Here is a 72089-nt window from a genome sequence, read left to right as displayed (position 1 = left end):
TATGGTATGAGGTTCGTTGGGGGAACTCACTAAGCTTCGTGCTTACGTTTTATAGTTTTGTTTTCAGGTACCTCTTCAGCTAGGGGAAAGGAGCCGGCGCGGTAGCGGCATATCACACACACTCTTGTTTCCGCACTATGGATTTTCTGGGATGTACTCTGAATATTTTACTATGATGTTACCGGTTTTCAGACATGAATTAATATTATGAATGTTTTGTAACGATGTTTTTATGTATTAACCTAATTTAAAATGAAATTTTTAGCTGGTATTTTTGGGATGTTATATAAACCCATGAGTTTACGGCTGTAAACTCATGGTCACTCCAACCATTTCGTGATTTGGGGTTTCTAGCTCATGCATGCAAGGTTCTAGTCCTATATCCAAGCCCTAGAAGGTGTTGGTGGCACTCAAACACCACTTGATGGTATTTACGGTTCAAGGATATCCCTTGACCGTAAACACATGTGTTCTTGGGGATTTTTGATGTTTTCCAATGGTTTAGCAAGTATACTAAGCAAAAAACTAGATAGGAGGAGTGTACTTACTTATAGGAAGCTTGTGAGAGTGTTTAAGGGCCAAGAACACTAGTGTGTGTTCTTGGTGTTCTTGAAGAACACTTGATGATCTATGAAAAAGACAAGATTTCATGGACGAAATCATGTATAAACACTAGATAAAGTGTTATATCAACAAATCTAGGGAAGAAACACTTACATTTTTGGAAGATTGGAAGAAATGTGATATGATACTTGAGAGAGAATTGTGGATGTTTTTGAGTTAGGAAGTGAAAAATGAGCCAAAAATGACTAAGTGTCATATTTATACTCTTTAGAGTTTACTATCGTAAACTCCGAACTCTGGAGTTTTGAGACTTAAGTGATGCACGACAACCTCTAATGTATACTTCCTTTCATTTGTTCGTTTGATGAATAAAAATAAAAACACCTAAACGGACTAAAAACCGGCCAAAAACGTACTGACATGAATTTGGCTACTATTTGCAGTGCTTGACTGTAGAGTTTATACAAATAAAAATTTCGGGTTGTCACATTTAACAACTAATTAATCAAGTTAAGACACCCTAGGACATGAAAAACACCTTGATTCAAGTGTTATAAGTGCTAATGATTGTATCTAAGGGTTGTAGGGCCTTGCATTTGAGTTTATGGTCCAAGGGTAAACTCTTTTGGAGTTTACGGTTTTGGGACCAACTCTCATGGAGTTTACGGTCGTAAACCCATGAGTTTACGGCCGTAAACCCATGGTACTTCTACCATTTTGTGTTTTGAAGTTTATAAGTCATGAAGAAGCATCCTTACTTCAAGTCTAAGCCTTAGGAAGTGATTGTGGCAACATTTCACCCCTTTGTAGAGTTTCCGGCCCATGGACCATTTCTCCATGAGTTTACGGCCGTAAACTCTAATGGTCCTTAATGTTTTCGATGTTTAAGGTCCTATACACTTCAAGGATGTGATCTAGACTAGTATCCAAGGCTTGGTAAGGGACTAGGGCACACAATGGCCCTTTCATTAGGGTTTACGGTCCAAGAACATGTTTGGACCGTAAACACCTTTGATCTCGTGTTTCTTTGTGTTCTCTAGTTGATTTAGATGTGTAACAAGCCTTATAACACACTAGGGTAAGAGTACTTACAATAAATGAGCTTGAAAGGGTGTTAAAAGTCCAAGAACACTAGTGTGTGTTCTTGGTGTAACTAAGAACACTTGAAGATCTACACAAATGGAATGATTTCACGGATAGAATCATGTAAGATCACTAGATTAAGTAAGATATCAACTAACTAGGGCTAGAAACACTTACAAAGTTGAAGATCAAGAAGGAAAACCGGATGATAGTTGAGAGGATTTCGAGTTCTAGTTCTTAAAAGTGTGAAAAAGTGATAAAAATGACTAAGTGTCACTTTTATACTCCTTAGAGTTTACGGCCGTAAACACCATGTTTAGGCCGTAAACTCCAAACTCTTGGAGTTTTGGGACTTTATTGGTGCACAACCCTAGAGTATCCTCTCTCTAGTTATCACTTGAAGTACTAAGCTTTAAAACACTCAAACTGACTCCAAAAAGCTTAACAGTTAGCAGAAACAGTTTTGACTTCTATTGAAGTGAATGGTTGTACAGAAGAGAAATTTCAGGTTGTCACAAAGTATCACGAGAAGAACAAAACAAAAGTATTTAAAGGTTGAACACTACGGTCAAACCTGGACAGTTATGTAATCATAGCTAGAATCAATATAGCGTGATCAACTATATTCATTCGAGATGTGACCGACATGTGTTTGGGAGTGATGTGGTGTTGTAACAGTCTTAAAACTTACCTAACTCTATTCAAAGGAATTCTGGATCAGAACATAAAGATAAGATACTATGGGAGTATTTTATGATACTATAACACGAGAACAAGTTTAAAACATACCAAGTTCATTACATTAAAATACTATAGGAGTATTTTAGGCACTATATAAACAACCTATGTGATAACTTAAAAGACCCTTACGGATAGGTTTATAATCTTGCAATGTATACTTCCAAGGTTTTATATAATTAAGATTCTATAGACTTAGAATTTGTGATCTATGCTTCACTACCTGTTCCTTGTTTGGTTGTGGTTTTGGAGTAGGATCACTTATTCGAAGGTCTATTTAATCTTAAATTATATACAACTTGTATACATTGTGCAATTATAGGAAGACTCTGTGAGGATCGCCCCATAATGTTTCACTTAAATCTCATTGATTCTTTAGTCACTTCCATTCTCGCACGACAAACCCAAATAGATGTAACCACTTCCTCATAGCAGTCAACAGAATAGTCAAAGAGGAACAAGGGCAGTTCATGAGAAGCTGTCAAAGAAGGATCAGCCGAAGTAACCAAAACGTCTTATACGTCACACTAATAAATAATAATCTTGTTTAACTTAATGAGTTAGTGGAAACACTGCTCACATTATGTGTTAGGATTATTTTCTTTACATTCAACTGGTAATAGTTATTTAGTTCACAGATATTCATTCGAGGATAGCCATTTCAAATTCATTAAGTTTATTACGTATAGACTCTTTTATGAATTTTTTCCAGAACCCTGTGGAAGCCAGGACCCGATACACTCAGAACTAGGATAACCTTGTGTTTCAGCTTTTGGCTTATAAACCACTGCTATAGACTTATTCCATGTCATCTTTGTATTCTTTTAGCAAAGATGCCTCCTCGTAGATCAAACAGACGCACTACTCCGATAACTCCAACCCCAACGCCACAATTCAATTTTGCTGCTCTCCAAGCAGCGATATCCTCCGCAGTGGCAACTGCTCTAGCTCATTTCGGTGAAAGTGGTACCTTCGGATCTGGTAGCGGTACCCACTTAACCAACCCCAGAGATTCTCCCGGACACCCAAGGGAGTGTTCGTACAAGGACTTCATGAACTGCAAACCCAATTCCTTTAATGGAAATGGTGGAGTGTTCATCATTAAAAGAAAAGATGAAACCACTCAAATAAAAAGAACATATTTGGTTGATCTTTCAAGTGCAATTCCCTATCATTTGAAAGGCTCAAAAGGACCCAAGAAACTTTGGGTTCCTAAATCTGCTTAATTTTTGCAGGTTATAAGTGACGAGCAGTTCGACGACGAATGGTACATTGATAGTGGCTGTTCATGTCACATGACAGGAATGAGGGAAGAACTAAGGGAGTTTCGTGCCCTTAAAGATGGTGGATGTGTCAAATACGGGAACAATTCATTTGGCACAATCAAAGGTTATGGAATGATCACAAACGGTGAATTTTCAATCCGTAAGGTAGCATATGTTGAGGGTTTGCAGCACAATCTCATCAGTGTCTCTCAACTGGTTGTGGGAACCGGCTTGAAGGTTTCGTTCGATGATGAAGGCTCTGAAATTGTTGAAAAATAATTGAAGACTGTCCTGTTAAAATCCAAGCGAAAAGGAGAGATGTATCCTCTGAATCTTAATCCAATTCGAGGAAAGCCGGCTGCATGTCTTTTAACGAAGGCTCATTCTGATGAAAGTTGGCTATGGCACCGAAGGCTCTCACATCTCAACTTTAAAGATATCAACAAGTTAGTTCTTGGTGATCATGTGCGAGAACTTCCACTCCTCAAGTTTGATAAGGAACACTTGTGCGCTGTATGCGAGATGGCAAAGCAAAGCCGAAAGAGTCATCCCACAATTGTCAACACGAAGATCATCGAGCCACTCGAATTACTACACATCGATTTATGTGGTCCTTCAGCAATCGAAAGTGTCGGTGGTAGTAAGTATATCTTAGTAATAGTTGATGACTTTTCACGTTTCACCTGGTTTTTCTTTCTTAAACAGAAATCAGAGGCAACTTCAAAGCTCAAGCTGTTCATAAAGCAAGTGGAGGTTCAACTACGAAAGCTGCTTAGAAACATAAGGAGCGACAATGGATTGGAGTTCAAGAACAAAGAATTTGAAGATTTTCTAGCTGACAAGGGAGTTTCTCATAACTTCTCTGCTCCATATACACCACAACAGAACGACATAGTTGAAAGGCGAAACCGATCTTTGTGTGAAGCAGCCCGAACCATGCTCAGCTTCGCTTCTTTACCTCTGTATTTCTGGGCTGATGCTATAGCTGCTGCCTGCTATACCCAGAACCGATCCTTCCTTAATAAGTGATTCTCCATCACTCCATATGAAATTCTGAACAATCGCAAGCCAAATGTGAACTTCTTCCAAGTGTTCGGTTCAAGATGCTTCATTTTCAATTCGAAAGAGAACCGAAACAAGTTCGATGTGAAAGCTGACGAAGGGATTTTTCTTGGGTACTCCTTAAACTCAAAGGCATTTAGGGTTCTAAACAAACGCTCAATGAAGAATGAGGAAATCTATCTATTATGTCACCTTCGATGACAATTATGTCAAGAAACTTCAAACAACCGAAGGTCTGCTGGAGGACATCTTTCCACAATCAGGTCAAGTCTCTATTCCTATTTCAAATTTATTTGTACATGAAGCTTTTTGATGAACCAGAGAGAGCAATTCATTCTGAGGCAAAAGCAGCTGACAATAAGGTCGACAACTTGAAGAAAATTATCGATGATGCTGCAAAAGAAATGGAAAGCGAACATCAAGGACCAACCGAACAGTCAGGTCCAAGCGAACCTCCAAAAGAAAGTTTTGTATTCCAGGGGGAGAGTTCACACATATCAGAGACCCGAATTCGCCTTTCCAGGGGGAGAATTCATCACCAACAGAGACCCATGATGTTCCATTCGAAGGGGAGCACTCCGAACCTGTTGTTGAAGCCGTCTCATCATTCGAGGGGGAGAATCATAATACGAATGTTGATTAGGATACTCAATCAGCGTTTGAAGAAGAAATAAATGCAGAATTGAATCCAAACTACCCTCCTCTCACTAAATGGACAAGAGATCATCCAAGAACTCAAGTAATCGGTGAAACTTCTGAGGGAGTTCTTACTCGGTCTCAAATAAAAGCGAAGCAAACTGCTCTATTCTCTCAAGTAGAATTTTGCATGTTTAATTCCTTCATCTCAAAAATAGAACCGAAAACGGTTAACAGTGCACTCGATCACTCTGATTGGGTATAGGCTATATAAGCGAAATCGAGTTTGGAGATTAATTCCCACATCGAAGGATGCATCTATAGTTGGGCTGAAATGGGTTTTTAGAAACAAGATGGACAAAGAGGGGAACGAAATTCGCAATAAAGCAAGGCTGGTTGTGAAGGGATATTGTCAGGAAGAAGGAATAGATTATGAAGAAACTTTCACTCCTGTAGCAAGGTTAGAATCGGTGAGAATATTCCTGGCATATGCTGCACACAAAAATTTTGAAGTATTTCAAATGGATGTCAAGTGTGCTTTCCTGAATGGTGAGTTAGAGGAAACTGTATATGTTGAGCAACCACCAGGTTTCGTGAATGAAAGGTATCCTGATCATTGCTATATTCTTGATAAAGTTGTCTATGGCCTGAAACAAGCTCCTAGAGCCTGGTATGAAACCCTTACTCGATTTCTAAAAATGTCCAAGTTTAAACAAGGATCAGTTGACCCAACCTTCTTTCGAAAGAAAGAGGGTGACCACTTAATGATCGTCCAGATTTACGTCGATGACATCATCTTCGGTTCCACGAATCCTAGCCTAACAGCTGAATTCAGGAAGTTAATGGAGACTAAGTTTGAGATGAGCTCAATGGGTCCAATTAACTTTTTCCTTGGCTTGAATATTAGACAGGGACCTGAAGGCATATTTGTCAATCAAGAGGCTTACACGAAGACCCTACTGGCGAAGTTTGGCATGATGGGAGATTCCAAAGTGAAGGTTCCTATGGCATTTGGAACGAAGTTAACACCATCGTTGGAGAAACCGGCTGTTGATATGACCCTCTATCGTCAAATGATAGGATCTCTAATGTATCTAACAGCTAGTAGACCCGATATAATGTTTTCTGTTTGCTACTGTGCAAGGTTCCAAGCTAATCCACACGAACCTCATATGGTGGCTGTAAAGAACATCTTTAGATACTTGAAGCGAACCTCTTCTCTCGGTCTATGGTATCCTGCTAAATCAGGATTTTACCGTTCAAGCATTCTCTGATGCTGATCTTGGAGGATGTGGTTTGGACCGAAAGATCACCACAGGTGGATGCCAATTTCTAGATGGCAAACTTGTCAGCTGGCAGTCCAAGAAACAAACTTGCGTTTCACTCTCAACAGCCGAAGCTGAGTATATTGCGGCTGCATCGTGCACTTCACATGTCATCTGGATTCAAAGCCAATTAAGAGATTATGGCCTAAGAATGAAGAAAATTTCTCTCTATTGCGACTCTGAAAGCGCCATCAGAATTTGTCATAATCCAGTGCAGCATTCCAAGACAAAACACATTGCACTGAGATATCATTTTATCAAGGATCACGTAGAAGATGGGAATGTTGAAATTCACTTCGTTCGGTCCTCTGATCAATTGGCTGAAATCTTTACTAAGGCCTTACCTGAAGCTTCGTTTAACAAAATCCTACAAGGCTTAGGAATGATGGAAGCTGATTCAGTTCCAAAACCACACTCATTTCATTGAGTATATCTTTCGCCTTCTTAAAAAGTTTTTTAACAACCGAAATGAAGCGAACGCTCAGTCTATTTCGGGTCCTGATTTTCCGGTAACCGAAATGAACCGAAGGCTCGATCTATTTCGCCTCTAATTTTTTTTAAGGTGGGCGATTGTTTCTTCTTGTGGTATTGAATCTCATATATCCTTTGTATATTATGTATAACTCTTGTTTATTTTTTTTTGTCTCTAATTAATCTTAAAATTCCAAAAATATTTTTCTTTTCTGTTTTTCTTATTATTTTTCAGAAAAATTCAAAATCCCCAAAAATATTTTTTTAATTTTTTTAATTTTTTTTGTGTGTTGCAAATTCCAAAAATTCTATTCTTCGATATCACAGATGGTCTTAAGTGATGGAGCCGGGACAGGTATATTTCTTTTCTTATTTGAACTATCTAAGTGTCCCTAGAAGCATGCTGCTGCATGTAGACTGAAACCTCCCTGACTCTGAGTGAAACCTTAATGATCCGATTTATACCCATCGGTTCTTTCCAAGTAGGCTATCTCAATCACTCAAGTCATGAGCTACTTTACTCTTCTCACATTGAGTTGCGAGTTATCTGCTTGGTCCTTCTTTTATAACAGAGGTACTTTCGGTTCTTTAACCACCTATTCTTATTTCTCCATCTCATTTCGGTTCATAATCGTAACCCTTGAGACTCTCAGCATTAACCACTGAGGTTTATGGTTACACAACATCTGTGTTGATGATCTTAGTCTCGTTCACCACGTACTAAGTGAGACCCAAAATCCAATACCTTAAACGAATTGACGGTGAACAATCCATTGTTCTAGTATTTCAGCAATGATTAAACGAAACCACTCTGTTGGTCTGTACCTTGAAATATTTTTTTTATTGATCTTTATGAAATTGTCTAAACACCAAGATATTTCTTCCCAAAAGATCGTGATTTTATTTTTTTAAGATATCACAATAATCTCATCAAGTCACTGAATATATTCTCATACCTACTTGTTTAATAGGCTACACTGGTCTCACAAGTACTTTATCCAACTTTCGGTCTTATGTCTAGTATTGAAGTTCGGTTGAAGCTAACCTACCCTTAAAGCCTTATCTTGAAAAGACGCCTTTCAAATTTTCTTAACAAGCATTTGATCGTACTTCAATGGGAAAACACACAGACACTTCTCAGTCTCTCTTGACTTTGAAGGAAGAGATTCGTGCCCGGGATCCTCAGATTCGTGTCTCATGTGACATCACTTTAATCCCATAAACACTATTGTTTTATTTCCTTTTTCTTGGCACACTCTTGCACGAGAATCCATGTGATTTTCATAAGTCTAGTTTGTGGTACTAATGACAATTTTCAGATTTGGTGTTTCGGTTCCATATGCTATAACGGTACACTATGCTAAGGACCGAACAATGTCAGCCTCATATGAAGCGAAAGGATGAGTCACAGCCTGTCTAAGCTTGCAAGGGAATTTGAACAAGTTTTCAAAGTTTAAGAGGCGGTAACTAGATAAGATTTCAAACTGAGTCATTGGATAAGAATTGGAATGGGCGCGTGAATTTGAAACGGTTCTTACACCCACGCTTAATGACATCTTCATAGGGAAACACAGCTGTCAAATCTCGCTTTTTCGGGCGCCGTTTCTGAAGATCGTGGAATCATTACTCCAGATTCTATCTCTCTCATGGTAATCTTATAAAAGGTTCTAAGATACCCCTTTTACCTCTTTACCACTCTCTAAACTATCTCAAGAAAACACCGGCGATTCTACTGTTCATCTTCTTCTTCAAACCTGCAACCATGGTTGAATCTTCTTCAGTTCACGAACAAACCGCTTCATCTAATCTGCAACCATGGTTGAATCCGTTCCTCTATGATCCATATATGCTTCAAGTGGTTGGATGCCTAAAATATTCACCACTCGTAAATGCTCTCACCAAGGTGGAATCTGTACCGATGTCTCTGCTTTCCCAAGTGTATTCATCTGCCGTCTATGACAAACGCAAAGACAGGATCTTTTTCGACGTCTTCAATCACAAGACCTCTGTCTCCAAAGCCCGCTTATGTTTACTGTTAGGGCTTCCTGTTGATGATTCCTTGGGGAATCTTGACTCCATCACCACCACTCAGCTGTCCACCATGTTTTATGATATGGGGTCCTCACTACGGTAACAAGGTTCAAGAAATCCTGCCTTCCACCACAATGGAATGGAATTTTTACTCTTCTGGTTAAGGGTCTATCCGAAAGGGTTGTAGGTACAGACGGTGCAAGCAAAGGGTTTACCATGGTCTAAACTTGGACTATGGAACGCTAATTTGGACTCAAGTGGTGCAGAGTCTTAATTAATCTTCAAGCGATTCAGAGATCTCTTGTGGTCGGTTATGGACACTCATAACTCACAGATCGATAGAGACCTTTCAGGTTCTAGTTATGGCGGATGCTCTACGTTCATCAATTGAAACCTTTCACACAAAGAAGATTATCGTCATTGATCCAACCAAGTTCTTATTCGTTGGTTCAATTCCAGAATCGATGTACCGAAGTGTTACTACCGAAAGCAATGTCCTGGCAGAATACAGAAAACTCCCTCTCACGGGACCAATGCAATTGACTCCAGAGATGCAGACTGCTTTGGATGCTGTTGAAAAACCTACAAAAAGGGGGAAGAAACCGGATCAAAAGAAAAGAGAGACCGAAGGTCATGATGGGTTTTAGCCAAAAGAACATCCTATGTGCTCATGCAAACCCTAATGCTTGGATATAGGTTTCTCTAATTGTACATGCATTCATCCAAGACTTTCAAACCCTAGATCTAGTAGATATAATTCGAAATTATCATTACAAAACAGATCTAGATGATTACCTCTTGTTGCTTGCTTGATTCTTCTTGTCTATGAAGCTTAGAGTAACAAGTGTCACTCCTCTAATGGCTTACAAACACCAATAGCAAAAGAATGATCTTGGAGAGAGGTTGGAGGCTTCTTCAAATCGGCTCTATCACTCTTAGGGTTAGGTTAGCCGATTTCTGTAGCCTAGGGGTCCTATTTATATTGGAGATGCTAGGGTTTCAGTCAAAAACCATAATGGACTGCTTCAGCCTTAAGCTATCCAAGTAAGCTTCTGGAATAGAGCCGTAGGGCCGAAATTAGAGATGGATATCTCCTAATTTCGTCCATGCCTATTACAAGAGGCTCCTCAGCCCAATACTCAACCATCATACATTTGACAGTTTAAGTCCCTGATAATAATTTAATATCTTTTAGGCACAAAATTAATTTCTTAATTAATTCTTTTCTAATATTAATTTAATTATATGATTTATCCATTAATATATTATTCATATAACATATTAATAAATCATGATGACCTCTTTTATTCACAAATCATCCTATCATGTTGCTTTGGTGAAGGTAACCCAAAAGGACCATGCACAACCGGGTCAAATACTTACCAAATATAGTTACGGACTTAGACACTAATCCAACAGTCTCCCACTTGGATAAGTCTAGTAACTACAAACGCAAGTTCAATCCGATTAGCAATCATAGCTCTCAAAGACGCTATCAAACTCTGATCTTATCAGTAACCTGTCCTTTAGATAAGGGATCATATAATCCTCTGTTCTAGATATCGTGCGTACAATTACATGGAACATAGTCATACTTATTGTCCAGCAGTTAGTTTCTCGATCTCTGATTTATTTGACATAGAACTTAATTGAACACATCAATTCAGTCCTGACCGGGCCCGACACATAAGTCAAACCAAATCATCGAGGGGACCTGATATCGCTTTTACCCTATTAGGATAAAAGGAACAGATAAACTTCGACTTATATGCATTTAATATTCACTAATTAAATCATACACAACATTGTGTTTTATAACATCAAATTACTGATGCGGTTTCGCATTATCAATGCACAACCAATCAGCAAACAACAAACCATATATCTAGGTTTTAAGACCATATGATATTATCGTCTTGCGATCACTCGTGATAAATTCCATGAAGTGATTCTAGCAAGTGTGGGTTTATTCCAATGCTCAAATCAAGTTCATAAGCACTCATGAACGTTGTAGCAAACTTTTGCTATGTCTAATACACTTTAGACAATCTACACACCAATTCATGAAAGTCTTCATTCATACCTACTTCCAACATATGAACGACTGTGGACTGTTTGAATAATCTTGTTATTCAAGAAGTCAAAACATGCAAAAATGAAACAATAGGTAAATGATTAACATAAGACAGTAACATTACTAATAAATAATACTCTTTTATTTATTCATCGAATGTTAATTACAATTTATCTATTACACGTTTCTAAACTATCTAATCCAAACTAATATCGTCCTTCAGCCCGATGCTCCTAGCATGCTGCAAGTGCTTAACCCTGCTCAGTCCCTTCGTAAGCGGATCTGCTGGGTTATCCTCTGACGATACCCTCTTCACTACGAGGAGTCCTTCTTCCACCCGATGTCGAATAAAGTGATATTTTCTGTCGATATGTCGAGATCTGCCATGATCCCTGGGTTCCTTCGTCAAGGCAACCGCTCCTTCATTATCACAGAAAATTTCCATGGGCTCCTTTATGGATGGCACAACTCCAAGGTCTCCAATGAAGTTCTTCAACCATATTGCCTCCTTTGATGCTTCGCTCGTTGCAATGTACTCTTATTCGCACGTTGAATCAGCTACGGTTTCTTGCTTGGAACTCTTCCAAGTCACTGCTCCTCCATTTAGGGTAAAGACCCAGCCTGACTGCGAACGGTAGTTGTCTTTGTCGGTCTGAAAACTGGCGTCACTGTACCCTCACACTTTTAAGTCATCACTCCCACCGAGGACTAGAAACCATTCCTTGGTCCTCCGAAGGTACTTAAGAATGTTCTTGACTGCGGTCCAATGCGCTTTGCCAGGGTTCCCTTGATATCTGCTGACCATGCTCAAAGCGAAGGCCACATCAGGGCGAGTACAAGTCATAGCATATATGATTGAGCCAACTGCGGAAGCGTATGGTACTCGGCTCATTTCTGCTATCTCGACATCGGTACTCGGGCTTTGAGTCTTACTCAATTTGGCATTACTTTGGATTGGTAACTCCCCCTTCTTTGAATTCTCTATACTAAAACGTTTTAGTACCTTGTCCAAGTAAGTATTCTGACTAAGTCCTATCAGTCTCTTACTTCTGTCTCTCAGTATCCTTATTCCCAAAATATAGGCAGCCTCTCCGAGGTCCTTCATAGCGAAGCACTTCCCGAGCCAGGACTTAACTTCCTGCAGTGTTGGGATGTCGTTTCGTATGAGTAGTATGTCGTCGAAATACAATACGAGGAAGCTTACTATACTCCCACTGGCTTTGACATATACACATGATTCATCTTCACTTCGTAGAAATCCAAACTCTTTAACTTTCTCATCGAAACAAAGATTCCATCTGCGAGATGCTTGTTTAAGTCCATAAATGGACTTTTCAAGCTTGCACACTCTATTCGGATGTTTCGCATTGACAAAACCTTCTGGCTGAGCCATGTAAACATCCTCAGCCGACTTCCCATTAAGGAAAGCGGTTTTGACATCCATCTGCCATATTTCATAATAATGAAATGCGGCAATGGCTAGCATCACCCTGATAGATTTTATCTTCGCAACTGGTGAGAAGGTTTCATCATAGTTAACTCTGGGAGTTTGAGTGAAACCCTTCGCGACCAATCGCGCCTTATATGTGTGCACATTCCCATCCATGTCAGCCTTCTTCTTGAAGATCCACTTGCACCCGACCGTCTTACGTTCGGGCACATGGTCAACCAAATTCCAAACTTGGTTGTCATACATGGACTGAATCTCGCTGTCCATCGCCTCTTTCCACTTCGCAGACTCCGGGCCTGCCATGGCTTCCTTATAGCTGTTAGGTTCGTCCAAATTCACTAGTGTGCTATCACTAATGAACGTATCCCCTTCGGTAGTAATATGAAAACCATAAAACTGGGGTTGAACCCCAACTCTATCGGAACGTATAAGAGGTAAGGACTCGTCAATCGGTTCAGCCAGAGTTTCCTCCTCAGGTTGAGTGCCAGCGTTAGAGGTTCCTTCATCGCTCGGTTCTTGAAGCTCTTCAAGATTTATTTGCCTCCCACTGTCCCCTTGGCTTATGAGTTCTCTCTCTCGGAAAACCCCTCTCCTTGCAACGAAGACAACATTGTCACTCGGTCTATAGAAGAGATATCCAAAGGACTTCTGCGGGTAGCCGATGAAAATACACCGCTCACTACGAGGTTCAAGCTTGTCGTGAGTCTCTCGTCTTACGAAAGCCTCGCAACCCCAAAACTTGATATGTGCTAACGAGGGAGCCTTCCCTGTCCACATCTCGTGAGGTGTTTTGGTAACCTTCTTTTTAGGGACTAAGTTAAGGACATGGGCGGCAGTGTCTAAGTCATACCCCCAGAATGAGATAGGTAGTGAAGCACGACTCATCGTGGAACGAACCATGTCTAGCAAGGTTCGATTACGCCTCTCAGCTACACCATTCAACTATGGTGTCCTAGCTGGCGTTAATTGCGGAACTATTCCGCATTCCTTGAGGTAGTCGTGGAATTCAAGACTTAGGTACTGTCCTCCTTGATCGGATCGAAGTATCTTGATTTTCTTGCCCAATTGATTCTCCACTTCTTGTTTAAATTCTTTGAACTTTTCAAAGGTCTCCGACTTGTGTTTGATTAAGTAGATATACCCATATCTGCTATAATCGTCGGTGAAAGTCACATAGAAGCGGTTCGCATCCCTTGTGGTGGATCTAAAGGGCCCACACACATCGGTGTGTATGAGGTCCAATAGACCCTCACCCCTCTCACAAATGCCAGTGAAGGGTGACTTGGTCATCTTTCCAAGTAAACAAGACTCGTACACGTCGTCGTCCCTAAGGTCGAATGACTCCAACACTCCATCCTTTTGGAGTTGGTCTATGCGTTTCTTGTTGACATGTCCAAGACGACAATGCTACAAGCATGCTTTATCCATACTATTGGAAGAATCGACACACAACATATCATTTCCTACGTTATCTACAACCATCACAGTCTCATATATTCCATTACAAGGCAATGCTTCAAAATATAAAACATTATTAAGATAAGCATAAATAGAACCCTTTTCATTATCAAATGAATATCTAAAACCTTGTCTATATAAACCATGGAATGAAATGATGTTTCTTGCCATATCTGGCGAATAGCAACAATTGTTTAAATCTAAACCTAATCCATTACTAAGCACTAAGGAATAAACTCCAATCTTGGTGACAGGCGTCGATCTTCTATTTCCCATGATTAGATTTATCCTTCCTTGCTCCACATCCCTATTTCTTCTTAGTCCCTGCAAATAAGAACATATGTGAAAACCACATCATGTATCAAGAACCCAAGAAATAACATGTGATGAATCATTAGATTTAATTGTGTAAATACCTGCGAAAGATGGCTTGATCTTCCCATCCTTGATGGCTTGCAGATATTCCGGGCAGCTTCTCTTCCAATGCCCTATCTTGTGGCAGTGGTGACACTCTGCCTCCATAGGGTTGGAGTTGGGCTTAGCAGAACCAACTTTGGTTCCATTAGAAGAGGTGCCATCTTGGGACTTTCCCTTGTGGTGGCTCTTTGAAGGAGCCTTCCTCTTCTTGCCCTTCCCTTATCCTATTGCCAAGACAGGAGCAGCAGCGGGAGTGGGAGTTGATGCAACATATTTATCCTTGAGATTGCACTCAGCAGTCCTCAACAAGCCATGAAGCTTGCTCAAAGAGACCTCCTCCTTGTTCATGTGGTAGGTCATGCGGAACTGGCTATAGCAGGGAGGCAAGGAGTGAAGGATGATATCAATTGCCAGCTCTTCATCAAAGTTCACATTTAACTTCAGCAGGCGATCGACCTATCTCTGCATCTTTTGCAGATGAGCGGTAAGGGACTCTCCACTACCCATTTTTGTAGTGATCATCGAAGTGATGATCTCATACCTTTCTTGCCTAGCGCTTTGGTGGTACCGGTCCAACAAATATTGGTGCATCTCGTAGGGGTACATGTCCTCATAGGACTTATGGAGTTCTGCAGTCATAGTCGCTAGCATGATGCAATGGACTTTCGTGGCATCACGCTCGTGGGCCTCAAAGGCCGTGATCTCTTCAGCAGAGGCAGTGTTGATGTCAATCTCCTTCAGCTTCTCGTCGAGGACATACTCTTTGTCCTCGTAGCGAGTGACCATTCGAATGTTGCGGATCCAATCATTGAAATTAGACCCGTCAAAGATCACTCTCCCACACAAGTTCATGAGTGAGAACGAGCCAGAGGAGTTTGAACCAGAAGCATTGTTGACGTTCGACATCTAAAAAGGAAAAAGAACAAAGTTTGATTAGAAACAAATTCCCCAATTAAACACCCAAATGAGAAATTAGGGCTAGTAACCAACAACATTATTCACAAATTAGAAAAGGGATGCCGTAATCTAACAAGTAAATAATTTGAAGGTAAGTGAATGACGATTCACTAATTCTCCACCATGAAAAACGAAAAGGAGATTAAGTTTTAAATGTATTGAAAAACTCCTAGATCCTTTGAGATTCATTGAACCTTTCAATGACATGTTTAAATCTCGATATGCCCCTCTAGTTTGTGACTGGGATGCCGAGGATCACAAAGCGGGTGTGAATAACCATGCAAATATACATGGTGCCCTCATTGTTACAGTCACCTATTCGATGTGCCGGTTAACCACACACACTCCATCGAACTATGAAAAACAATGAGTCACCCTTTGCCACCTTTGCTTAGAACCCAATTAATGTGCCGGTTAACCACACACGCTCCATTAACGTCTTAGCAAGGGTACAAAGTGTAATTTCATGGAATTGCATCAAATTCACTTTTGCCTAAAGTAACTAAGATTGAGAATTTTTTTTATTTAAAAACATTTAGTTACTTTTATAATTCATTATACTTATTAATGAGAAGGTGGTTGTCATGTCCTACCCGTTCGGCTAACGACCCTCCACCAATCAAGGAAGTGGTGGGTGAGAGTGGTCACCCATTAAACGGCCATTTTATAGGTCATAACCTTATACCCCCTTATAGATTGGCTTCGTGAATGAGGCCTACTAACGGTAAGACTAGAATTTAAGTTATACATATATATGTATATTAATCTTATAATATTATAAAGTATAAGGTTGAATTTTAAAACTTGTAAAATTCTAAGGTTTGAAATTTAAATAGTTCAAATTAAACTTTTAATCACAAAATTTAAATTTCAAAACTTGAGGACAAGTTTTGAACTTTTCAAAACACAAAGGATCAAATAGCAAATAATTTAAATTAAACAATTAATTTAATGATTTTCTAAATTTGACCAAGTAAATTTTACTTGCAAGATAATTCAACAATTAATTCAAATAATCAAATATTATCAAATAAGGAATTTATTATTTAAACAATTGGTAATTGAAGGGCCAATATATTTGTTTGGGCTTGGCATTAATGCATGGATGGTTTAGGGCTGTTATTAATGTGTTTTGGACATCTTTTGTGTTTGTATGAGTATTCGGTCTAGGTAGGTTTTCGGTTTAATGTGTATTGATATAAATAGTTGTCAGGTTGTCAGAGGTTAGTGTGGTTGTTCTAGCAAGTTTTCGGTCCATCCAAGTTGTATCCGACATTTCATAGTTGAATTGTATGCAAGCTTGGTGTTTAATCTTCTTCTTCTTCATTTCTATTGAAATTGATTGATCATTAGATAGATCCCACGGATTTGGGACCTAACAATTGGTATCAGAGCAAGTCTAGTGTCAATCAATTGTGTTTTCTGTTTTCGGTTCATCAACATTCTCGTGATATTCATTTTCAGTTCATTGGCAAGTTCGAATCTGTTCTAGTTTGAAGACTGAATTGTTGTTTGCTTTAATTAAAATCAAGATCTGCATCAGATTCAAGTTTGTGATTGAATTCTTATAGTTTTCGGTTGAACCTACATACACCGAAAACTCATTGTCATTTGTGTTCTGTTCAGATCTGTGTATTTGGAAGCATTTTTGGAAGTTTTGGCTGTGCTAAAAATAGTGATCAGATCAAGAATCAACGTTTTCACAAAAAAAAAATCCTCTGTTTTCGGTTCATCTTCAGACACCGAAAACTATTTTTTGCTCAATCTTCAGAAACCGAAAATCCAAACCATCTTCAATAACCGAAAACCTTTCATCAATCTCAGGAAACCGAAAACTCACTTGATTCTAGTTTCCGGTCTAACGTTTTCACCGAAAACCTGTCTTTGAACATTTCTATTTTTCTTTCAAAACAAAAATCATAATATATATATATATATATATATATATATATATATATATATATATAAAATTAAAAAAAAACAACAAGCAAATGGATTCTCAAAGCATGACAGTACATCAGGAACTTGACACCATCATGGGAACAACTTCTCGAATTCCCCGACTTTTGAATGCTGAAGGCTTTCCGGAATGGAAATACCGGATCAAAAAGTATATTAAAATGAAAGACTTCAAGATTTGGCGCAGTATACTTAGGGGACCAATTCGAATTACTACTACAGTGGATGACATAATTGTCGACAAACGGATTGAAAATTATACGGATGATGATTTCGAAAAGATCGAAGAGCAGGAGAAAGCCCTTGCTACGCTTACAATGGCATTATCTCCAGAAATCGCTCAGGGTTTCCATGAGTATACATCGGCAAAAGCACTTTGGGAAGCACTAATAGAAGTTTATGAGGGTAATGAGGATATGAAGCAGAGTCGTCAGGACATGCTTCGACAAAAGTTCAATATGTTCAACTATGTCCTGGGCGAAACTCTTGAGAACCAGCTCCAGAGGTTCATTACTCTCACCACAGAAATGAGTTCTGCAGGTGTTTTAGTAACATGATCAGAAATCAACAAGAAGTTATTAAACTCCCTTCCAAAATCCTGGGATATGAATGTCTCAGTGATAAAGAAAACAAAAGACCTAAACAGACTGAGTCTGGCAGAAACTATGGCTATCATCAAGTCTTGTGATCTTGATGACAAGCAGAGGGAGATTAATCATGTTAATTCCTATTCCACTGCAAATCTAGGGATCCAAGCCACAAACAACAATGCCTTTTCAAGCTTCACTGTTGCGCAAGCTCCTCAAGTTACCCCAACTCCACATGTTTCACAAGTTCAACCTTTCATGACTCATCAACCGATTCCACCTACATCCTATGTTTTCCCTTCCATTCAACAAGTTCAAGTCTCTCAACCTCAGATCACTTCTCAACAAGTTAATCCCAGTGTTGGTTCATCTAATGTTGTACCTCCTCAGTCTCATGGTTTCAGTTCTCAGATGTCAACCATGAAAGAAAAAGAAGAAAATATGGCTCTTGCCACGGGTTTGGTAAATTGCTACAATGCTTTTGTGGCTGGAGAACTCTCCCCACAACTTTCGTTTGCCGACCTTGATCAGATTCATCCTGAAGATGTAGAAGAGATGGATATAACCTGGCAGATGGCCATGGCTGTGTTCAGGGCAAAGCAGTTTTCTAAGAAAACTGGCAAAAACAACTAGAGTGTGAATTCCGACAAAAAGGTCGGATTCAACAAAGGCAAACTTCGCTGCTACAATTGCCATGAGCCAGGGCACTTTGCTAGGGAATGTCCAAAGCCTGACAGAAGGGAAAATGTTGATCGAATCGTGGTGCCAGTTACCTATGTCCACAGCAACAACAGAGGATCCTCATCAACCAATCAATCTGCAAATCTGGCAATGGTGGCTCATTCTTTTGATTGGGAAGATCAAATTCAGGCTCTGAATATTTCAGGACCTGAAAATGCGCATCTTGCTCAAATAAAGGATTGTGTGGAGGAAGAAGCAGAGAAAGACCCTGAAGAAGAGATGATGAATCTCCAGTTTGCCTTCATGGTGCAAACTACTTCTGAGCCATCTAAGCCCGAGGTAAGTGAATCCGGTTGCTCTCCATCTTGTGCTAAAACTATAAACTTTTTGCGAGAATCAATAGAGTTAATCAAGAAAGAGAACGAGGACTTAAAATATGAGGAATACACACTTACGAAAAACCAAAAACCCTTAAAGACTCAACTAGAAAATAAAATAAAGGACTTTAGGAAATTACAAGAGGATTACAGCAACAAATGTGAGAACTATGGCCATATCAAACGAAAATTTGAAGCTGTGACTGCTGAACTTGACTCATTGAAAACAGGTTTTGAAAATGCTGAATTCAATTTTAAAAAATGTGATGGGTCAAGCGAAGTTGTTGCGAAAATGATAGAACACCAAATACAGTGGAAGGATGTCACTTGTGGAAACCAAAAGAAAGTATGACCAGGTCTTGAGAGTGTCCCTCCTCCTTACAATCACAATTATACCGTTATTCCATTATCTCAGGAAGAAATAGATTGAGAACCTTTTCTTGTGTATGGAAAACCTGCTTCTGAACAAGTTACATGTTCAAACAAAAAGGTTTTGGATACTAACGTTTCAAATTTGAGTGCAGATAAGTCCATAGCTCAGGGGGAGCAGAGAGATGAAAAGTCTGATGTTCTTAAGTCTAATAATGATGATGTGTCAAAGTTTGGTGTCAGTCTGTGTAATGAGTCTGCATTAAATTCGAATTTAAACAATTTTGTGTCTGGTGGTATTATTTTTTCTGATGTTAAGATTGCAACTGATAATACTTTGTCTGAGAATGTATCTTTGTCTGATTCAATCGTTTCTACACTGTCCACATCTGCTTCAAAATCCTGTGATTGTTCTTGCAAATGTGACAGTGGTAGAAATACAAACAAAAGAAAGAAATCTGTTAAAAGCAGTGTCAGAACCAATGATAATAAACAAATCTGTTTTAACTATGGCACTGCTGGACACATTGCAAGAAACTGTTTAAACCGGATATTTGTATCTCACACATCAAAAAGAAGAGAGAATAAATTTCGGGGACGATCTTTAACTAGAAAATCCCCCAGAATTCGTTCTCGGGATGGTGACTTGAGCATAACTCCAAACAAGAAAATGGCCAATTTTCAAAAGAATAAACAGGTTTTTCATAAATTCAATAATAGTTTGCCAAAATCAACTCAGGCTAAGTCTAAGTCGAGTTTGTCAAAGGGCAGGACTGGATCTTCAAACTCTTTGAGTAGAAAATCCACCCGCTCGAAGCAAACTATCAAAGTTTCAAAACCTAACTTTCAGTGGGTACCAAAATTGAATTCAGATCAGTCACTATTAACCTCTAAACCTAATGAAAAGAAAGAATCAATTGAAAAATCTATGAAAGTGAAGGGTAAACCCAGGATTGTGATGACATGGGTTCCCAAATCTGAATAAATTCGCTCCTTGTGCAGGGACAGTCACGGAGGAATATCGTCAGACCTTGGTATGTCGATAGTGGCTGCTCCCGGCACATGACAGGAGATATCTCCCAACTGCATGACATTCAAACATTTAATGGGGGCTATGTCTCGTTTGCGGGCGGTGAAGGTGGAAAAATAACTCAGAAAGGAACAGTGACGAACGGAGTGTTGAGTTTCGAAAATGTCAACTATGCTCCTGAATTGAAGCACGGTCTGTTGAGTGTCTCTCAGATTTGCGACAGAGGGTATTCGACACACTTTACCGACAAAGAATGTCTTATTTTAAAGCCGGGCATTGTCATTCCGGAGGAGTGGATTCTTGTAAAATCTAAGCGGGATGGGAATGCCTACATCATAGACATGAACATCAATATTCCCGACGAAGTCACTTGCCTATTCTCCAAGGTCTCAGAACAAACTGCAATGTTGTGGCATCATCGTCTCGTCCACGCAAATGCAAAGAATGTGAATCGGCTTGCAAAGAACGAATTGGTCCGTGGTCTGCCTGTTAGAGATTTCATTAATTTTGAAAAGTGTGTTTCATGTGCTCAAGGAAAACATCATCAGAAACCACACTTTCCAAAGCAGGTTAACTCCATCAGTCAAGTGCTCCAGTTGTTACATATGGATTTATTCGGTCCGGTTAACGTTCTCAATATCAGTCGCAATTCATACTGCCTCGTTGTGATAGACGATTACTCTCGTTTCACTTGGGTTTTCGTTCTGTCCAACAGAGCTGGGATCACTGACCTCATCAAGAAGTTCATTGTGATGATAGAAAATCAGACCAACAACCAAGTGAAAGCGCTGCGTACTGATAATGGAACGGAGTTCAAGAACGCTGTTCTTGACCATTTTTGCGCTGAGAAAGGGATTGTGCGTCAATTCAGTTCTGTTCGCACACCACAACAAAACGGTGTTGCTGAACGAAGGAATCGAACTCTTAAAGACGCTGCAAGGACGATGTTGTGTGACTCCAAACTTCCTGTGTTCTTTTGGGCGGAGGCGATTAACATGGCATGCTATGTTCAGAATCGCGTGCTGATCAACAAAGCCCAAATGAAAACACCGTATGAAATTCTATACGGACACAAGCCATCTGTCAGCCATTTCAGAGTATTTGGCTGCCCTTGCACTCTTCTCCACTTGGAATCCAACCCCAAATTCAATGCAAAAACCGATGACTGCTATTTTGTCGGATACGCTGCTCGTACTGCATACAGGGTTTATAACAAGAAGACGAAACGGATTGTGGAGTCTTTCGATGTTCGTTGGCTTGAAGAGAATGAGACAGACGCTAGAGTGGGTCCAGATTGGCTATTTGATTACACATCTCTTTTCAAATCATTCAATGTGTCGTCGAATAATCAATCAGGGTATTCGTCTAGTTCGAAAATCATTATTGAAGACGAAGAGGAAGAAGTTGTCTACAGACCACCATTGGTTTCTTCTGATCCTCCGGTGGTGTCTTCTGTTCAAACTGATTCTTCTGAGTTCTCCCCTCAACAACCTTCTCCTGATGCTGATGCTGATGCTACTCCTCTAACTCCGGTGGAAAGAGAGTTCATGAACCAAGAGACTTCCGCTGTCACTTCAAATCTGATGGAACTTCTTTTTCCGGAAAGAATCGCTGATGAGTTTGTAGCAGATCCGACAAACGAACCTAGTTCATCCACCATGGATCATTCAACAAATGAAGGAGTGGTTAACATCCATAATCTTCCAGTCTCTATCAATGACATCAGCCACGAGATCCCTGCTCGCATTCAGCGCGACCATCCTATAGAAAACGTCATTGGCCAGCTGGGCGACGGTGTTCAAACGCGAAGTCAGAGTGGAGACGTCAATACGTGTCTCTACTCCTGCTTTATTTCTCAGATAGAGCCCAATAATGTCGACATGGCTCTGAATGAGCCCAGCTGGGTTGACGCCATGCATGACGAACTTAATCAATTCGAGAAGCTCGGGGTTTGGAAGTTGGTGGAGCTGCCCAAAGGAAAGAAATCTCTTGACACCAGATGGGTCTTTCGGAACAAGCAAGACGATTCGGGTGTCATCGTGCGTTGGTTGGAGTAAATACCATACTTCAAAACTGCACCAATGACTCACTTTATATTATATAAAAGTTTTTTTTTGAGGATATTTAAATGACGTGATCTGGTTTAAACAATATGACAATTATTCTGAACATCATGTTGGTATAAAATTATAACTTATAAAAAAATAAAAGAAAAAATTTGTGAAGGTCTCAATCAAGGAAAGTATGTGAATTTCCAATTTCTTGTTTGATTGTTAAAAGTTGAAGAAAAAAAGTAAATATAAAAGGGAAAGCAAGAGTGTAATTTTTGTATGTTCTTTTCTAATATCCTACATTAGCTTGTGTATGAAGAAGCATGAATGGTAATATTTTATAAAATAAAAAATAGCTTGATATCATTTTTTTTAATTAATTGAGGTTTTTTTAGTTTATATCATAACTCTATATATTTATTATATTTTGTGTGGTTAACAAACTTAATGAACGAGCTAAAAACAACTAAAAAAAATTGGGCTAACACATGGGATGTTTCATTAGATCCAATTAGATGGAATAATAGATATAATTGTTATTAATAAGATTACCAAGTTTCGCGCACTCGCAGCGTCAGCAAGTGCTAGGTTAGGCACGCGTGTGGACTTGGTTCATTTCTTTGATCCACTAAAACCTTTTATAGTCTATCAAGGAAATAAGCTTATAAACCCACAAAAGTTTCTTCCTCCCACAAAGAAAATTACCAACATGCATTTCCTTTATATATATATATATATATATATATATATATATATATATATATATATATATATATATATATATATATATATATATATATATATATATATATATATATATATATATATATATATATATATATATCATGGTTGCAGAAATCGGGATTAATCGGCGATTAATCGTGGATTAATCGCTTGGCGTTCTCCAACCGTCGAGGATTAGGGCATTAATCGGAAATTTAGGATTAATCGGCTTTGACGGGATTAATCGGCTTTGGCGGGATTAATCGGTCAACAAAAGTCAACAAAAGTCAAAAAAGTCAAAAAAAGTCAAAAAAAAGTCAAAAAAGGTCAAAAAAATTTAAAAAAATTCAAAAAACCAACTTTTTTTTTTACTCCAAAATTTTCAAAATTTCAAATATTATACCAAAATGTTCATATTTTTGTATTTTCAAATTTCCAAATTACAAATTTTTTTATTTTCTAATTTTGAAGTACTTGTTTTTCTTAAGATATATTAATATTTAATTAATTTTAATATTTTATTAATAATCTATGGTCCCCGATTAATCCCCGCCAAGACCAATTAATCCCTTAACACCAGTCGACCGTCGAGCTACCGTCAAGCGATTTTTGCAACCTTGATATATATATATATATATATATATATATATATATATATATATATATATATATATATATATATATAATATGTAGGGTGTTGGTTTTTTGTTATATATGATTATTTATGTGCGTATGTGAATATATATATATATATATATATATATATATATATATATATATATATATATATATATTCAAAGGTATATGCATATATGCATACAACCAAAAACTTTTTCATGTAGTTCTTTTGCGACACTTCTCTTTGTTGACTGAAGAGTGTCTTAAGGGCATTTTTTTAATGTTTATAGAAAAATATTTTCACAAAAGTTTATATATATATATATATATATATATATATATATATATATATATATATATATATATATATAGTTGGATGTTGATGACAGGGGAGTTTTATTGGGGTCGACTTTGTTAATTAATTAAGAATTTAATTAATTAATTAGAAACTTGTAAACTTAAGGGGTATAGAGTGTATTAATTAATTAAAATTTTAATTAATTAATTAGAAACTTGTAAACTTAAGAGGTATAGAGTGTAAAGATCTGAAAGTCATATCTTTAGGAGTTTAGGATAAATATCAGGTCTTTTAGGATTATTACCAAACTTAAGATAATTACTTAATAACCAAGTATGTTTTTACATAGAATTCACCAAAGTGGTCCATAATTCGAATTAGTGATGTCTAACTCAACCACTTCACTAATTCCAAACACAATAGAAATTTAGTTTTTTAAAATATTCTTCATTGGGATAGTTTGTCGCAATTTAACAAAACACTTATTCTTCGTATTAGATATTATCTAAATCTCAATATTCATATATTTTGTAGTCTTGTCTTTAAATTAGTGTTCAAATATATGTTAGGAGTGTCTTCAACGACTTCGATTTGTTTAAAGTCTGAATTATCTAATCTTAAATTAATGGCATATATATTAAAAAAAACATGCAACATCTAGAATCTTGAGAAAATTTCTTTAATGGATTAGATATAATAGGTTGGTATAAAATGTCCAGAACAAATATAATGGAAAGAATTTGAGGCGATTAAACTTAAAATTAATATACAAAAATAAACCGATACTAAATGGAAAATAAATAATACGCATATGTTTTAAATTTTAGGTTGGTAGTTCCCTTGATGAAATTTGTTTTTATGCATCATAAATGTGTGAGTAGTCATAACCTTACAATCTCACATAAATATGGTGCTTTTTGCATAGGTCATGGTTTATGAATGTGTGTGTATATATATATATATATATATATATATATATATATATATATATATATATATATATATATATATATATATATATATATATATATATATATCAGTGTTGCAGAAATCGGCCTTGGCGGACGATTAATCGGCGATTAATCGTTTGACGGCCTTAAACCGATTACGATTATGGTGCTTGGCGGAAAATGGTCAAAATCGGTCAAAGTCGGGTTTGGTGGTCCTTGGCGGCCCTTGGCGGTCTCGACGGTCATAGGCGGGAATTTTTTTTAAAAATTCAAAAAAAAATTAATTTTCAAATATTACACCAAAATTTTAAACTTTCAAAATTTTAAGCTTTCAAATTTAAAAATATTAAACTAAAATTTTCAAATTTTTAAGATTTTAAAATTTTAAATTTTCAAATACTTAGTTTTTTAGGGAATATTAATTTTTTAAATAATTTTATTAATAATTAAGGGTCCCCGATTAATCTCTGATTAATCCCTGCCTAGTTCGATTAATCGCTTATCGTCAGTCGACCGTCGAACGATTTTTACAACCTTGATATATATATATATATATATATATATATATATATATATATATATATATATATATATATATATATATATATATATATTATTCGTTCAAATGATAAACAAAAAATTTTAGGAACTCAAGGTATCATTTTTCTAATTATTTGAGTAAGGGAATTTTGGACAAATAAAACATTATTATTATATGAAGCAAAATTTTCCCCTTTATACTTTACAACTAGTTTTCACTTGTCTTTGGACCATCTCCGGACCTCCAATAGACCTCCGTTGGACCTCTACCGAACCACTGCCAGACTAACAACAAATTTAGTGATATTTTCTACTTTTATTTACAACTTAATAGGAAAATCATTATATTTCCAATTTTTTGGTAATACTTTTGAATACATACATTTTTACTTTTGTTGCTAAATATACAAATTTTAATAAAAAAAATGTATCATTTATAATACATATTCAAATTTCAAAATATCATATTCATAGTTTAATGAACATATTAATTCATTAATTTTTTTCGAACAACTTAAGGATGAACTTTATTCAAAAAACGAGCAAGAAGCTAGAGGAAAAGAAATTACAAAGCTTTACAAAGAAATGGGTTTTGTAACCATATTTGCCAAATTAAGTCTACTTTAAGAATTTCTATTCAAAAACCAATCAAAAGAATACAGGGCAATTTTTTCAAAAATGCTACTTCTTTTAATTTTGAACGATTGAAATATTTGATTATTTCGATAAGTCCAAAGCATCTAGATATCGTTCAATATAATCACCTCTAAAACCTTCATATTCGCTTGAATAGTACGTTATAAATTTTCCAGAATAGATCATAGTATTTTAATAGAATATGACAAACATAATGATTCTAAAACAATTGTAGAATTATTCAGAATATTCAAATCAAATATTACATGTACAATTATGTTATAAAATTCACATACATACATACATAAAATACGGTAAAAGAAATAATTAGTTTTTTGGATAGAATAAATGACAACTATTATTTAAAAAAATATTTTCGCAATTTCCCATTTATTTTGTATTTTAGAATTTTATTTTTACTTTTTGATCTCTAAAGTGTGTGACTAAGATTATGTCTACATGTTTCATCAAAATCTCATTATGATCACTTTTTCAACCATGGATTTAGACATTGTCTTTTATCGAAAAAATAACTAAAAATAAATAAATTCATCATTAGTTAACCTCCTTCTATATTGATATAAACAAACTTGCATATAACGTAAAATGTGCACCATATGCACATCACTCAAAAAAAACATTTTTTTTTTTAAATTTTATTCAATGAATCATCTTCTGAAGTAACATATTAACTTATTAAGACGTCTTGCATCTGTAAATTAATGTGGATATATGTATATGTGCACACGTACACTCTCTCTTTCTCACACACACACATACACACACACACACACACACACATATATATATATATATATATATATATATATATATATATATATATATATATAATGTTTTTTGGGTGATATTTCATATTCCTAGAATGTGATTAAGGGCTTTGATGATTTTGTTGTTGCACTTATGTGTATAAACAGAATCCTGCATATGTGCACATCACAAATGTACACATGTCCATTTGAGTTTATGCATGTATGCATATTTCTAAAATATTTATCGAAATGTTTTCTACAACACGTCAGAATTTGATAAGAGGTTGTTATAGAAGGTGATTTGTTGAACAAAAACTAAAACAACGTTTTCTCGAGTGATGTGCATATAATGCATATTTTACGTTCAATACATTAAAAAAGAAAAAAATATATATATAGGTTTATGGACATTAATGTATTGATCCGAAAAATCTTAGTAGGTTAAAACGCTGCTATAGAAAGTGATTCGTTGAAAAAAATAAAAAAATATATATATTTTTCTAGTAAAATAAACTCTAAAACGCGATGAAGTTTTATTCAATATATTTCTTTTTCTAATTTTTGTGTATCAATATGGAAAAATTTCAAAAATGATTTCGATAGAACTTTACTATATATATATATATATATATATATATATATATATATATATATATATATATATATATATATATATTAAAACAAGTTAGCTGTTAGAATTTAATAAAATCATCATAACTACTTAAAAAATAATAAAAAAAATAGTATACAATCCCAAATGTGCCTATAAATATATGCATTTTCTTATTTGTGGTTCTTAGAACCTCCACAAATGCTTTGGTATAGTAAATGTAGCACCTGGTTCTTGGTACGAATTCTTTTATTTAAATATTTGAGTATTTTGCATTCTGGCCTTGGACTCGGCGAGTCAAAGGCTCGATTCGCCGAGTAGAAGCGGGAAGGGGCACGGGGTTTAAGTTGTGGACTCGCCGAGTCGGGTCCCGGACTCGGCGAGTAGCCGCTGTCTGGACAAAAACCCTAATCCAGGGGCTTGCACCCTATTTAAACACTCTAACTCGGCCTCCCTTGTCCCTAACACTTCCAGAAGAGCTGTAGAGCGAAACCCTAGCCCCCATATTGTTCTTGTGAGTGATTTTGGCATTGTGAAGGAAGTTTGGAGCTTAGAAGAAGAAGGAGAAGGTTGAAGAGTGCAAGGAGGAGAAGTAGATCCGAAATCTACACTGTGGGAAGCTTCCATTCAGGTAGAAAAGTTCCTACCTTGATCACTAGTTCATTAGATTCCCTTTTTGTCCCAAATTTGTGGTTTTCAAGCCCTAAAACCTCAAGCTCCATGTGTTTATGCTCCATGTTCTGAAAGGACTTCAGATCTGGACCTTATGGACATCTTAGAAGTGTAAAGTCTCTGTGGTTGAAGTGATTAAGGTCCCTATTGAGTGTTTGACCTCATAAAGAGCTTGGATTTGCCTTTTGGAGCTCATAGGGCCATGCATGCACGTAAAGTTTGCAACTTTACGTGATAAGCATGCCCTAGGAGCTTAGATCTATGGTTTGGAACCGTTGCATGCCTAAGAATTGGTCTGTTTGGAAGGAGGGTTGAAAGGACTCGGCGAGTGCCAAAGTGCACTCGGCGAGTTCTATGAAGATGGTCTTAGACTCGACGAGTTGGATGAACCACTCGGCGAGTCCTATGAAGATTGCTTGGGACTCGACGAGTTGTTCTTCCAACTCGGCGAGTCATATGAATAGTTACTGCGTTAAGAGGGGTTTATGTGTAGAAGGTCCAACCCTTCGTAACTGCTCGCGGAATTAGCAATTTATCGAGTAGCAAAAGTCCCAGAAACCCAAATCCTCAAGATGGATGCTCTGGTGAGGATTTGGAAGCGAGTAGGAGATCTGCTCGTAGGGACTCGGCGAGTTGTTCTCGGACTCGGCGAGTCGGATCACGAGCCGGTCTAATCGTCCCAAGTAGTGAGTTAGGGTGACTCAGTGAGTAGGAAAAAGGGACTTGATGAGTTAGTACGGGAATAGTGGGAGAGGGACTCGGCGAGTCTGTGCCAGGACTCGGCTAGTCCAGTCAACTGGAAGTTGAATTTGACCAAGGAGTTGACCTTGGACCAGGGGCAGGTCAGTCATTTGACCTAAGGGTATTTATGAGTGACTAATCGATGTTTATGGATTTATAGCCGGAGGATTACCGGTGCAGCAGTCAGACGTCTAGCGAGCAGACTTCCAGCAGCTACTTTTCGAGGTGAGTTACCTTCCAGTAGCGGTGGGTCTACGGCCACAATGCCGGCCCACCAGTAGGAGTTGTATGTTGGATGATTGTCTTTGTGATATCATCTAGGTTTGCTACTACCTGATATGTTATGTGCTAGTATGATATGATGTTATATGCTAGTAGCAGTAGGGGAGATAGTCCCCAGGATTTCCGGTCGATAGGGCCGAAAGGGGTAGTCATACCCAGTCATGTTAGACAGATAATGGTTATGTGATATATGTTATGTGGTAGTACTAGAGGGGTGAAATAGTCCCCAGTATCCGGTCGAAAGGACCGAAGGGGAGGCCAACACCCAGATATGCTAGGCAGTATCCGGTCGAAAGGACCGAAGGGGAGGCCAGCACCCAGATATGCTGGGCAGTATCCGGTCGAAAGGACCGAAGGGGTAGGTCGGGCACCCAGATATGCCTGACAGTATCTGTATGTTATGTGATTGTATGGTATGTGGTACGATGGGGGAACTCACTAAGCTTCGTGCTTACAGTTTACAGTTTTGTTTCAGGTACCTCTTCAGCGAAGGAGAAGGAGCTGGCGCGGTAGCGGCACATCATACACACACACATTGGTTTTCCGCACTATGAGATGTTCTGGGATTGTACTCTGACATTATTATTATTATTTTATGATTTGGTTTCAGACATAAGATATATTTTATGAGATGATATGATCGGATGATGTTTTACTACAAATGTTTGCAAACCATTTATTTTAAACGAAATTTTTGGGCGTAAAAATTGGGTCGTTACAAGTTGGTATCAGAGCCCTGGTTGGAGGGATTCGGACACACCTTCGGGGTGTCTGGACTCAAATCAAGGGATTAAAAGAGTTTTATAAATAAATGATTTTCTAAAGGCTAAGTAAAAGAGTTTCGAGAAAGAACAAAGTGTGTGATGTGCGCGACCGGCTGAGCTCAAGTAAGTTTTCCCCAAAGTACCCATACAAGTTTATGTTATAATTATCAGTTTCAGTTTTAGTAGAACAGCATGCTAGAATAGGACTAAGGATCTAGGAATAATGCCTTATGTGCCTGCTTTAAGTGTTCCAGCTTCATGAGAATTGCATGCTAGTACTAAGTAGACAGTAGTAGGGTAGCCTGTTTAGGTTATGCCTGATAGTATGAGCTTAGCATTGTATGCTAGTACAGATCAGTCAGTATGATAGCCAGAGTAGTATATACTTGATTATGTGTACTCAATGCCCGAATGCTGCTTGCTATGTGCTTTTAAGAGTTCTAGTTGTCTTTCACTAACTAGTAAACGAATATGTTAAGTTACATATTGCAAGGACTAAATAATTTCAGAAGGTTGGGTCTAGCCCTATTTCGCAGCTCTTGTTTGAGTCCAACCGTTGTAGGGTGGGACCTCTCATTCGAAGAATTATCTAGTCTGAGTAATATGTAATAGTATTCGCGAGCTAGTTAGGGGAAGGAAGCAGGAACTTCTTATGCAGCTGATGGCAGAGAGTGGGATGGCGATTACCTAGGGCAAGCCTAGGACGAGAGTAGCATGAGATCAGCAGTAGTAGTAGAAGGGACTTGGTGGAGTCGAGGCTGTTCTTGAGGAAAGTACAGATAGATGTGGAAGGTAGTATGGGCCCGTACTACTGAAAGCAGAGGATCCGTACTTGAATTGAGAAAGGTTGAGGCGAGACCAGGAACCTTGCAGTAGATGTAATCCGTCTAAGGTGTGTCAGTACCACTAACAGTTGTCGTTATGTATTGCAGAATGGTGGTACTACGTTCGAGGCCAGCAGTTGGCAGTTCGGGAGAGGGATCGGGTTCGGGTTCAGGTTCCGAACCAGTGGATGAGAGGCTACGCGAGTTCATCGCGTCAGAGATCACCAGAGGCATCCTTGAGTCGACCCCCATCATCTTCGGGTCGATCAAGGAAGGGATAGTTGAGCTGATGGAGGACCGCCTCAGGGCGTTCAGGAGTGACATGGCATCTGGCCAGTCAGGATCTCGCACACTGTCCTTTAAGGACTTCAGGGGCAGTGGTGCGCCAGATTTCCATGGGGCGAAGGACCCCATTGCTGCCAGACGATGGATTGCAGACATTGAGTCTGCACAGCTGACCAGCTTCTGCCCTGAGGGGTCGAAGGTACGATTTGCAGCAGGATGTCTGAGGGACCGGGCTAGGGATTGGTGGGAGTCGGTTGGTGACTCTCTGGGAGCCACGGCTGTTGAGGCTATGACATGGTCAGACTTTGTGACACGGTTCAGAGCGGAGTTCGCACCTGCAGTGGAGCTCCAGCAGTTAGCCAGGGAGTTCTTGGATATGAGGCAGACCACGGAGACTGTGGCGGAGATCACCGCCAAGTTTCGGGAGAGGGTATTACTGGTGCCCCAGTATGCGGGCGACGAGGACATGAGGAGGACCCGCTATCATGATATGCTACGAGCTGACATTCGTGAGCATGTTAGCTTTTCAGCTTGTCCTACTCTGGATTCCATGATTGCCAGGGCAAGGGAGAGGGAGATTGATCTGGAGCATATCCGGAAGAGGAAGGCAGAAGAGGGGCAGGTTACGGGGGCTTCGGGGAAGAAGCCCAAGGGATCAGATGCTGGGCCGAAAGGCCAACAGAGCCGAGGCCGCTATAGGAAATGCGGCAAGGCGCATGAGGGGGCATGTAGAGTGGGATCGCCGGGCTGCTACAAGTGCGGCAAGATGGGGCACTTCAGCAGGGATTGTACCGCCCCTGCACCTGTGTTACAGACGTCAGAGTTGCTGTGTTTCCACTGCAACCAGAGGGGCCACAAGAAGGCCAATTGCCCCCAGTTGACAGCAGCAGCGCCAGTGAGGGCGCCAGCTCCAGCGACCCTGCGGATTACCGATGGCCGGCAGGGCAAGGCAGAGGCTCCAGTGGTGAGGAGTCGGGCATTTCAGCTGACTACCGAGGAGGCACGCGCTGCACCCGATGTGGTGACGAGTATGATTCTTTCCCTCTGATTTATTTTTATGGTGTCTATGTTATTGATATGTGCTCGGTTTAGGATCGTTCCATGTGAACGGCATCCCGGTTCAGGTGTTGTTTGATTCGGGCGCTACTCGATCATTCGTCTCTCTTGCGCTTAGCAAGAAGTTTCCTGCGTCTTCGGGCATGTTGGACTGCCCTCTAGAGGTCGAGATTGCGGACGACCGGTCAGTGCGAGCATCTGAGGTCTTCCGAGATTGTGTGCTGAGGTTATTTGAGGAGCGCTACTTGGTAGACTTGGTTCCCATTCCATTGCGTGGGAACAAGGTGATTGTAGGCATGGATTGGCTCAGCCCTAATGGGGCAGTGATCGACTGCGCGCAGCAGTTGGTGCGGATCAGGACCGCAAGTGGGGGAGAGCTGGTGATTCAGGGCGAGAGGCCACAGCGAGGACCAGCTATATGTTCAGCAGCGAGAGCTAGGCGTTACCTCCACCAGGGTTGCACAGGTTATGTCGCGTATGTTATGGATACCCAGGAGACGGGTAGGGCGACGGTGGGTGATGTGCCCGTAGTACGAGAGTTCGCGAATGTATTCCCCGAGGAGTTGCCAGGGATACCTACGGAGCGACAGGTGGAGTTCAGGATCGACCTAGTTCCTGGTGCAGCTCCGATAGCCAAGGCACCATATCGGTTGGCTACTCCCGAGATGCAGGAGTTGTCTACGCAGCTGCAGGAGCTGTTAGACAAGGGTTTCATTCGACCGAGCAGTTCACCCTGGGGAGCCCCGATTCTATTCGTAAAGAAGAAGGACGGGTCGCATCGGATGTGTATAGATTATCGGGAGCTGAACAAGGTAACGGTGAAGAACCGCTACCCACTCCCGAGGATTGATGACCTCTTTGACCAGCTACAGGGAGCATCTTGGTTCTCCAAGATTGATTTGCGTTCAGGGTATCACCAGATGAGGGTCAGAGAGGTGGATGTGCAGAAGACTGCGTTTCGGACGCGTTATGGCCACTATGAGTTTGTGGTGATTCCTTTCGGGCTCACCAATGCTCCTGCCGCGTTCATGGACCTCATGAACCGCGTATGTAGACCGATGTTAGACCGGTCTGTGATAGTGTTTATCGACGATATCTTGGTTTACTCCAAGACGCGAGAGCAGCATGAGGAGCATCTGCGGGAGGTTCTGGAGACTTTGAGGAGGGAGAAATTGTATGCTAAGTTCTCCAAGTGTGAGTTCTGGTTGCACGAGGTGTAGTTTCTTGGGCACCTTGTCAACCAGAACGGGATTTCGGTAGATCCGGCCAAAGTGGAGGCCGTGATGAGTTGGGAGGTTCCGAGGTCTTCATCTGAGATTCGGAGCTTTCTGGGATTGGCAGGCTACTATCGGAGATTCATTCAGGACTTCTCCAAGATAGCAGTTTCGCTCACCCGACTGACTAAGAAGTCGGTGGTGTATCGCTGGGGGCCTGAGCAGCAGGCCGCGTTCGAGGCACTGAGACAGAGATTGTGCGAGGCGCCAATCTTAGCCCTGCCAGAGGGCATGGAGGATTTTGTGGTGTACTGCGATGCATCCATCGCAGGTTTGGGCGCGATATTGATGCAGAGAGGGCATGTCATCGCCTATGCGTCGAGGCAGCTGAAGCCTCACGAGGCGAATTACCCGACGCATGATTTGGAGTTGGGGGCTGTTGTATTCGCCCTCAAGATTTGGCGTCATTACCTCTATGGGGTTCGTTGTACGATTTACACGGACCACAAGAGTTTGAGGTATCTCATGGATCAGCCAAATCTGAATATGAGACAGCGTCGGTGGCTTGATGTGGTAAAGGATTATGATTGTGAGATCCTTTACCATCCGGAGAAGGCCAATGTCGTGGCCGATGCGCTTAGCCGCAAGGCAGCGCCGATCAGGGATATCTGTCTGAGGATGACAGTGGTGACTCCGCTTCTGGAACGGATCCGGGAGGCTCAGCGGGAGGCTATGAAGGAGGAACATCGGAAGAGTGAGCGGATTGTGGGACAGGTTTCCTCTTTCGACTATGATAGCCGAGGGTTATTGACTCTTCACCGTAGGGTGTGGGTCCCTTATCATGGAGGCGTGTGCCAGGTCCTGATGGAGGAGGCGCACACATCCCGGTTCTCCATTCATCCCGGGGCGACGAAGATGTATAGGGATCTTCGTCTGGACTATTGGTGGCCATGCATGAAGCGGGATGTAGCATGGTACGTGGAGCGGTGCTTGACCTGCAGGAAGGTCAAGGCCGAGCATCAGAGACCACACGACAAGATGCAGCCGTTGGATATTCCGCTGTGGAAATGGGAAGACATCACGATGAATTTTATCACCAAGCTTCCCAGGACCGCGCGGGGAATGGATTCAATCTGGGTCATTGTCGACTGATTGACCAAGAGCGCCCACTTTATCCCGATTCAGGAGAGCATCTCGGCCGAGAAATTGGCCGATATCTATATCAGGGAGGTGGTGGCGCGGCACGGAGTGCCAGTTTCGGTGATTTCAGACAGAGATGTGCGGTTTACTTCCAGGTTTTGGAAGAAGTTTCATGACGAGCTGGGTACTCGTCTGCATTTTAGCACCGCTTTTCACCCGCAGACGGATGGCCAGAGCGAGCGGACCATCCAGACTCTGGAGGATATGCTGCGGGCATGTGTTTTAGATTTCGGAGGTAGTTGGGATACCTACCTCCCGTTGGCGGAGTTCTCGTATAATAATAGTTATCATGCGAGCATTGACCGTCCTCCCTTCGAGATGTTATACGGGAGGAGGTGCAGGACCCCGATATGTTGGGGTGAGGTTGGCCAGAGAGTCATGGGGAGCACCGAAGTAGTGCTCAAGACGACAGAGAAGATTCAGCAGGTCCGGAGCAGGCTTCAGACTGCTCAGAGTCGGCAGAAAAGTTATGCCGATAAGCGTCGGTCAGACCTGGAATTCCAGGTCGGGGATATGGTCCTCCTGAAGGTGTCGCCATGGAAGGGCGTCATCCGATTCAGGAAGCGAGGCAAGTTGGGCCCCAGATACATTGGACCCTTCAGGGTGGTAGCCTGGGTGGGCAAGGTGGCGTACCGGTTGGATCTGCCAGCCGAGCTCAGTCAGATCCACAACACTTTCCACGTCTCCCAGCTGCGGAAGTGCCTGGTGGACGACTCAGCAGTGGTACCCTTGGAGGACATTCAGGTTGATGACAGCCTAAATTACATCGAGCGGCCTGTGGCGATCCTCGACCGGAAGTCGGAGGATCTGAGGAACAAGAGGGTTGAGCTGGTAAAGGTGCAATGGCAGCACCGGAAGGGCTCGCAATGGACATGGGAGCCGATGGATGAGATGATGGAGCATTACCCTGAGCTGTTTCAGGAGCAAGCAGCAGACTTCGAGGACGAAGTCTAAAATAAGTGGGGGAGATTTGTAGCACCTGGTTCTTGGTACGTATTCTTTTATTTAAATCTTTGAGTATTTTGCATTCTGGCCTTGGACTCGGCGAGTCAAAGGCTCGACTCGCCGAGTAGAAGCGGGAAGGGGCACGAGGTTTAAGTTGTGGACTCGCCGAGTCGGGTCCCGGACTCGGCGAGTAGCCGCTGTCTGGACAAAAACCCTAATCCAGGGGCTTGCACCCTATTTAAACACTCTAACTCGCCCTCCCTTGTCCCTAACACTTCCAGAAGAGCTGTAGAGCGAAACCCTAGCCCCCATATTGTTCTTGTGAGTGATTTTGGCATTGTGAAGGAAGTTTGGAGCTTAGAAGAAGAAGGAGAAGGTTGAAGAGTGCAAGGAGGGGAAGTAGATCCAAAATCTACACTGTGGGAAGCTTCCATTCAGGTAGAAAAGTTCCTACCTTGATCACTAGTTCATTAGATTCCCTTTTTGTCCCAAATTTGTGGTTTTCAAGCCCTAAAACCTCAAGCTCCATGTGTTTATGCTCCATGTTCTGAAAGGACTTCAGATCTGGACCTTATGGACATCTTAGAAGTGTAAAGTCTATGTGGTTGAAGTGATTGAGGTCCCTATTGAGTGTTTGATCTCATAAAGAGCTTGGATTTGCCTTTTGGAGCTCATAGGGCCATGCATGCACGTAAAGTTTGCAACTTTACGTGATAAGCATGCCCTAGGAGCTTAGATCTATGGTTTGGAACCGTTGCATGCCTAAGAATTGGTCTGTTTGGAAGGAGGGTTGAAGGGACTCGGCGAGTGCCAAAGTGCACTCGGCGAGTTCTATGAAGATGGTCTTAGACTCGACGAGTTGGATGAACCACTCGGCGAGTCCTATGAAGATTGCCTGGGACTCGACGAGTTGTTCTTCCAACTCGGCGAGTCATATGAACAGTTACTGAGTTAAGAGGGGTTTAAGTGTAGAAGGTCCAACCCTTCGTAACTGCTCGCGGAATTAACAATTTATCGAGTAGCAAAAGTCCCAGAAACCCAAATCCTCAAGATGGATGCTCTGGTGAGGATTTGGAAGCGAGTAGGAGATCTGCTCGTAGGGACTCGGCGAGTTGTTCTCGGACTCGGCGAGTCGGATCGCGAGCCGGTCTAATCGTCCCAAGTAGTGAGTTAGGGTGACTCGGTGAGTAGGAAAAAGGGACTTGATGAGTTAGTACGGGAATAGTGGGAGAGGGACTCGGCGAGTCTGTGCCAGGACTCGGCGAGTCCAGTCAACTGGAAGTTGACTTTGACCAAGGAGTTGACCTTGGACCAGGGGCAGGTCAGTCATTTGACCTAAGGGTATTTATGAGTGACTAATCGATGTTTATGGATTTATAGCCGGAGGATTACCGGTGCAGCAGTCAGACGTCTAGCGAGCAGACTTCCAGCAGCTACTTTTCGAGGTGAGTTACCTTCCAGTAGCGGTGGGTCTACGGCCACAATGTCGGCCCACCAGTAGGAGTTGTATGTTGGATGATTGTCTTTGTGATATCATCTAGGTTTGCTACTACCTGATATGTTATTGCTAGTATGATATGATGTTATATGCTAGTAGCAGTAGGGGAGATAGTCCCCAGGATTTCCGGTCGATAGGGCCGAAAGGGGTAGTCATACCCAGTCATGTTAGACAGATTATGGTTAAGTGATATATGTTATGTGGTAGTAGTAGAGGGGTGAAATAGTCCCCAGTATCCGGTCGAAAGGACCGAAGGGGAGGCCAGCACCCAGATATGCTAGGCAGTATCCGGTCGAAAGGACCGAAGGGGAGGCCAGCACCCAGATATGCCTGACAGTATCTGTATGTTATGTGATTGTATGGTATGTGGTACGATGGGGGAACTCACTAAGCTTCGTGCTTACAGTTTACAGTTTTGTTTCAGGTACCTCTTCAGCGAAGGAGAAGGAGCTGGCGCGGTAGCGGCACATCATACACACACATTGGTTTTCCGCACTATGAGATGTTCTGGGATTGTACTCTGACATTATTATTATTATTTTATGATTTGGTTTCAGACATAAGATATATTTTATGAGATGATATGATCGGATGATGTTTTACTACAAATGTTTGCAAACCATTTATTTTAAACGAAATTTTTGGGCGTAAAAATTGTGTCGTTACAGTAAAAATCACACAATCTTTGGGTTACATATAGTCATCTTTAGTATGTGTTTTCTCATATTGCTTGTTTGTCCTCAATGTAAGTTTTTATTTGTATTTTGCTTTTAATATAGTTCATCTTTTTAGACAAATGACTAACCGAGATCGTCATGTATTAATATAGGCAACGAGACTAGACTCAATGACATAAAAGATATTAGAATTGTTAAACCAACAAATTGTTGGCAGAAATGTGACACAATTGGTTTTTCTACTTGGTGTTGTTGTGGATATGAAGATGATGTTACCGCATTCACCCCTGGATACATGTATGAAAAAATGTATTGAAAAGAAAAAATGTTGTACCAGCAAAAAGTTATTTTTACTATTTGATAAATCTATAATTAAATAAATAAATGGTGATATTCAATAAATCCCCATAAAATCTTATGGGTATCCTTATTAATTATTTTGATTATAATCAACATTCGTTTTATACTGTATTTTTATTGTTATAATTATTATTATTATTGTTGTTGTTATTTAGGCAATATTATATACAACCATTAACAATAATTTAGTTATAATATTTTATGTTTAATATTAATTATTGTTGGAGTAAATACCATATTTTCAAGCTGCACCAACGACTCACAACTCATTATTTATATTATATAAAAGCTTTTTGAGGATATTTAAATGACGATGACCTAGTTTAAACAATATGACAATTATTTTGAACATCATGTTTGTATAAAATTATAAATTATAAAAAAAATAGGGAAAATTTAGTGAAGGTCTCAAGGAAAGTATGTGAATTTCCAATCTCTTGCTTGGTTGTTAAAAGTTGAAGAAAAATGTCACACCCCCAAACCAGAATGGCGGAAACATTCGGGGGTGGATGACTTCATATAGTATCATAACAGTTGAATATTCGTAAAGAAAGTAAACACAACCATCATAAATATAATCAAAAAGTTACATTGTTACATGTAATACATGTTTCAAAAATAAATTACAACATGATGATTTAAAAAGTTTGAAAACTGACGCCTTAGCGTCCCTTCTCCAAAAGCTGATGTTTTACCTGTATTATTGAATCCCTGAGAAATACAAGTAGTTTTGAAAAATTGTCAACATTTAAGTTGGTGAGTTCCTAAGCGTTTTTGTATTAGAATTGTATGCATTTCTGAATAAAATATCTGAGTTTGTTTCTAGAAAATCCAATATCTTCCATAAATATGTGGTAGTTGAAAAGTTTCGAAGACTAGGATGCGTAAGTATTTTTCATACTAAAAATAGCGTAAGTAGGTTTATATATATGACTATATATAATCACTAATGCATTTGATAGCCCCGTAAATCAAAATGTTTTGATACTCCATGTGAGTTTTATAACCATGCTATTGACCCAGACTGCCTGTAACAACGTTCTTCAGGCGTTGAAGTGTTATGACATTTGTCACCCCAGACCTTCCGGTCTAACTGTAGCTAACAGTTTAGGTGTGGGATTGTCAATCCCGTATAGATCTATACACAAGTATCACACTCTCCCTACAAGAGGTTATGGTTTATAATACAGGACTTGAAATGCGTACTTGAAAGTACGATGAAGTCAAATGTCTCACAAAATTTAGTATCAATAGATTTACGAAATGAAAAATCCGTTTACTTGTAAATGTAAAGATTTCCTCTTTATAGTGTTTATAGTATGTAAAAAAAAGTCATGAATAACTCGTAAACTATACCTATTATAGTTTTTCCGACAATGTGTCCCATTGAAATGATAAAACTTAGCGTATTACTAACTTCGCATGTAAAGTGTGACGTTAGTACTAATGTTGTTTAACATTAAACAAAATGTAGATGAAACATCTGAAACCCTATGTACCGACGTGTATTTTCACATAAGTTTTTCTTGTATTTCACTTGTATTCCCCCCCCCCCCCCAAAGTATAGTAAAAACGTGAAAGTAAAGGGGTATGAACTCACCTGGAAAGTGTGGTGATTTGAAGAAAACGAGATTTTTCTCGGGCAGAACTTCGACCGGAAAGTGGTAAGTTTTTCGGGAATCTCGGAGCTTCAGACCTTCGTCGGAACTTGGGTACTGAACCGGGGCGTCGGGGTAGTCTCGAGGGGCTCGGAAGTGAAAATGTGAGGGAGAAATGGTGAAATTGTGTCCAAGAAGTCGGAACCCTCGCACCTATTTATAGGTGAGGAAGCTGCCCTCGTACGTTGGGCGTACGCCGAAGTACGCGGGGCGAACCTCGTACGTGGGGCGTACGTCAGCGATGATGACACCGGCGCCGGTCTTCGGATGGGATGGGAGTAGAGGTATAGGGGCGACGTGGCCGATCCGAGGCCGTGCATTGAGTACGCTGGGCGTACTCCGAAGTATGCGGGGCGTAACCCTTCGGATAAGCTTCGAAGGGTGTGCCCAAATCTTCAAAAATGCGTAACTTTCTCATACGAGCTCCGTTTTTGACGTTCTTTATATTCACGCGTAGGTGAGAATATACTCTACAACTTTCATTTAGACTTCGTTGGCAAATTTTGACTTTATTTTTAATTATATATCTATTAATAGGCCGGGACAGGAAAAATCCGTTAAAAATTCATAACTTCTTCATCCGATGTCCGTTCTCGTCTGTCTTTTTATCGTTGTATTACTATTGTCGAGACCTTCAATTCTCGTTTAGGTTGGGTCGGCTAAAAATCGTTTGATCATTATTTTGAGTTTTTAGCTGTCTACTGCTGTCCAGAAACTTAGAAAATCATAACTTCCTCATACGAAGTCAGATTTGGACGTTCTTTTTATGTATGCTCTCAGTTGGTTATTATCTACGACTTTCGCTTAGATACTTAAGGCTAAAAAGTATTTTATTGAAATTTCACTTTTTATGCTTAACAGTGTTTTACCGGTTTTGCCACGGATCTTTGATTGGTCATAACTTCTTCGTTATAATTCGGATTTGAGTGTTCTTTATATTTTTGAAAACCTTGACGCAATATCTATCATTTTATGTATCCCAATTAAGACTTTCGAACATTTCATTTTGACGCTTTTTTTTATTCCAAGAATAGATTATAATCTTTGACTTTTTTGAATATTACATTGACTTGGAACATCGGGTTGTCACATCATCCCCCCGTTAGAGGGAATTTCATCCCGAAATTAATTTTACATTAAGTATTCATGGACTAGGGAAAAGATGCGGGTATTTTTGCTTCATCTGATGTTCACGCTCCCAGGTGTATTCAGGTCCTCGCTTGGCATTCCAATGGACCTTCACAATAGGTATGCGACTTTGATTTGTTCTTTTAATTTCACGATCCATGATTTCTACTGGCTCTTCTACGAAGTGGAGACTCTCGTAAATTTCAATTTCGTCCAGAGGGATGACGAGGGTCTCATCGGACAGGCATTTCTTTAGGTTTGACACGTGAAAGGTAGGGTGTACGTTATTGAGCTCCTGTGGTAATCGAAGTTTGTATGCTACCGGGCCAATCCTGGAAAGGATCTCGAATGGTCTGATATACCTTGGATTTAGTTTCCCACGTTTTCCAAAACGTATTAATCCCTTCCAGGGTGAGACTTTGAATAGTACTCGGTCCCCAACCTGAAATTCCAAGGGTTTCCATCTTTTGTCCGCATAACTCTTTTGTCTGTCTCTTGAAGCCTTTAATCGTTCTCGGATGTGGACAACCTTCTCGGTAGTTTCCTTTATGATTTTCGGGCCAGTGAGAGTGCTGTTAGGTACTTGTCATCTAGCTAGTTGTGTGTTACCCACTTCAGCCCAGCACAGAGGTGATCTGTACTTGCGGCCATAGAGGGCTTCGAATGGAGCAACCTTGATGCTAGTGTGATAGCTATTGTCGTACGAGAACTCGACCAATGGTAAATGGGTATCCCATGCCTTACCAAGATCAATCACACAAGCCCTTAGCATATTTTACAAGTTTTGAATGGTCCTCTCACTCTGTCCGTCGGTTTGTGGGTGGTAGGCGGTACTCTTGTCTAGTCTCGTTCCTAGAGATTTTTGTAGTGACTTCCAGAATTGCGAGGTGAATCTACTATCCATGTCTGAGATAATGGATATCGGTACACCATGCAGTCGCACAATCTCCCTGATGTATGTTCTAGTCAGTTTCTCCAGCTTGTCTCTTTCCTTTGTTGGTAGGAAGCGTGCGGATTTGGTTAACCTGTCGACGATCACCCAAAATGGCATCAAGTCCACCCGTTGCCTTGGTAACTTGATTTTTAAGCCCATTGCAATCCGCTACCACTCCCACCCAGGTATCTCCGGTTGTTATAGTAAGCATGCGTCCTTTTGCTCCGAAGTTCATGATAAGACTCATCCTTGGCTCATCCATCCTCACCTCGTGTATACGAGTTGTATATAATTTAAATCGACAAAACTTTCGGTTGGGTGGCTCTGCCCCAAGTCCACAACCAGATAAGGAACAGGAAGTAGGGCGGAATCACACATCCTAAATCTTGTTGAGTCTAAATTATATGCCACTCTTGCATATACACCTAGCAGCGATAGATTAACCTAATGAGTTCTTATACTTTATTCTTGAACTTGACCTGCAGTACAAGTGGCCTTCCTCGGAGATCTCTTGGGTATGCTATGGGTGGTTACTGACTTTTGAGACTTATTTGGTGCTTTTCGCTTCAAGTTTTCTATCTACTGAGCAGGCTAGAAGTTGTGGTACCCCTCGCATGGGTACTTCTGAAGTTTTGAAGTGATAGACGATATAAGGGTTTGCGTTATGGATTGGAAGAATTTCATATGACAGCTGATTAAGGAAAAAAGTTCTTTTACACGGCATAAAAAGAAATTGCATGGTAAGGATTAAGCCAAACCATGTCGGATGAGGATGTCGTAACTTCTCAACGAAGTAGATATTAAGTTATTCTGGAAGAGATGATTACTAGGATAATGAAAAATTCTACGTACATAAGTTTTCAGCGCCTTCAGTTTTATTCTGTTATTTTGCTACGAATCCTCTTTTTAATTCAAAATTGACGGGTGCTACTATTACGAGGGTTCTGAAAATTTTGAAACTATGAACTTCCATGGAATGATTCCTACTAGGTCTCTCTATCATCGCTTGGTGTACACAAGTCATGTATAATTAAGATTGGTAAGACAGTTGACTGAGCAACCCTGCCCTAAATCCATAACCAACCAAGGAACAGGAAATGAGGCGGGATTACTCACCTTAAATCTACAAATCTTAATTATAAATGACCCTAATGTATACACTAAGCCATCATAGCTTACTTGATAGGGTTCTCAGTTTTATATGAATGCTGCGATCTGGTTCGAATGAGAGAGTAATTATAATTATAAATAAATTATTGGGGTTTGGAAGCATACGAAAATATAGCAGGGTTCTTTTATGTTTCCCCATTCTCTGGGGTCAAATTCCTCCTACTCCCCCGTCGTTCTTCTCTGTTGGACAGTCCCTCTTGCAATGTCCTTTCTCACCACAAAGATGACATATTGGACTTGTTCCAACGTTGGTAGTTGAAGTGATGAATTCAACTGGAGTCCTACAGAAACGGGCGGTGTGCCCCTTCATGTTGCATCTATTGCAATGCAGCACTCGGCAGGCCCCATGATGATGGTTGTTGCACTAGCTGCAATGTGGGAGGTTTCCTAAGTACGGTGTGGTCGGTGTTGGGATAGCAGGGTTGATGGGGGTATTGACTGCCCCAACTTGTTGCCCTTCTGTAGGTCCTTGAGTTGAACAACTCCCTTTCTTGTTCTCGAACTTCCGTTTCAGAATATTAGGTTTGAGGTTCGGAGTGTCTTTACAAGTAGGCACTTGTTGCTGAAATTGGTTATCACCACGATCGGGATTGTCGGTCACATTTCCACTAACATTTGCGTTGTTAGCATTAAGGTGAGCCATGATAGCTGCTACGGCTGATGTGACTGCAACTCGAAACGTAGCCGCATCTATATGAAGGATTGGTGTTTTATCGGAGGGTTGGTTACGTTTCTTCGGAGGCATGATTTTGTTACAAAATGAGAAAATGGGCTCGTGAGCGATTATGGTTGGCTTTAGATGTATTCTAATCATTTATATTAATATAAATTTTTCGTTTCGATATACTGATCTCAAAGATTCGACCTACATCCCTATGATGCAGTCCTGGTAAAAGAGTAGAATGAAGTTCCTAGAGTGGTTACCAGACGAGTGTCATCCGAACGAAGTTATCTTTGGTTGGTGGATACTATGATTCAATTTTCGAAAAGATTTGAAAGTAATTCATAATAGAGTCTACAATAAATCGACTTATGAATTTGGGAAGTAATCACTCTCGATTGAGATTTTGTGGTCCGAATTATTGTTATTAGCCAATACAGGAAAAGACGATAAGTTCGAATCCTAATGTGAGTAATGTATTCATTAACTCACTAGGTTGCATTATTTATTAGTTATTACTGTGACGAAAAAGGCACTCAAACACTTCGCATGTAACAAACGTGGTTCTCCTCCGTTCTCCGTTCTATTCTGGGTGAAAATGATTTGTTCTCTCCTGGTATTTATAGGGTGTCCTTCTCCTTCGTAGGTATATTGAATTTCTGTGCCGTCTTACTTCCGATTCTTACACTGATCTCCATTACTTCATAATGAAGAGTTCGAATCCCGGAAGTTCTTGCGAATGTAAGTTTTTCATTTTGTTATATTGTTCTCGATGATTGAACCTACCTATCTGCTACGCTTCCATAGTACTGTAAAAGCATTTAAGTTATTAAGACAAAATATTGATGTTAACATTTTAAGTTGGTTTGGTTTTTACGTGGATGCATCTTTTACTATAAAGATTGAAAGATGAAACGATTGTAAGATATCAGGAATGAACATGAATTTGATATCTCATAACTAAAACACTTAGTTCGATAGGGATTTTGTAAGAAATTGGAATTAGAAGTTCAATACAAGTACAACTTGTAACAAAATAATGTGAAATTCAGTGGTTATTTTTCAAAATGTAAGAAGTAAATGTCGATTGTATAGGTGTATTAAGTACACAGAGTTTGGAAAACTTGACCTTAAACATGTCTACAATACACCACAATTCTGGGAAAAACATCGAAATTAAAATGACCTACCGAAAATGGATTTTCGCGGTCGAACTGAAAAAGCATGAAAAATAACTCTAAGACGTCTTCGAAGACTTAGACTATAACCAAAATAGTAAAAAAGGGCGAGTAGAGTATGATCTACTTCCTACTAGATCCGACCCTGGATTTGGCTAACTAGCGCTCTATTTTGAATATGCGCCTATCTTGTACAACATGATGCTCTCGTAATCGTTGCACTTCGGCTTGCGAAGCCGCCAGTTCTCCCTGAAAGAAGTTGGTACGATCCCTTGTTGCGTTATGATTGTCTTCCAGGTTGCAAAGATGAACAACATCGACACCAGTGGTAGCCTCAATCTGCACCACTCGGTCGATGATAGCTCTTCCCTATTCCATGTTGCGAGAAACGCGACGAACCAGCACAGGAAGTGCTCTATCTGCTGAACCTCTAGCTTCTAGATTGTAGAAGCTTCGGTCTCCTTGGTAGGGGTGATTTTTACCTTGGTCATGACTCCACCTGTCTAGGTTTATGGCCCACAGAGGCGTCGGGCCTTGAAAGTTCTGATGAGGGTTAGGGTTCTGAGTAACTGGAGGTGGATTGTAATCTTCTGATCCGGAATCGTCGTCTTCGAGAAAGTCTTCAGCAAAATCATCGTTTAGGGGAATTTCAGGCTCATCTTCTGGTTCGGCACTGAGCCAACCAGAATTCCCTTGATTAGGAAAGTACGGATCTCCGGGAGGATGGAATCCAGCCATTGTTATCTAAGCGATAATAGGGATATAAGAATTATCTAATATAATTAGTAATGGTAATTATTCATTAGTGTGACACGTAATATGTTTTAGTTTCTCTGGCTGATCACTTCTTGGAAATCTCTCCTTGTTTCTCCTTGTCTCCTCTACTGACTGCTATGATGGAGTGGTTACACCCATCTGGGTTTGTCGTGCGAGAATGGAAGTGTCTAAAGAATCTATGAGATTAAGGGTAACATTATGGGGCGATCCTTACTGGGTCCTCCTATAACCGCGCAATGTATATAAGTTGTATATAATTTAAGATTAAATAGACCTTCGAATAAGTGATCCTACTCCAAAACCACAACCAAACAAGGAACAGGTAGTGAAGCATAGATCACAAATTCTAAGTCTATAAAATCTCAATTATATAAAACCTTGGAAGTATACACTCCGGAATCATAGACCTACCAGAAGGGTCTTTTAAGTTCTCACATAAGTTATTTATAGTGCCTAAAATACTCCCATAGTATTCTAATTTTTTTTGTTCTGATCTAGAAATCCCTTGAATAGAGTTAGGTAAGTTTTAAGACTGTTGCAACACCACATCACTCCCAAACACATGTCGATCATATCTCAAATGAATATAGTTGATCAGGCTATATTGATCCCAGATATGATTACATAACGGTCTAGGTTTGACCGCAGTGTTCAACCTTTAAATACTTCTGTTCTGTTCTTCTTGTGATGCTTGTTCTAGTATGTATATATGTATAAGCATGTATGTATACTTTTATAAATTATCGTTATATTCTTAAAATATATTATTATTCAGAGCACTTAGGCCCCATTGTATTTATAGTTGTATATCTTTTATCGGTTGATATACTTAGTTCACTATAAACAATGCTCTGATACCAATCTGTCACACCCCAAACCAGAATGGCGGAAACATTCGGGGGTGGATGACTTCATGTAGTATCATAACAGTTGAATATTCGTAAAGAAAGTAACACAACCATCATAAATATAATCAAAAAGTTACATTGTTACATGTAATACATGTTTCAAAAATAAATTACAATATGATGATTTAATAAGTTTGAAAACTGACGCCTTAGCGTCCCTTCTCCAAAAGCTGATGTTTTACCTGTATTACTGAATCCCTGAGAAATACAAGTAGTTTTGAAAAATTGTCAACATTTAAGTTGGTGAGTTCATAAGCGTTTTTGTATTATAATTGTATGCATTTCTGAATAAAATATCTGAGTTTGTTTCTAGAAAATCCAATATCTTCCATAAATATGTGGTAGTTGAAAAGTTTTGAAGACTGGGATGCGTAAGTATTTTTCATACTAAAAATAGCGTAAGTAGGTTTATATATATGAATATATATAATCACTAATGCATTTGATAGCCCCGTAAATCAAAATGTTTTGATACTCCATGTGAGTTTTATAACCATGCTATTGATCCAGACTGCCTGTAACAACGTTCTTCAAGCGTTGAAGTGTTATGACATTTGTCACCCCAGACCTTCCGATCTAACTGTAGCTAACAGTTTAGGTGCGGGATTGTCAATCCCGTATAGATCTACACACAAGTATCACGCTCTCCCTACAAGAGATTATGGTTTATAATACAGGACTTGAAATGCGTACTTGAAAGTACGGTGAAGCCAAATGTCTCACAAAATTTAGTATCAATAGATTTACGAAATAAAAAATCCGTTTACTTGTAAATGTAAAGATTTCCTCTTTATAATGTTTATAGTATGTAAAAAAAGAGTCATGAATAACTCGTAAACTATACCTATTATAGTTTTTCCGACAATGTGTCCCATTGAAATGATAAAACTTAGCGTATTACTAACTTCGCATGCAAAGTGTGACATTAGTAGTAATGTTGTTTAACATTAAACAAAATGTAGATGAAACATCTGAAACCCTATGTACCGACGTGTATTTTCACATAAGTTTTTCTTGTATTTGACTTGTATTCCCCCCCCCCCCCCAAAGTATAGTAAAAACATGAAAGTAAAGGGGTATGAACTCACCTGGAAAGTGTGGTGATTTGAAGAAAACGAGATTTTTCTCGGGCAGCACTTCGACCGGAAAGTGGTAAGTTTTTCGGGAATCTCGGAGCTTCAGACCTTCGTCAGAACTTGGGTACGGAACCGGGGCGTCGGGGTAGTCTCGAGGGGCTCGGAAGTGAAAATGTGAGGGAGAAATGGTGAAATTGTGTCCAAGAAGTCGGAACCCTCGCACCTATTTATAGGTGAGGAAGCTGCCCTCGTACGCTGGGCGTTCGCCGAAGTACGCGGGGCGTACGTCAGCGATGACGTCACCGGCGCCTGTCTTCGGATGGGATGGGAGTAGAGGTATAGTGGCGACGTGGCCGATCCGTGGCCGTGCATGGAGTACGTTGGGCGTACTCCGAAGTACGCGGGGCGTAACCCTTCGGATAAGCTTCGAAGGGTGTGCCCAAATCTTCAAAAATGCGTAACTTTCGCATACGAGCTCCGTTTTTGACGTTCTTTATATTCACGCGTAGGTGACAATATACTCTACAACTTTCATTTAGACTTCATCGACAAATTTTGAATTTATTTTTAATTATATATCTATTAATAGGCCGGGACAGGAAAAATCAGTTAAAAATTAATAACTTGTTCATCCGATGTCCGTTATCGTCTGTCTTTTTACCGTTGTATTACTATTGTCGAGACCTTCAATTCTCGTTTAGGCTGCGTCGGCTAAAAATCGTTTGATTAGTATTTCGAGTTTTTAGCTGTCTACTACTGTTCCGAAACTTAGAAAAATCATAACTTCCTCATACGAAGTCAGATTTGGACGTTCTTTTTTATGTATGCTCTCAGTTTGTTATTATCTACGACTTTCGTTTAGATACTTATGGCTAAAAAGTATTTTATTGAAATTTCACTTTTTACGCTTAACAGTGTTTTACCGGTTTTGTCACGGATCTTTGATTGGTCATAACTTCTTCGTTATAACTCGGATTTGAGTGTTCTTTATATTTTTGAAAACTTTGACACAATATCTATCATTTTATGTATCCCAATTAAGACTTTTGAACATTTCATTTTGATGCTATTTTTTTTTATTCCAAGAATAGATTATAATCTTTGACTTTTTTGAATATTACATTGACTTGGAACATCGGGTTGTCCCAAAAAAAAGTAATTATAAAAGGGGAAGCAAGTGCCTAATTTTTGTATGTTCCTTTCCAATATCCCATATTAGCTTGTGTACAAAGAAGCATGAAGGACAATCTTTTATAAAATAAAAAAATAGCCAGATATCTTTTTCTTAATTAATTGAGGTTTGTAGTTTTTATCGTAAGACTATATATTTCTTATATTTTGGGTGGTTGTTAACAAACTTAATGAACGTGCTAAAAAAAACTAAAAATATTGGGCTTACAGCTAAGGTATTCTAAAATTAAAAGGTAAATCTCAATGTTTCGTGAGATCGAATGAGAGCTTAAAAGTGCCACGATTAAGAGATTCGTTGAAAACCAAACAATTCCACTACTCTCTTACCGATAAAAAGATTCGTTGAATATTTTTTGGGAATATACATTTTTTTTCATATGCATATAATGAATGTGCATATTCACATACGTTTTAGGCATATGAAAACAAATTGAATCTCTTAGACACAAAATATATACAGGGCCGGCTCAACCGGTTAGGGGCTCTAAGCGACCAAAAATTTGGGGCCCTTTAACATTTACTATACTTAATGTTATAAACCCTCCTCCTTTATCCGGGCTTGGGACCGACAATAATAAACTAAAAAGTTTACAAATGGCGGAGTTAATTTTTTTTTTATGTATATGTTTTTATGAATATATTTTATGACATAAAGTTAATTTTTCTAGCCTTTTTAGATGCAAATTCTTTAATAAAATTTTCATAATCAATTTCTTTTACTAAATGTTTTTCAATCGACAAAATAGCTAATCCATTTAATCTTTCTTGTGACATTGTAGATCTTAAATAAGTTTTTAATAGTTTTAATTTAGAAAAACTTCTTTCTGCAGAGGCAACGGTCACATTAATAGTTAACATAATCCTATAGACAACATATGCATTTGGAAAAGAACTAAACCTTTTAATGTAATTAAGTATATTAATAATTGTATCACGTTCTAAATTTACAATATGTCTTAAAAGTTTTAGTTCATGAAATAAATCTAAACCATCAATATCTAAGCTATCATCATGCTTTAAAGATTTTTCAAGATTTAAACAATGTTCTTTTAAAGTATTTTCATCAAATGATTTTAATTTTTTTATACTAAATAGAAAACCAAAAATATTTTTGAACTCGTTAAATTGCTCAAATCTACTTTTAAGTGAAGTAATGGCTTTATCTACTACATATAAAAAGTAATCAGTTTTAAATAACTGAACAGGAGTTTTAATAGTTTCATTAGAAACATTTTCATCATATCGTCTATTTCTTTGAATGATACGTTTTTCACGAAATTTAGGTTTTACGCTCATTTCTAAAGCCAATTCTTTTGCATAATCTAAAGCCTTTTCAAATCTGTTTTCTCTATATTCTTCAAAGAAACACGAAAGTCCATTTAGTTGATCTATAACATCATCGATACACATATCATTTGATTGCAAACTTTTACTAACAGTGTTAATAGAAAACAAAACATCATACCAAATAATCATTCCTAATAAAAATTCATAGTTTTGAAGTTCATATGTAGCTAAACATTTAGCTTCACTTTTAGTTTTTTGGATCTCCACAACTTTTGGATAATTGTAAAAGTGTTTTTCTTAATTGTGGTGCTTGAAATCTAATTGCTTTTACACTTTCTACCCTACTTTCCCAACGAGTTTGTGATAATGATTTAAGTGGTAGGTTTGATATATTATCTTGTAATATTTTCCACCTTTGAGTTGATGAAACAAATATCGAATATATACGTTGTATAACTCCAAAAAATTCACTAGCTTTATCACACAAATTAGCCATATCACAAATTACTAAATTTAAACTATGACAACCACACAGAGTGTAGAATGCTCTAGGGTTAATATCTAACAATCGTTTTTGTACACCATGATGTTTTCCTTTCATATTTGATCCATTGTCATAACCTTGACCCCTAACATTATTTATATCTAGTCCTATATTTGTAATTTCATCAACTATAGCATCATATAAGCATTTACCGGTTGTATTATCTACAATTAAAAATCCTAGAAAGTACTCTTTAACTTCAATTGGAGTTGTTGAAAGATCTAAACATCGTAAGATAATTGACATTTGTTCCTTATGACTTGTATCGGGAGTACAATCAAGTATTATTGAAAAGTATTTAACCTCTTTTACTTTTTTAATAATTTTACTTTTAACTTCTTCTCCTAATAAACTAATAAGTTCATTTTGCATATTGTGTCCAAGATAATGATTATGAATTTCATTGTCATTAATTCTCCTAATATGTTCTTGCATAATAAGATCAAATTATGCAATCATTTCAATTATAGTTAAAAAATTACCATTATTTTCTTCATAAATCTTTTCATTTGTTCCACGAAATGCTAAATTACTTTTTCCTAAAGTTTTTACTACATCAATGATTCTTATTAACACATTTTTCCAATGTTCTTTTTCTTTATTTATTTGTTCTTGGATTTGCTTGTCAATTGTTTTATTATTTGCTAATCTAGTTTCTAAGTCAATCCACGACCTCATATTAAGAATGTGTCCGTTACTTGCTTCATGTCTTTTTAATATACTAGAAATATTGTCCCAATCATTATTACCTTTATGTGCTAACGAACATGTAGATGTATTCACATTAAATAATTTACAACAAAAACAAAAAACTCTATCTACATCTATGGAATAAACCAACCATGTTCGTTCGTATTTTTCTCCATTTGGTATTTTTTGCATATAAATAAATGTACTAAAGCTTCTTAAATGTTGATCTTTTGGAAATTTAAAATCATAAATCTTAATAGGACCCTTTTCTACGATTAAATCTCTTAGATTATTACTAATATTATTCCATCTACTTGGATCATATATGTTTAAAGGCGTGTTATCATCTTCAATATTAGTTTGTTCGTTATCAATTTCAATATTACTTTGTTCGTTATTATTTTCACTATTAGTTTGTTCATTATCAATTTCAACATTAGTTGGTTCATTATCATTTTCAATATTAGTTGGTTCATTATCATTTTCAATATTAGTTGGTTCATGATCATTATTATTAACATTAGCTTGTTCTTGTTCATTATCAACATTAGTTTGTTGTTGTTCATTATCAATGTTTTTGTTTGTAGTTAAATATTTTAAAAACGACCCTTTTTGTTTATCTATAAAAGCTTCTTCTTGCATTTTTCGTTTCCTTTTTGAAGCACCGGATTCGTATTTTCTCTTTGACATGATTATTAATTATTTGATTAATAATAACTATAAGTTTATAAGATATGGATTAGGATTATACCGCCCCTGAGATAATGGAAAGCTCAAAAACGATGGAATCTGTCAATCTGGAATCAGTGAACGATGGAATAAGGCAATCTGGAATCAGTGAACAATGAAATCAATGAACAATGGAATCTTCCAATCTGGAATAAAAAATCAGAAAATTAAAAAGATTAACAACTTTGATCACTCATGCCATTTGGATAAAGCCAAAAACAATTAAAATACAAATTTAATTGAAAAGTTTTTCTATTTTGTATGCTATATTTATAATGAAATCAGTTATATATAAATGTAATTGAAAAGTTACATGCAATTCCACATCATTCTGTCAATAATTAGGAACCAAACATTGTCCAATACTATCACATATTATGAAAAAAAAACCATTCATTAGATTGCAAATAAGGTTGATTCATTATGAAAAAAAAACATTCATATGTAGACATGTAGTCTGCCAATGTCAAGTTGTCAACATTTCAATTTTAACAATTTAACAAATTACAGTTCATTGAAACTTGAAAAATTTGTGGTTGTGTAATGTGACTAATGTCCATTGTCAAAAGATTAACCCTAATTAATTGGCTGTTAACCCCAAGTCCCCAATTAGATAATCAGAATTAAGAGATAATCAAAAAAATTAAAACTGAAAAGTGATGATGCATATTAGTATATTACCTCCGTGACAGCAGATGAGAACTGAGAAGAATAGCAGCCGATCATCAAGATTCAAGAGAAACCGAGAAGATCAGAATTAAGAAGCAAGAAGAACTGATCAACTGAATACAACAGCGATCGCTTGATTGCTTGAATCCTTGAAGCCGTGAAGCCGTGAATCGATTGGAGAAGTGAGAAAAAGAAGGAAGTTTAATCGCCGTGTAGTCGATCGACTTGATTTGTTGAAGAATCCATACAACGTTTTTTTTTTTGATACTCAGACATTGGATTGAAATTAAATGGGGCCCCTATCAATTGGGGGCCCTAAGCCCTATCTTAACACATAAAAGAATAAGGCCGGCCCTGAACATATATATATATATATATATATATATATATATATATATATATATATATATATATATATATATATATATATATATATATATATATTATTTTGTTTTTAGTAACTATTTTATGCTAGAATGCACAGATCTGTACCAACGGATGAAATTAACCATTGAACATGATTTGAGAGTGTATGATATTATAATGGGATAACATGTACCATATAATCACACAAATTTTAGAAAAAATGTATTTTGGACAATTAACTATATTTATAAAAGGAAATTTTTGGATTTTTTTAGGGATAATTAATTCTCCTAATTTTAAAATCTGAATATTTTTTAACTAATTCAATTTTAATCCTAAAGTAATTTGTAAATATAACCAATTTTATTCTATCAGAATATTTTTTTGCTAGAATGATGTTCTTTTAGAATTTTATTCTATTAGAATATTACTGAAAAATAACGAAATTCTTGAATCCGAGTTTGAAAAATAACAACATTCTAATATATTTTTATACATCCGAACTTAAATACAAATTTATACATATTCTTACAGACTGAAAGCGTTATACATTTTAATATAATTATATCTATTCTAAAAGAATATCAACAATATAAAGTTCACTAGATGCATGAATAAAGTCATTTGCTATAAACTCTTTCTCTATATCTCTTGTAATACTAACATCCACATCATTCTCCAAGCTCAATCTCTTACTACAAGATGCCATGTAACACCGTAAATTTTCACACATTTTTTTTAAAATCACATAAATATCATCAACACATCTCACAAAATCCCAATATATCAATTATCAAAAACACGTGTTCATAATTATTTGAATGAAATCCAGGATCCTTGAAACACAACTCCATCTCGTGTGTACAATCAAGCTGGCGGCTACCCGTGATCCTGAGAACTACCCGAAACACATAACACATAACACGGTAAGCACGAAGCTTATTGAGTTCCCCAAAATACCACACAAATCACATAAGCCTCTCATGGCTATAACTAAATAAGACCCTCTGGTCAATGTGTCTCAGTGGGCCCTCCAGTCCCACAACTCGGGTAGACCCTCTAGTCCTAACACAATAAGCTCAGAATAATACATAGTATAATTCACAAATCATAAAGCAGAATATCACAGTACTCAATATAACACATAGGATCAACATATACACAGAATAATATAACAACATAAGTCACAAAGACAGTATGCACAGTAACACATCTCGCAATATACACAAACAAGACCCTCCGGTCAATAATGTACTAAGACCCTCCGGTCAACAATGCACTAAGACCCTCCGGTCAATAACACCAATAAGACCCTCTGGTCAATAACACCAACAAGACCCTCCGGTCACACACAAATTACCACACAGGTAAGTATAGTGACAAGACTCACCTCGGATGGCGGACAAATCCTATAAATGCTGCTGTTGTACTCTAGCTTCTAACACTGAGCCAAACCCACAATTAACCCCATTAGGATCTAAGACCAAACCTTTACATATATTAGGTCTAAATATGGTCCACCAACCCGACCCATAAATAACCCAAGCCCATTGGGCCCACCAAGGCCTAATACCAAATGGGTCCTCAAAGGTCCACTAATGCCCAACTGTGGCCCAATTTTCCAAATTGGGCCCAAACCCTCATATAGGCCTTACCCTAAAGCCCATCTAAATATTCTAGTCCACATGATTGCTCTTGGATGGCCCATCAATAGCCTAATCACAAGGGCCCAAAAGAAAGGCCCAACTAAAGCCCAAGCAAAATTAGGGTTTTCACATAAAATGACGATTAGGGTTAGGTTTTTTCACTTAACCCATTAAGGACTTAACCAATTAAATCCATTATTCCACTAAGCCATCATACAACGAAATCGGCATGAGTCATAACTTCAATCCACTGGTCCAACGCGGGTCCCAATAGGCCCAAACCAACAAACCCCAAAATTAAGGTTTTCCAAACCCAAATAGGGTTTCTAGCCCAATAACGAACCAGCCCAGTCCAAGGTTAAGTGTTTAGGTTCATTAGGGTCCCACTAGGCCGGGCACCACCCACTGCCTCCTCGGCAGTGGTGGTCGGTGGCGGCTCACTGCGGCAGCCACCACCTCACGGTGGTGGTAGGGGTTTTTCGGCCATACAAACACTCATTCAATCCTCATAATTTCCGAAAACAACAATTACACTCAACACAAACCCATAAACACACCCACAGTCACCTCCCACGGTGGCTGGTAGCGGCGAGATATGGCAGAAATGGCAACTACCATGGTTGGCTGCCATGGTGGTACGTCAAACCTCCGGCCAACAGACATTACGAATCCCAGCAACATCACATGCAAAATGCGACACAAAACAAAGGCCATCGGCCACTGTCTGATGGCTGGCAGCGTCCAGATCGACGGAACTAGCGGCTGAGATCGGCAGCGGCGGTAACGGTGTTTCCCACGTCAAACATGCCGAAAGAATAAAGGAATAAGAAGAAGTCCGGTTGTAGCTAACTTACCAAGTGTTTCCGATCGTCCATGACTCAACAATAGCATTCACGATTGCGCCTATGGGTGTCGGTGGTTCTTTCCGGCGTCTCACACCGCCTCCGGCAGCAAGGATATTCGATGGCGTTTGGTAGCAAGGCTACTAAGGTAGGGTGGTGCTCGGTTACGTCAGCGGCGGCGGCTGGAGATGATACCATTGGTGGTGGCGGCTGATGGTATATGATTTAGGGTTGGGTTAAGCAATGTAACAGGGCGGCTGATATTCGATGGCGTCTGGTGGCAAGGCTACCCCGCAGTCTTACGATACTCTCTCACTGACTCGTGATTGCTACGGCTCCCCGCAGTCTTACATCACTCACTCGCTCGCCATGGGCTCATCCCATGGTTTTTTTCGGTAATCCCAAGTGATTACTCCCACCTAGATCCCTCCACTCTGTTATCAACCCACAATCTCATCATGAAACCATCACCATAATGCGTTCACTAATTTCATGCTCCGTGATCCATCATGGACAGGTACACACACACACCCAGGTTAAGCATCACTGCCCCTAACAACAATCGCCGTTACAAAACACTTTTCCCTTGATACAATTCACATTCTTGGACAATCCCCATCCAATGACAATTAGCTGATGGGTTGCCGCTAGAACAATAGTTACTCGGTACTCCACTTGCCATCCCATAAACTCGAGTCTCAACATAATCCAACAACTTAGGGCATCATACTCGAATACCACGATACACCATCACTGAATCTCACACTCGCTTTCCTCAACCACTGATCTTCCATTCACGGCATCATACTCGGATACCGCGATACACCATCACAAAATCTCATAATGTCTTGCTACGACCATTAATCTTCCTCTCGCACAACTCGTAACCTCGAAATACTCCACTCACAAATTGAAACATGGAGGAATCGTCAATAACTGATAACACGTTGACGACCATCCGAAATCCCCATCCTCTTACTAATCAAAACCCATGCAAAGCTACTCATACTGACCCTGAAACTAATTGACAAATCAATTTCTGCTCCTCCCGGAGTATAGATACAATCTATACATCGAACGGGCAAATCCCAACAATTGAAATTGGATTTCAATGAACCAATCGCCTCGAACTCAACTATTGCAACCCCGAAGAGTCCCTGGCCACAATAAGATCTCATACTCATGGCTACTCGCCGTGGATACACTCGTCCTTTCCTGAACATGTACCATATGCATCATCTCGCTCTGCACCTTGCCTCATCCACCAATAAACCCAAGCAACATATGTCCGTACCGCAGATCCCCATAACCAAATCTTCCGACCGCAACTTGAACAGATTGTTGATCTTCTCAACAGAACACCCAGTTCTCCCCACTCAGGGTTCAACCATCACCAATTGACATATCAACAGTATACTCCACATATTGTTTCACCAGATACACCACACTTGACTTTTGAAGTGTACTACGTAACACTTGATGATCTTCTAAAGAAAGACCAAGCAACTTCATATATCCCGAATCTCAGATGAAATCCTCGGAACTAACCAATGTGACTCTCTCCAGTCACCCAGAACCTCGTCCGACTGAACATGAAATTATTCCGACAGTCCTAGAATAGCACTATCCCCTTTCCTGGAAATAATGGACTATCACACACTTCGTTCTCTGAATCCTCCATCATCACCCCACTGCAAGAATCGACATAGCACGGGAGACCTCAGCCTCACAGTCGATTCGCTGCATAGCCACGAAAGTCGTCATCTTGTTATACTCATCTCCTTTTCCTACAACAGTTGTTGATATACGATTTACCAAACTCAAAAAAGGCATACTCGAGCCCTCGTTGTCATAGTCCCCACTAATGACTCCTTCCCGGCATAAGAACGTACTCACTTACCCATCCTATAATATGGGAAACAGGAACAATATAATCCTCAATATACAACCTTGACATCACAGGCCATCGCCCGACCACTCAACTTAGACTGCAACCCTCCACGATGCATCATCTCCACCCCCCCCTCCTAATTGAGTCTTGCGACTCCAACTGGCACCTCACCAGTCAAAACCCTCGAGATCTAATCTCAAATTTTCCCACCTAGGGCATACTCCATTTAAGCTCAACCAACATGGCCCTATGGCCCCACAATCTCCCATACCCACTCAGTTTGAATAATCACGGTCAGATAACTGATAAAGGTGAAAACACACTCTGCTACGAATCATGGTACGCGAACCATGTTTTTTCTCCTCATCCTGCTGCTTAGAACCTCCGGAATTCTCCCTGTTTTGAGTATGGGTCCTCTACTTGTAGTAGTACGGGCCCATACTACCTGCCACATCTACCCATACTTTCCACACCAAGCGTCCCTGATTTTCTAAGTAATTTCTCAACCTACTCGATCACCATTCCCATTACACATGCTCGCTCTCTAGCGAATACTAACCTCTAAACAACGTACTCATCGGATTAGAATTACTCTCTAGGTTCTCACACTTCACTGCCATCAGCTGCTGAAGAACTCCTCGTGATGCCAGCCATCTACCTCCTGAATATCGTCATATTCACTTAGTAGCTGACTCCCATCATTCGAGAGTTCCACAAAGTACAAAGCAACCAGCATTCGGGCATCAAATAACCAGTACATGAAACCACTCTAGCACACCACTCCACTCGTTCTTCTCATAACTCAAAAGGTATCACCGAACTCAAGCAATCTTACCTCTCGTGGATCTCTAGCTACTCTCTCAGTAGATTCCTCAAATGCTCGTCTAGGTATCTCTCCTAGATCACTCCTCGACTCAAGACTCCCTCTAAAAGATTCCTGCTACTTACTTCTACTCAGCACATACAGAGCAAATAACAGATAATATCAATTAATAGCATCCCCTAGGCTAAGGCATCATGAATCAGGAAACTCTAGCCCTAATTTCTGAAATACCTAGCCTATCATCTAGCATGCAGCTCTAATATCACATAAATATCTCATATACAAACAAATAATTGTATTTTAGGAAATCATCGTTCGGGCTCTGGCTGATTGTACACACTGCTCCATCTCGTTTTCTCTTGAAAACGCTTACTCGTTTTAGATAAATCATTTCTTTTTAGAAAATTTTCTCAAATCCTCAGTTTGAGTTCTGACCTACCCAAGAGCACATCTGAATCCCTCAAACCAAGGCTTTGATACGAACTTGTAACACCGTAAATTTTCGCACAATTTTTTTATTTTTAAAATCACATAAATATCATCAACACATCTCACAAAATCCCAATATATCAATTATCAAAAACACGTGTTCATAATTATTTGAATAAAATCCAGGATCCTCAAACACAACTCCATCTCGTGTGTACAATCAAGCACGCGCCTTCCTATGATCCTGAGAAGTACCCGAAACATATAACACAGTAAGCATGAAGCGTAGTGAGTTCCCCAAAATACCACCCACATCACATAAGCCTCTCATGGCTATACCCAAATAAGACCCTCTGGTCAATGTGTCTCAGTGGGCCCTCCGGTCCCACAACTCGGGTGGACCCTCTGGTCCTAACTCAATAAGCTCAGAATAATACACAGTATAATTCACAAATCATAAATCAGGATATCACAGTACTCAATATAAACACATAGGATCAACATATACACAGGAAAATATAACAACATAAGTCACAAAGATAGTATGCACAGTAACACATCTCGCAATATACACAAACAAGACCCTCCGGTCAATAATGTATTAAGACCCTTCGGTCAACAATGCACTAAGACCCTCCGGTCAACAACACCAATAAGATACTCTGGTCAATAACACCAACAAGACCCTCCAGTCACACATAAATTACCACACAGGTAAGTATAGTGAGAAGACTCACCACGGATGGCAGACATATCCTATAAATGCTGCTGTTGTACTCCGACTTCTAACACTGAGCCAAACCCACAATTAATCCCATTAGGATCTAAGACCAAACCTTCACATATATTAGGTCTAAATATGGTCCACCAACTCGACCCATAAATAACCCAAGCCCATTGGGCTCACCAAGGCCCAATACCAAATGGGTCCTCAAAGGTCCACTAATGGCCCAACTATGTGTTAGGTTTTGAGCACTATAACACTTCCTAAGTGCACATGCAACCCTAAATGATTTGGATCTAAGTTTTCTCTAATTATACATACAATTTGTTTTTCCAAAGCATTCACCCTAGCTAGCATACAATTGAAGCTATATAACAAAAACTTTAGTTGGATGCTTACCTCTTGTGTAGGATGGAGTTCTTGACCTTTGAAAGATTGAGCACCTCAAGTGTGATGCCTCTAATGGTTCACAAACACCAATATGCAAAGAATAGCTTCAAGAGAATAAGTTACTTGCTTCTAAGGTTGGTGAAACCGATTTTGGTGCATGAGAGGGGGTTTATATAGTTGTGGCAAGTGCTAGGGTTGCACTTTGTAAACCCTAATGATCCATGACTTTTAATTTCCTCATGCTCCATGGGTTTAACCTCCATGGACTATCCATGGACCATTTCATAGGTTTAGCCCAACTTGCATAAACATGGATCATTAGCCAACACTTATGGAACCATTGATTTACATAATCAATCCCTCCATATTTAATTAGTTTCTTTTGACCACAAAATGAATTCCAAATTAATTCTTGGACAATACTAATTAAATAACCATATTAATATATTATACTTATAATATATTAATAATTCATAAATAATCTTATTCTCCTAAAACCATCCTATCAAATTGCACTGGTGAAGGCAACCCAAAAGGACCATGCTACAATCGGGTCAAGTACATCCAATTATAGTTATGGGCTTAGAAACCAAATCCAACAGTCTCCCACTTGGATAAGTCTAATAACTATAACTGTTCATGTGATTTCAAGATCCGACTTAACAATCGTAAGCTTCCAAAAGCCGTTGTCGAACTATGACGTAGTCAGTGACGCATCCTTTAGATAAGGGATAAGATACACCTCTGTTCTCAAGATATCAGCCGGACAAATACATGGAACAATGTCATACTTATTGTCTGGCAGTTTGTTTCCAGATTTCCAATTTGTCTGACATAGAACATAACTGAACACATCAAATTAGTTCTGACCGGGCCCGACACATAAGTCAAAACAGAATCATCGAGGGGCCCAGATATCGCCTTTAATCCTCTTAGGATAAAAAGGAACAGATAAACTTCGACACTATATGCTTGTACTAACTATTCATTAAATCATGCACAACGACACGTTTTATAACATCAAGTTACTGATGCGTTTTCGTGCCATCAATGCACGACCAACTCATAGTCAACAACTCATATATTTTGGGTTGAAGATTATATGATATTATCATCTCACAATCACTCGTGATAAACTCCATGAAGTGATTCAGGTGAGTGTGGGTTGAATCCAATACTCAAATCTTATTTCAGAAGCACTCATGAATGGTGTAGCAAACCTGTTGCAATGCCTAACTCCTTAGACAATCATACAATCCAACTCATGACAGTCTTGATTCATACCTACTTCCAATGTATGATCGACGGTGGATAGTTTGAATAAATTTTATTTATTCTGGAAGTCAAAACATGCAAAGTGAAATAATAGTAAATAATTGACAAAAGACAGTAACTTTACTAGTAAATAAAACTCCTTTTATTCAAACATCAATTACAATTTAGCTATTACAAGTTTCGATTTATCTAATTACTAAAACTAATATCATCCTTTAGCCCAATGTCCCTTGCATGCTGCAAGTGCTTGACCCTAGTCAGTCCCTTTGTAAGAGGGTATGCTGGGTTTTCTTCTGATGATATCCCCTTTACCACGAGGTTCCCTTCTTCTACTTGATGTCTTATGAAGTGGTACTTTCTGCCAATATGTCTAGATCTTCCATGATCTCTTGGTTCCTTGGTTAAGGCAACCGCCCCTTCATTATCGCAGAAAATTGCCACAGGCTCCTTTATGGATGTAATAACTCCAAGGTCTCTGATGAAGTTTTTCAACCATATCGCCTCCTTTGACGCTTCGCTTGCTGCTATGTACTCTAATACGCACGTTGAATCAGCCACAGTCTCCTGCTTGGAACTTTTCCATGTCACTGCTCCTCCATTTAGGGTAAATGGATTTCTCAAGCTTACACACTCTATTAGGGTACTTTGCATCAACAAAACCCTCTGGCCGATTCATGTAAACATCCTCAGCCAACTTTCCATTAAGGAAAGCGGTTTTGACATCCATTTGCCATATTCCATAATCATGAAATGCAGCAATGGCTAGCATAATCCTTATAGACTTAATCTTCGCTACTGGTGAGAAGGTCTCATCATAATCAACTCCCGGAGTTTGAGTATAACCCTTCGCAACTAGTCGCGCCTTGTATGTGTGTACATTCCCATCCATGTCGGTCTTCTTCTTGAAGATCCATTTGCACCCGGCTGTCTTACAGCCCGATACATTATCAACCAAGTTCCAAACTTGATTGTCATATATGGATTGAATCTTGTTGTCTATAGCCTCTTTCCATTTGGCAGACTCAGGGCCTGCCATGGCTTCCCTATAGCAGTTAGGTTCATCTAAATTAACCAGTGTACTATCACTGATCAATGTATCACCTTCTGCAATAATATGGAAACCATAATAATCAGGTGCATTCCTAACTCTAGTGGAACGCCTTAGAGGTACAGACTCTGTCACACCCCCGGACCACGAATGGCGGAAACGTCCGAGGGAGGCTGACTTCATGTGTAGTATCACGACAACGAATGCAATAATTATCAAAGTACATACAACTATTCATATATATATATAATCGAAAAAGTTACACAATATGCAGCCGTTACATGTTTCAAAATCGATTACCATATGAAATAAATATAGTTCATTGAACACCGAAGCGTCCAATTTCCAAAAGCCTGCGGTTATCTTATCTAAATGATTACCTGAGAATAAAAGTACTTTTGAAAGAGTGTCAACAAAAAGGTGGTGAGTGCATAAGATTTTGATTGTAGTGTTTGAATACCTTTGTTTGTAGTTGTGATGCCTGATCGAGAAAACCCAGTATTTCCCTTAATAAAAATGATGCGCAGTCTCAAATTCCAAGACTGCGGGGCGTAAGTAAATTGTTGTTCTCATGAATGTTTAAGTGGTTTAATTTTGACGTAAAACCCATATTAGAAATGGACTCCCGTAAACTTTATGTTTCGTTAACTCCCTATGTGAGTCGCTATAACCATGCTTAAGACTTAGTGCCCTGCTACGACGTTCTTCGGACGTCGGAAATGGTATGACATTTGTCACCCCGGGCCTGCCAGCCGAGCTGTTGCATGCAGCTTGGGTACGGGGCGTCACTCCCGATATAGATCTATACACAACTATCACGCTCTCCCTACAAGAGACTCTGGTTATAACTGTTCAGGATTTTACCAGCACTCTTAAGACTGCTATGAAGAGATGTATCAAAATTTATGTTAACGAGTTTACGTGTAGAGAGTGTATGCAGAAACCGAGTTTCCGTAGTGAAATTTGTATCAACTTGTATTTGTATCCGAAGTGTAGAAATTTCATAAACCGTACCTTAGTACTGTTTATCATATATGTTGTGTTGTTTGGAAAAATGAGTCCTTTTCATGCATATCAAAGTATCGCGTTGCTTAATAATTTAGTGTCACACAAACATAGAATAACCATATAGTTATACACTTTGCTCAACGTATTACAAAGTGTACATTTGTTGAAATAGTTTAGTAATCTTTAGTGATTAATTGAAGGTAGTAACTTGTATTCTCCCCCAATAAAACTTATTAAAACGAGAAAAGGTAGGGTTATGAACTCACCTTAAGTGATTCTTTAGGATTTTGTCGTGAAGGAAGAGTGGTTCCTGAGTTGGCACAACTTGAAGGAGGAAGTACTCGATGTGTCACAGTTCCTAATACGATAATGACGGTATTAAATCAGATTTCGGAAATTTGTACGATGAGAAATGGAGTACTCAAGAGTGGAGGAAGAAGAAAGAATGAGATGGCTTACCAAAAGCAAATGGATTTTTGATAACTTCCTGGAGATCTTCGAGTTTTTAGAGAGAAATGAGAGACTCTAAAGGTGCGTTTTTGAAGGAAGTTTATGGGGTTTTATAGGTAGAGATTTAGAATCCTAATGAGTAGATTTGGGCAGGTGAATCTGATGGAGTGTTGGAGAAAAGATTTTAATTACACTAGGTATCATGGGAATAGTGCCCAAAAGTAATTATAGAGTGGTTATGGGGATTAGGTTGTGTCATAACTTTATGTGGAAAGTCAACCGTCCCCTGGGAATATTTTAGATAAAAGAAAATATCTTAAATTAAGATTTTCAAGGACGTAATTAAAATCGGCGGTTTTCAGCCATTGGTGTCGTGTTTCGAAGTTTGAAAGGTGTTGATCGAAGTCGGGGAGGTTTAAATAGGGTCGTTCAGGGATCCGGAATTATCTATGCGTCCGAGTTGTTTTTGAATCCGGGGTCACTAAGTGGATTCCGGAGTGGTCTCGTCATTCCGGAGCCGTGACGTGTATGACTGCAGATTCTTCTCAGGGTGCGTTGGTTCTGGATCGGGCTTTTGAGTGTGTTTAAGGCGTTCCGGACTTAGAGGTTCCTTCTCAAGTCGTGAGATTGAGGCATACTTGTAGTAGAAATATTAGTTCATAAGACTCCGGATCGGAAGTGAATTGGGTTATGATTAGAAATGATCTGAAGGTGGGGTGGGATTGAGAATAGTCTGAATCGACCGTAGTGGGCTAGTTCAAATGCGGTTTTGGACTAATAGTGAGTTCCGGGCCCAATTGGTCTTGAGCCACTGCAGTCTGGACCGAAAGGAGTTTCGGTCGACCAATGGTTCCGGTGTTTGATAGGAATTAAGAGACTTTGTTTATGTACGTTTACAGGTACAAGCCTTGAATTGCGGGGTTTTGACTCCCCGTTATGATTCGTTACGGTTACTACACACCCCCAACGGCTGTGTAAACAGTGTTTCTATTGTGTTGATTCAGTTGCTTACCCAAAAGGGTTTAGTATTTAGGAACGCAAAGTCTTCAAGTGATTTCGTGTATTAATACACTGTGATTGTACATGAGTGATTATGGGAAAATTTCATTAGATAGTTACATGCTAGGTTTTCAGTCTTTCGACTCGTTGTTTTCGTTTGACTAGTTCTTGACTTTTGACCCGCAGTTGACGGTTGTCACATTATCCCCCCGTTAGAGGGAATTTCGTCCTGAAATTGCACTCAGAGGGAAAATCCTTCAAGAGTTGGGGAATAGGTTCGGTTATTTCTGTCGCATTTTATCTTCGCGTTCCCAGGTGAACTCAGGTCCCCATTTAGCGTTCCACCGGACCTTCACAATGGGGATACGACTTTGTTTCGTTCTTTTGATTTCTCGGTCCATGATCTCTACCAGTTCTTCTATTAAGTGGAGGCTCTCATTGATTTCGATCTCGTCGAACAAGATGGCTAGGGTCTCATCGGACAAACACTTCTTTAAGTTGGATATGTAAAAGACGGGGTGTATGTTTTGAAGCTCCTGCGGCAACCGCAATTTGTATGCTACCAGACCGATCCGTGCGAGAATCTCGAATGGCCCGATGTACCTCAGATTAAGCTTTCCGCGTTTTCCGAAACGTATCATCCCCTTCCAAGGTGAAACCTTCAGGAGGACAAAGTCACCAATCTGGAATTCCAAGGGCTTACATCGCTTATCGGCGTAGCTCTTTTGTCGATCACGGGATGCTTTCAACCTTCCTCTAATTTGGATGATCTTCTCCATTGTTTCTCTTATGCTCTCCGAGCCAGTGAGTGCACTATTAGGGACTTGCCCTTTAGCTAGCTGCGTGTCGCCCATTTCTTCCCAGCATAGTGGAGATCTACACTTACGGCCATAAAACGCTTCGAATGGGGCAACCTTGATGCTAGTGTGGTAACTATTATTATAAGAGAATTCGATCAATGGTAAGTGGGTATCCCACGCTTTACCGAAGTCAATAACACAAGCCCTTAGCATATCCTCCAAGGTTTGAATGGTTCTCTCGCTTTGCCCGTCGGTTTGTGGATGGTACGCAGTGCTCATGTCTAGCCTAGTCCCCAGAGACTTTTGCAAGGACTGCCAGAATCGTGAGGTAAATCGGCTATCTCTATCGGAGATAATGGAAAGTGGTACACCATGCAACCGTTCAATCTCTTTGATGTACATTCTAGTTAGCTTCTCCATCTTGTCAGACTCCTTCATGGGTAGGAAGTGCGCATATTTGGTTAATCTGTCGACGACTACCCAAATGGTGTCAAGACCACCCGTAGTTTTGGGTAACTTGGTTATGAAATCCATTGTGATCCGTTCCCACTTCCACTCCGGTATTTCGGGTTGTTGCAGTAGCCCCGAAGGCTTTTGATATTCTACCTTAACCTTGGCGCAAGTTAAACACTTGCCCACAAAGTTAGCGATCTCGGCCTTCATGTTCGGCCACCAATACATCTTCTTAAGATCCAGATACATTTTATCTGAACCAGGGTGTATGGTGCGAGTCTTATGTGCTTCGGTCATGACCACGTTTCTAAACCCACTGAATCTCGGTACCCAGATTCGGTCTACGAGGTAATATACACCATTTCTCTTGACCTCTAGGTTTTTATCCATCCCCCTTAAGTTTTCGCCTACTACACTCTCCGGTTTCAAGGCTTCTAGTTGTGCTTCCTTGATCTTTGTGGTTAAGTGGGAAAGATGGTAATGGTCAATGATCATACTCGACGGCTCGAGTGTTCTTTTCTACTTAAAGCGTCGGCTACCACATTTTCCTTGCCCGGATGATAACGAATTTCGCATTCGTAGTCGTTTAGCAACTCCACCCATTGTCTTTGCTGCATGTTGAGCTCCTTTTGATTGAGGATATGCTGAAGGCTTTTATGATCGGTGAATATCGTACATTTCGTACCGTAGAGGTAGTGTCTCAAAATATTTAAGGCGAACACCACTGCTCCCAACTCCAGGTCGTGCGTAGTGTAGTTAACCTTGTGTGTCTTGAGTTGTCTTGACGCATAGGTGATGACCTTTCCTCTTTGTATGAGCACACATCCGAGGCCTTGATTCGAGGCGTCGCAATATACTACGAAGCCTTCGGTTCCTTCCGGGAGGGACAAAATTGGTGCACTGCACAAAGCCTGCTTCAGCCTTTAGAATGCGGTCTCTTGAATTTCGCCCCAGTCGAACTTCACATTCTTTTGGGTCAGGGTGGTAAGTGGTTTGGCGATCCTAGAGAAGTTCTGTATGAACCCGCGGTAGTACCCCGCAAGTCCCAAAAATTGTCTGATTTCAGTTGGTGTCCGGGGTGCGGACCAGGTCTCGATTGCCCTGATCTTTGAGGGGTCCACATGTATTCCTTCCCTGCTGACCAGATGGCCAAGGAATCCCACTTTTCGGGTCCAAAATTCGCATTTGGAGAATTTTGCGTACAACTTTTCCGTACTTAGAGTTTCTAGTACTTGTCGTAGATGCTGGTGGTGTTCCTCCTCGCTTCTTGAATAGACCAGAATGTCGTCGATGAAAACAATCACGAATTTGTCTAAGTATGGTCGACACACCCGATTCATCAGGTCCATGAATACTGCGGGTGCGTTTGTCAACCCAAAAGGCATCACTACAAACTCGTAGTGACCGTAGCGAGTCCAGAACGTGGTTTTCAGAACGTCCTCCTCTTGGACCCGCAGCTGGTGATAACCAGACCTTAAGTCGATCTAAGAAAAATAGCTCGCCCCTTGGAGTTGGTCGAATAAGTCGTCGATTCGGGGTAACAGATATCGGTTCTTGATAGTGAGCTTGTTTAGTTTGCGATAGTCGATACACATGCGAAATGATCCATCCTTTTTCTTTACAAATAGGACCGGAGCTCCCCAGGGTGAGAAGCTCGGTTGGATGAATCCCTTGCTCAGTAATTCGTTCATCTGGCTGGATAATTCCTGCATTTCGGCTGGTGCGAGGCGGTAGGGCGCCTTGGCTACAGGGGTAGCACCAGGAATTAAGTCGATTCGGAATTCGACTTGTCGAGCAGTTGGCACTCCGGGGAGGTCTTCGGGAAACACGTCAGGGAAATTGCGGACCTCTGGAATGTCCTTGATGTCTTTTACTTCTTGTTTCTTATCCACGACATGAGCTAAAATGGCACAATATTCCTTGCGGAGATACTTTTGGGCCTTGATACAAGAGATAAGTTGGAGTGCCGAACTGGGTTTGTCGCCATAGACGACGAGAGTTTTGCCAATATGCAGATTAAGGCGAACGACCCTTTCGTAACACAATATGTCGGCACGATTTGATCTCAGCCAATCCATACCGATGATGACGTCGAAGCTTTTTATTGAGATCGGCATTAAATTGATTTCAAAGGAGTGGTTGTCTAGAGTGAGGGTACACCCTTCGTAAATGTGGTTAGTATTTTCTATCTTTCCATTGGAATTTCTACGGTATATGTATTATTTAGTGGTTGCGGACCTTTCCTAAGTAAGTGTTTGAATTCGTGACTCACAAAGATCCTTTCCGCTCCGCTATCGAATAATATGCAAGCATAAGAGTTTTCGAGAAGAAACGTATCGGCAACCACCGTGGGGTCTTCTATTGCCTCTCCATGTCCTATGGCTAGGACCCTTCCTACACCACCAGCATTGGCGTTCTTCAACTTTGGGCAATCTATCCTGAAGTGTCTCGTCTCACCGCAGCCATAACAGGCTCGGCCTATTCCGATGTTGGTGTCTTGGTTGGTCAGTTGGATGGGTGCCTTGCAGAAACGAGCCGTATGCCCCTTCCTTCCACAGTTGTTGCAGTGTACATCCCGACAGGGGTCGTGGTGGTGGAAGTTGCACTTGTTACATTTGGGGAGGGTTCTGACGTACTGTTTCAGTGGTACCGGAGCATCATGAGTGGTTGCGGCATGAACGACCACAATCTGTTGTTTCTTAGAGGCATCTTGAATGGATACGTTCTTGTTGTTGCCCCAAAACCTTCGTTTATTGTTTCCCTCTCTGGCTTGTTCGGATGAGGTCGTTGCGACATTCTGGCTGGTTCTTTGGTCTATGAGTCTTTGCGCTAACTCCTTAGCAATTTCGAAGGTAGGGGGTCTTGCGGATACTATATTTCCCTGGATCTGGGGTGACAGTCCCCAGATGTACCTTTCCACCTTTCTTGTCCTCTGGTGAGACCATTCTGGGGCACAGCAGCGCCAGATCGTTAAATCGTGCGGTGTAGGATGCGAGGTTGGCGCCTACCATCCGAAGGTTCCAGAGTTCTTGTTCCAGCTTTTGAACTTCGCCCCTCGGATAGTACTTTTTCATCATCATAGTCTTCAGGTCCTCCCACCAGATGGAGTTTGCGACCGGAAGCATCAATGTCTTGACATGGCCATTCCACCATGTAAGGGCACGTTCAGAAAAGGTGCAAGCCGCGAACTTGACCTGGCTTGCCTCCAGGCATGCGCAGATTTCGAATACGGACTCAGTCTTCTCGAACCACTACATCAAGGTGATAACTCCCCCGCTTCCATTAAAGGATTTGGGTTTGGCATTGGAGAAGTCTTTGTAGGAGCATTCTCGCGAACGTCCCTGTCCTCCTCCCGGGTTAGTGGGATCACTGCCCGTCCCACCAGTGCCTTGGGAGTTAATGTGTGCCATTGCGGCTGCTACAGCTGCGGCTATATCAGCCCGCAGTACAGCTGGGTCAATTTGCGGGGGCGGCAGAGGTGGTGGTGTTGCTGTGGTTGGCCTGGGGTTCTTTTTCGGTGGCATTTTTCTGCCAAAATTTCAAGACGAGATAAGTATAAGTCTCTTAGCAATGGGTATAAAGCAGGCGGTATACTGAACTACTCTACTTTAGTTCCTAATGTATTATGTTCCCGGCTTCAACATGTATGCGAACAATTTATAATATAAGTTCATGAATCCGAATTTACGAATGCCACCGTAGTGCGTTAGTAATATGTTTGTAACTGTGGTTCCTACTTGGTCCTATCCGCAATTGTTCGCCGTATACTTTACGCATATATAACTAAGATTTAGTAGACCTTCGAATATAATGGGTCTGCCCTAGGCCCACTACCAAACAAGGAACATGATCCAAGGCGGACCCACCATTTCTAAATCAGATTAAAGTTTACTAGTCCTTTGAACTTAATGGGTCTGCCCCAAGTCCACAACCAAACAACGAACAGGGCTCAGTGCGGACCCATCATTTCAAAATACCTGATACTTAATTACGTATGCATTCATCATATACCCCAAACAATTGTAGATTCCACCAATTATTACCGTTATGATCGTAGTGGTAGTGCTTCTAATGAAGTAAAATGCATGTTCTTTTCATTGATATAATTAGTACATAGTGTTCTAGGAAAACTCGACCTTAGAGCAGGTCTACATGCAATTAAGTTTCGATAGCAATTAAATCCTTTGACTAGTGCATTCACTTCGTCGCAGGGTTGGAGTTATACATAAAAGAGGGTAGCACCAACGTGTACCCTCAAACCTAATCTATAACAAAACGGGAGTAGTGTAAGCACTACTTATGGCGGTTGCGGTTTTGGCCTTTGATTTCCGCCACCTGACGCTCCGCTTCGGTTAGGCGCCTTTCTAAGGTAGCTTGATTCTCTCGAAGTGTCAGAACTTTAGCTAAGATGCGGCCAACTCCCTCTGGAGGGCCTCAGAGTTGTGCCTGGTCTGTCTGTGTTCTTGGTTCAGTTGCCGCAGTCGGGCAGTGTTGACTTGAGCGACTGCGTTCGTCGCCAGAAGTTGGTGGTATGAGATCCGATCCTGGTCAGCCTGCCGTGCAATGCGACCCACTATAATTGGGAGGGATCTGTTAGCTGGAACCCTTTCGTAGACGTTGTGGAAGTCCCCGCGTGCTCCGAAGGGAGGTCGTTGCCCTTGCTCTTGGCCCCAAAGGTTTAGGGTATCGGCCCAAAGGGGCGCCGGACCCTGAAGTTGTTGTTGTGGTTGGGGCGCGGGGTCTGGGTTCGGGTCATAGACTTCGGGCTCCTCCCCGGAGTCCTCATCCATTTCTTCCTCGTCTTCATCTTCTCCAATATCTTCTCCCGAGTCTTCTTCGGGTTCTTCTTCGAACAGTCCCGTCGGTTCTTCTTCTTCTATCCATTCTTCGTTCTCTTGGTTTGGGAAGTAAGGGTCTCCTGGTAAGTGAAATCCTGCCATGACGTCTGTACGAGAAAGGAGGTAAGAGGTATGCAATGTATATTGCGCTAGAGCAACATAAAAGAAGGTTCCTATAGTACTTTAATCGTTAAGTTCGATTCTTAAAATATTTTCTTGTTGGGATGTTATTAGATTGTGAGGCTTGTCGCTCATCACGGTCATCCCCCGACATACGTTAGTCACATCTCGGTCGAATATAGTTGATCAGGCTATATCCCTCCCAGACCTGATTACATACACCGGGGCATCCCCGTAGCGTGCGACTCGCTTCCCTTGCTTTATAGTTCTCCCTAGGCACATAACTACTCAAACAAGTATGCATGTACTTATACTCCTGGTGGGGTCTACTTCTACTTTTCAAAAGTGTATTTGTACGAAACGTTTACGTCAGAGGGTTTGTTCCAAATGTGTTTATAGTTTGTATATCATATGTGGTTCGATATACTTAGCTCACTATAAACGAAGCTCTGATACCAATCTGTCACACCCCAGGACCACGAATGGCGGAAACGTCCGAGGGCGGCTGACTTCATGTGTAGTATACACAACAACGAATGCAATAATGATCAAAGTACATACAACCATTCATATATATAATCGAAAAAGTTACACAATATCCGTCCGTTACATGTTTCAAAATCGATTACAATATGAAATAAATATAGTTCATTGAACACCGAAGCGTCCAATCTCCAAAAGCCTGCGGTTATCTTATCTCAATGATTACCTGAGAATACAAGTAGTTTTGAAAGAGTGTCAACAATAAAGTTGGTGAGAGCATAAGCTTTTGATTATAGTGTTTGAAAACCTTTGTTTGTAGTTGTGATGCCTGATCGAGAAAACCCAGTATTTCCCTTAATAAAAATGATGCGCAGTCTCAAATTCCAAGAATACGGGGCGTAAGTAAATTCTTGTTCTCATGAATGTTTAAGTGGTTTAATTTTGAAGTAAAACGCATATTAGAAATGGACTCCCGTAAACTTTATGTTTCGTTAACTCCCTATGTGAGTCGCTATAACCATGCTTAAGACTTAGTGACCAGCTACGACGTTCTTCGAACGTCGGAAATGGTATGACATTTGTCACCACGAGCCTGCCGGCCGAGCTGTTGCATGCAGCTTGGGTGCGGGGCGTCACTCCCAATATAGATCTATACA

At 39.8% G+C, this 72089-nt stretch overlaps 2 protein-coding genes across 2 annotated transcripts; one reads left to right on the top strand and one right to left on the bottom strand.

Annotated features, from left to right (window-relative positions):
* Window positions 1-17651: 17651 nt before the first annotated feature.
* On the top strand, window positions 17652-18047 carry LOC145104782 (uncharacterized). Its single transcript, XM_079041968.1, has one exon. The coding sequence runs from the start codon at window positions 17652-17654 to the stop codon at window positions 18045-18047; it is 396 nt and encodes a 131-aa protein (XP_078898094.1).
* A 31524-nt stretch (window positions 18048-49571) lies between these two features.
* On the bottom strand, window positions 49572-52140 carry LOC145104781 (uncharacterized). The gene is made up of 4 exons (XM_079041967.1): window positions 51243-52140; window positions 50069-50317; window positions 49828-49975; window positions 49572-49710 (listed from the first exon to the last, which is right to left on the bottom strand). Exons 1-4 carry the CDS (start codon window positions 52138-52140, stop codon window positions 49572-49574), a joined length of 1434 nt encoding a protein of 477 aa, XP_078898093.1.
* Window positions 52141-72089: the final 19949 nt, after the last annotated feature.

Source organism: Lactuca virosa, chromosome 4, assembly GCF_052849685.1.
Source record: "Lactuca virosa cultivar CGN04683 chromosome 4, Lactuca_virosa_CGN04683_v6, whole genome shotgun sequence".
Taxonomy (NCBI): domain Eukaryota; kingdom Viridiplantae; phylum Streptophyta; class Magnoliopsida; order Asterales; family Asteraceae; genus Lactuca; species Lactuca virosa.
The sequence above is the reverse complement of the archived record's forward strand: the minus strand, read 5'-3'. Positions and strand labels throughout refer to the sequence as shown.

Excerpts from the sequence above, each read along its gene's own strand:
- LOC145104782 (XM_079041968.1), top strand. The coding sequence starts at position 17,652 with ATGAAAGACTTCAAGATTTGGCGCAGTATACTTAGGGGACCAATTCGA.
- LOC145104781 (XM_079041967.1), bottom strand. The coding sequence starts at position 52,140 with ATGTCAAAGAGAAAATACGAATCCGGTGCTTCAAAAAGGAAACGAAAA. Across the intron at positions 50,318-51,242 it reads GATTTATGAAGAAAATAATG|ATCAACTAAATGGACTTTCG; the intron begins GTAATTTTTTAA and ends ATGATGTTATAG. Across the intron at positions 49,711-49,827 it reads ATACTTAATTACATTAAAAG|ATCTACAATGTCACAAGAAA; the intron begins GTTTAGTTCTTT and ends AACTTATTTAAG.